Source organism: Trachemys scripta, chromosome 3, assembly GCF_013100865.1.
Source record: "Trachemys scripta elegans isolate TJP31775 chromosome 3, CAS_Tse_1.0, whole genome shotgun sequence".
NCBI classification, from domain to species: Eukaryota; Metazoa; Chordata; order Testudines; family Emydidae; genus Trachemys; species Trachemys scripta.
Window position 1 is genome coordinate 52,344,780 of NC_048300.1, and position 64,422 is coordinate 52,409,201.

At 45.0% G+C, this 64,422-nt stretch overlaps 1 protein-coding gene across 2 annotated transcripts; it reads right to left on the reverse strand.

Moving 5' to 3' along the window:
- Positions 1 to 25,201: 25,201 nt before the first annotated feature.
- On the reverse strand, positions 25,202 to 60,678 carry EHD3 (EH domain containing 3). Of its 2 annotated transcripts, XM_034764733.1 has the most exons (7): positions 59,711 to 60,678; positions 51,948 to 52,124; positions 43,110 to 43,207; positions 39,062 to 39,106; positions 30,849 to 31,261; positions 29,393 to 29,557; positions 25,202 to 27,336 (listed from the first exon to the last, which is right to left on the reverse strand). In XM_034764733.1, the coding sequence occupies exons 1-7, from the start codon at positions 59,935 to 59,937 to the stop codon at positions 26,809 to 26,811; spliced, it is 1,653 nt and encodes a 550-aa protein (XP_034620624.1). In that variant the 5' UTR covers positions 59,938 to 60,678; the 3' UTR covers positions 25,202 to 26,808. The 2 variants fall into 2 exon arrangements, with proteins under 2 accessions (XP_034620624.1, XP_034620625.1); XM_034764734.1 differs by lacking the exon at positions 39,062 to 39,106 and having other exon boundaries at positions 59,711 to 60,675.
- Between the last annotated feature and the right edge of the window lie 3,744 nt (positions 60,679 to 64,422).

Consider the following 64,422-nt stretch of genomic DNA (forward strand, 5'->3'; position numbering starts at 1 on the left):
CGCTTCACTTTTCCCTTTGAAAAATGGGGCTAATGCTACTGCCTTTGTCTTGTCTATTTTGACTGTAAACTCCCCAGACGGGGGATTCTCTCTTATTATCTATACACTGCTTAACATAGTGGGGCCTTTCTCAGCAAGCAGCTCTCAGCTGTGGAATTGTTCCATCCAGGCTGGGGGTGTTCCCCTTCAGGGTATACCACAAGGCCCTAGTCAGCCTTGAGGGAGTGGTGTGAATGAGATGAGTTCTTTTTTAAGCAGATATTTATCACTTTTTGGTGATACTGTTGTGTGACTGTCCAAATGCCCAGAGATGGTTGATGGCTGGATATTTTACAGATCAAATAGATACTAGATAGAGTCAGTGACCAGCCCTTGCACCTTCTCTACACCTAACTTCCAGCCAGGTTATGAGTAATTTGGATAAATAATGTTTTCGGGAAAACTAGAGTCTTTGATCCCTGCCACTTACCATACCAGAAATGGAAGGGGGAAGAGGATTTAATGGCTGTTTGTTTATCTTTTTTTCCAGACAATAACCTAGTAGGTAGGCCCAGGTTGTTTATATTGGGATCAGGCTGTACAGTGTCCTGTGAAAGGAAAATGACACATCCATCTCTGTTTGGATGAGCAGTGTAAGAAAAACAGAGTTGGCCAAAGGCAGCCCTGATGGAACTGTGTTGATCTCAGTGGAGAGACACCAGGGATGAATTTGATTGGATATACATTTCAGCACAGGCGCAGGCTGCTCAACCCGCCCTCCGCCCACACCCACTCCCTATCCCCCAAGCCCGCCCCTGCCCCGCCTCTTCCTGCCCCAGCTCCACCCCAGACCCCGCCTCTACCCCACCCTTTCCTCCAAGCCTCCACCCTGCCCTGCCTCTTCCCACCCCCAATCAGCCCCCACCACCTCTTCCCGCTCAGTTCCGCCCCCTCCTCTAAGCGCGCCCCCCGCTCCTCTCCCCCCACAGCACCTCCCGCATGCAGCGAAACAGTTGATCACGGCGGGTGGGTGGGAGGGAGGGGGAGCAGTTAATTGGAGGGATTGACAGTGGATGGGAGGCATTGGGTGAGGAGGGAGGGAGCTGGCTGCCGGTGAATGCTAAGCACCCATTACTTTTTTTCTGTGGGTGCTCCCACGGAGTCAGTGCCTATGCACTTCAGGCCTGAACCCCCATTAAGTGCCAAGCCCGAGATGACAACGAATAAGAGGAAAGCTGTGTAACCTTGTTTTTCCACGTTTGCAGCATTAGGTTATTGGGGCAAACATGCAGGAAAGGTAGAGTTTGACCACAAGCCTGCATAGAATCATATAAGCTTTGACATCACCCACTTTCCACCTCCTCCCCCCTTCTGAGTGCATGTTTTTGTGGGCTGAAAGTCCTCTGAACACATCCAAGGAAATCTGGAGGCCCTGAGTCTAGTGGGAAAACAATGTAACCCAACCTGCCATCATCAATCTCAGTGGTGCCAAGAAGTCACCCCTTCCTCTTCCTCCCTTCCCCATAAATGCCATTGTTTCAGAACACACTGACAGTAAACCAGAAACCAATACCCGTTTCCCATGCTATTCCAGGGACACATCACCAACAAGAATAGAGCAGGCAGGCAGAAAGACAGGGCAGTGTGACCCACACAAGTTTATATCACATGTCTCTAATACCAGGTGATTGCAATACCTGATCTGCTCTTTCAGGATCTCAAGATCAACTTTACTTGACTCACTGAAGCACGTAAACATCATCAAGAGATATGGGCTTAACCTGCAAAATTCACTTCTGGATCCAGAGCTGAGTTCCCCCAATGCTCAAGGTGTTTTGATCTTGGGTTTTGATCTGATCCATCGGAGAGATACGGCCCAGCAGTGAATTTTAGAGCCAGACCCAGCCTGAGTTGCAAAGTTCAGCGTTGTTAATATAACAATATTCAAGTATCAGATGAGTTCTCTGTGTTAATGGATTAGGCCTTGGATCAGTTAGTCCACACCATTTGCAATATTTATCTAACTGCCAACAACACTGTCTGAAAAATCAGTTTGTTGCTTATTCTTTGTGTCCCTCAGTTTGGTTCAACTAATTTTCTTTTTCTTTGCACATTAGTAGGTGCATTTATTATCCTTTTATACTGTGGTACCACCGGCCCCTGGGTCTTCGTATTGGATGTAACCCCATTTTACTGCTCCCTCTATCTGTTCTCCCCTGTTTTTCTCCATTCATCCCTCTGTAAATAAATATTTCCTTTCGTATATTCATCCTACTATTCATTGTGTGTGTGTGTGTGTGTATTTGATCCTGGGGGTTTGGCACAGGTACCCCTGGGTTAGAAGGGAGTTTCCCTGCTGCATTCCTGCGCGTGCCTTTTCTTGGCCAGAAGCCCCACTTCATCTTAGCCACAAGGTCGCTACAGTTTCCCTTGAAAACAAAAGCTGGTTTGTTTTGTTAATGAACCCCCCACCATTTCATTTAAATCAGACATTTCCTGTGGAAATTGACCCCCCAAAAGCCATTTTTTTGCCAAAAAAAGTTGTGAATGAAAAATCTCAACCCACCCTAATTGCCTCTCCTGGGCTATTGTGCAGTTTAAAAGCTGCTGCTGCTGCAGTGAGCCTCAGAGATGGCTCATTTCAGAGGTGGGTGAAGAGATGTGCATATGCTCTGTGTGTGTGTGTGTGAACTCATTAACCAGTGTGAGGAGTGAGGACTATTTTGGGAGCTTTCGATGTAAGGAACTATATATATCTATATATATCAATCAGTCACTATCCTTTATCTGTCTAGTTTAGTTGACAGACAGAGAATCAGCACATCACAAAGCTGCCTCCAGGTCCTTGCTGCGTAGAAGGGCGTTGCTAGCATAGTAAACAGTGCACTACTGTAAGGGGAATATATAACTGCTCCCTTTGTCCTCTCTCATTCATGATATTGCTTTTCTTTCCATGCTGCTCGCTACACTTAAAACAGCCTGTCACTTCCCTATGCCCAGTGTTCACCCTCTCTTACTCTCATTCCCCCCCTCAAATTCCGCATGTTCTATGAAGGCTTTGTCTGTGCCACTTTTCTCACTCACAAGGATCCTGGATTTTTCCCATGCTGTCACTGAAATCTTATGGCTTTGTATTTGCCTCAATAAAGACTGAGCTTTGTGGCAGGTAGAATGTCTCTGTGTACCTTGGAAAGTGATGTGTGTGTATTTATGATGCTAAACAATAATAATATGTTGCATTATCCATTCAGACACAATTGCTGCATCCCCCCTCATGGCGGCCCCACCTATACAACATGTGTGAACAGACCTTGTGATGGGGATAATTAGCCTTATTACATTCTGTAGTTATTTATCCTGGGATTTTAGAGGCGTCTCAGGGAGTGAGATACCCAATCCAGATCACATTGAATTCCAATGGGAGATGGGTTCATAACTCCCAGAGGGTCCTTTGAAAATCCCAGGATAAATAACTACAGAATGTAATAAGGCTAATTATCCCCATCACAAGGTCTGTTCACACATGTTGTATAGGTGGGGCCGCCATGAGGGGGGATGCAGCAATTGTGTCTGAATGGATAATGCAACATATTATTATTGTTTAGCCTCATAAATACACACACATCACTTTCCAAGGTACACAGAGACATTCTACCTGCCACAAAGCTCAGTCTTTATTGAGGCAAATACAAAGCCATAAGATTTCAGTGACAGCATGGGAAAAATCCAGGATCCTTGTGAGNCTTGCATCTGAAGAAGTGAGGTTCTGACCCACGAAAGCTTATGCTCCCAGTACTTCTGTTAGTCTCAAAGGTGCCACAGGACCCTCTGTTGCTTTTTACAGATTCAGACTAACACGGCTACCCCTCTGATACTAGAATAGTGTTTGGGTTTCCCTTGCAAGTGGCTGCTGCGTGTTGGAGGACAAAATGGCTACTTTCTCTGTGCACAGGCAGAGGGCTTAGAGTTTAAAGGTGGAGTACATCAAAAACAAAGGCATCACAGTTCCATAGCTACTATGTCCTTGTTTTCTATATGTGGTAATGGAGACTGTGCCTTTAAGGAAATTGAACATCACACTTCTGGGAATGTTCTAGAATCTAGAACATGGCAGTCATTGGACATCATGTCAAATGGCAGACTCAGGTACTTGTATACCTAGCAGAGTCTGGTATTTTTCCAGGGATCTTTGAATGGTGTGGCAAGTGGTGTTCCCCACATCTGAAATGTGTCTCTCTCTCTGTGTTATTTACCTACTAAGCCACAGAAGAGAACTCCATTGTCTCTGATCCTTTTTGAAAATATCTAATCCCGGCTCTTCATCATGGCCTGGTGTAGTGTTAAAAATGAAAATGGTTTTCTCAAGCCAGCTGAACGCCATCCTGTGAAGACTGCTGCACAACTGGCTGAAGAGCATGTGCCCCTTTCCAATTTATAAATCACACTGCTTTATAAATCCTTCAGATTTGTATATGGCGCTATAACACAGAAACACTAACAGCAGATTAGAATAAACAGATGTAAGAACTGTGCTGGATGGGGCTTCCAGCCAGTAGGGCTGCATAGGAGACTGTTCAGCCCCAGACTCTCACAATTTCATCAATCTGGGCAGAGAGGGAATGCAGGAGACAGAAAGAGACCCATATGATTAATGATGAAAGCATACATGCAGGCAGTAGTTGTGAGTTTAGCTGCATAAATAGCCAGGTGCAACACGAAAAATGGGATGACTGATTAATCTGTGGACTAATCTAAAACGCAATAGATATTTTTTTCCTTTTGAAACCCTGACCAAAATTTGGGCAACAATTCATACCGGGGGGGAGAGGATGTCCAAGTTCAGGATCCTAATTTGGTATCAGATTTCTGCATCCAGATTTAAGATCCCGGTTCTGCACCCAAATTTTGGATCCTATGTTATCCACATTTTGAATCCAAGTTTGGTATCTGAGTTTTGGGGCTAAATCTGAGAGTCAAGATCTGAATCTCAATTGAGCAGTACCCCGGTTCTGCTAATACACTGGAGTAACTTTTTGAGTTCAATGGGAGCACTCACATGTGTGAAGTTACTCCGGTCCAGATCCACAAAGGTGCCTGGGCTCCCTACCGCCATTCATTTCAATTAAAGTTAGAAGCCCAAGTACCTTTGTGAATCTGGGCCCCAGTGGCCCCAGGCTTGTGGCCTAAATTTAGGTATCTAAGTTCGATATCCAGACTTAAGATCTGAATTCTGGATCTGAATTTGGGCTTCAAGTTCAATCTTCTGCTCCTCACCGTGACAAACTTGGCAGTGCTGCAAAGAGGGAAACACTCAGCCCTGATAATGAGACACAAATGGGAGCCACGTATTGCTCTCCAGTGCACACATGGAATAGCATTGAAGGGCAGCACCCAGTTTGTGGGACTGTCCTGGCCTCACACATCCACTGAGGAGTTTGGAAGCCATGGTGCAGGGGAGGGGAAAGGGTGGGAAAGACAGACAATATTCCTCTGTGCTTATATTTTCCCCCCATATTAATTACTGACATTGAAAAGCAGGATGCGCCCACTTGGAGCTCACGATGCTCTCTTTCCCCACACAAATACTTACCTGGGAAGAATGCAAAAACAAACCCTGCTACTAAAAATACTCCAGCCAATCAGGGTTAAGGGGAGAGATTTTCCAAAGCACAGATTGTTCCGGAAATTTGTAATCCCATTATAGTTACTTTGGGGGTGGTACTGCTTGTTATATTTAAGGAGACCATGAACAATGCAAGTAACAAATGTGATTCCATCCCCTCCTGAATACTGTCACCCTTCGGAGAGTCCATCAATAACCCTGCAACTGCCGGCTCCCCAACCAGACGGAGCAAAAACAGGATTTTCTTATCGGCGCAACAGGAAATTCTATTTTTACTTGATGTTTGAATTAAAAATACAGGAGAAAGACACAAGCACACGCGCTCGCGTAAGGGTTGTGCTAAAATTAAACCATTCTGCTTGTTCCTGGTGCCGTCCTCCATGAACAACCGGTGCTGCACTACAAGAAGAATCGTACTGTAAATTAACACTGCTATGGTATTTCGCCTTTCTGTAGTGCCTTTCCTCTGAGCATCTATTCTCAAAGTGCTTTATGAGCATGAATTAATTAAACTACCCCATACCCCTGTGAGGAAGGGAAGTATCATCATCATCATCATCATCATAATCTCACCATTGTAGGTGGAGACAATGATGACTTTCTAAGCCCATCCAGACAGCCAGTGGCCAAGCTGGGAATAGAACCCAGGCCCGTGTTCTAAGATGGTCTAGACCACCCTACCTTACTATTTGTCAATTGGCAGGTGGCGACTACTGGTTCTTCTTGGAGATATTCTAGTGAGGCCAGGCTGTGATTTTAGAGGTAGGCTAAGGCAAAAGCTGCAGGCTATGAGTTGTATGCAAAGTCTCTAGGGTTTTGATGCTTCAGGACAAGCTGGAAGATGTTTTCCCTTCCCAGCCCCGCAAAATCATTCAGACAGTAAATAGCCACACAGCATTTCACTGTGCTAGGTGACCCCAGTTCGGCCCGTACAATTGAGTAATCCTGTGTACCCCAGTGCCAGCTTACTGAGTGCAAAAGAGATTTTGCTGGGGCAGGGGCTATTGTGGAGCTTTAGGGCACTGGGATTATGCTGGGACTGGCTGATATATTTGGGTCAGAATTGGGAGGGAGTTATGGAAAGGTTGGAGGGGAGGTTGCAAAGGTGGAAGTGGCGTTTGCCTTGGCTCTCCTTCCAAGGGCGGGTGTTAGTCATTAAGAATTGAATTGCCTCTGTGTCGTGGCATCAGTGTATTGTTTTGGATCCCCCGCCACAAGCTTAGAAAAAGTTCAGAAGGTTCTTGTGAATTTTTTCCGGGGTGGCCATCGTTGGCAGAGGCAAAGTATCTTGTATCTGCCCATTGTGGAAGGAGCTCAAGGTCTCATTGATTTTTTTGACCAGAGTTGTTACTTTTCGGTCACTGTCTCTGCAGCGCCTGTTGTTTGTGGATGAGCCTGTTCCTTGGAAGCAACTGGACTTTGCTTTTCTTCGGCGGGTGGGGGATTTGGGTTTTGATTGGGCTCTTTTTGTTGGACCATGGGTACCTCCGTTTTGAGGTGTTACTCAGTTTTTAGCCTTTTAATGCTTGGAGATTTTTAAAGTTGAGGCTTCAGGACAGGTGGCTTGCTGCAACTCCTTGTTTATCACCGTGCTGTGAGGATTGGTAATCTTGATTCTAGGAGTCTTGTCTCTTCCGTTATGGCAGCAGGTATAACAAAAATGGTTCATTTAATTGATTTTACTAATTTTACATGGGTCTCATGGCTAACTTGGCTGTCAAGCTTGGTTTTCATTCCATTCGCAGGGTTTCTTGGTTTTTATCAGAAGCAGAATCAGCCCTTCCTAGGGGCAATATTGCCAGGCTGGCCAGTTGCTTCCTTGAGCGAGCCATTCCTGAATATACTAATGTTTCTATCTTCTTGCCCGTTGTTCCTGCTGAGGATTGGGATGTTGACAAGCCTTGTAGCTTGCTTGCCCTTAATGGGTCTTCTTCATAGCTTAAGCCATAAGTCATTGTATATGCTTGTGGTAAAAGAGTCATCATTTTCAAATGCTTGTTGGTTATCCTGATATGATATGGAGGAGACAGCTGCTGGTAATGGGCTCCAGCCATCCAGCCTAGTGAACTGTATGGTGTCCCTAGCCTCTGTTTGCCAGAAGCTGGGAATGGGTGACAGGGATGGATCACTTGGTGATTACCTATTCTGCTCATTCCTTCTGGGGCACCTGGCATTGGCCACTGTCAGAAGACAGAATACTGGGCTAGATGGACCTTTGGCCAGTCTTATGTTCTCACGTGTGCAAGCCTCTGATTGCAGAGAGGATGGGTGATCTCTAGTGGAGAATTCGTCACGGGGCTATTGCCGTGAATGTGTTTGTGCATCATCTGACTCTGGAGATGTCAGTGTCATGTCCTTTTTACGACATGGAGGAGACTTCTTTTCATATGTTTCTTACTTGTTCCAGGTTTCAGATATGATTTGTTTTATTTCAGGGTATTTTCTGGTTATTGTCCCTTCATTTTTTTCATACTGTGTTTATTTTTACTGTTAAGTATAGGTTCACAAATAGATCGGTGGTATGCCTTACAAACTTTATTTGAGGTAAGCAAAGACAGCCATTTTAAAAAGCCGATGATGTAAATTATTTGGTACTGAGGTTGCCGTTCTTCGGTTTTGTAGGTTTTTATTGGTTTTCCACCTTCATGTGGAGTTTAGATATTATACTCTTATAAGTGATTTGGATCAATTTATTCAGCAGTAGGCTATTGGAAAGGCACTTTGTACTGTTTGGGATGGGCAATTGTTTTGGATTTATAATTGATGTTCTTGTTTTTACTGGGTTGCTGTACTAATTTTATGAAAAGTGTTTTAAATGTCAAAGTCTCTCTCTCTCTCTCTCTCTCTCTCTCTTTCTTACCCAATGACTATGTATTTATCCATATGGGAACAGTCAGTGGGCCAGAGATCCCATTCATGGATGACTAAACAGAGATAGGTGTCTTCCTGCGGCGTGGACTTAGGCACCTATGTCCGAGAGAGGGGTGAGTCTAAGGACACACTCCTCTACTTGGTGTGTTGCAATGATTATTGTAGGTGCTCTCCCCCTAGGATGCTGGCTTTTGTGGACTGCATTCTAAGACTGGTATCTCTCTCCATTCATTGCATAGGGAGTCTAAGCACCTAACCTGCCTTTCTGGAGTGCACTGTTGTTCCTGTGATTTTTCTAAGCATTTAAAAGTTAGGGGCCGGGATACTGAGTGTTGCAATGCCTAAGTCTGTTTGTGAATCTGGGCCTTCCTCCTTGTGTGCTGTCACTGGCAGCAAAAGTTCTGCAGACTATATTAAGCCCTCGGTGACACTTGTGCAATTTCATTAGCACCCGTGGGTTTGCTCAGCTGTAACTAGTGGTACTTAGTAGACAATTCTGTTGATCAGAGAGAAGAACAAAGTGAACCCAGATCATTCTCTCTCATCTGTGCTGGCTCTGCAGGGCTATTAGGAGCAAAAAGCAGCTAAAACTTGCTCACTAAAGTCAGTAGATGTGACTGATGACACCCAAGGGGCAAATCTGTTGAATGACTTATAAGATGCCATTTGTACATAATCTCTTTTTAGAGATCCCTGAAAGAATCACTTTAAAATGACTTTTGAATACAGAAAGGTTTTTAACGGCAGCTGTGTGGGTTGTCTGTGGTAAAACAGGATTTTCAGTCATGAATGAAAGATGGCTTAAACCTGCTGACCCTGTGAACAGTTGGCTGACTGGGTGCAGAAGTCGGGGAAGGGTCTCCCACACAGATGACACTGATGAGTACAGCTCAGTTTAAAAGAAGGAATTAAAGCAGAGAAGGGGGTGGGTATTTTAGGAAAGTGAGTGTAAGAACAAAGTAGGTATTAGTTACATTAAAAGAGCCAGGAAAGTAATGAGTCAAAGAAGTGACTCAGGAAAAACAGGGTGGAGAGGGAATCACAAAAGGTTCAGATCTGATAAACAGCAGGCACCAAAAAATTTGGATGCCCAGGTGAATGTGTTTGTCTATGTAATTGCATAGCTGTGTTGAACCCAGAGCAGATCATAGGTCTCTTCTGTCTGGAGTGGCTTGATGACCTCTTTACCCCACATGATCTGAAAAACTTCTTATTGTAAGTTTAAACCAACAAATTGTTAACTGTTTTTTTTGTACTAACGGGGGAAAGAACATTGCTGAAGTGAAAGTGATAGTGGGCAAATTCTTTAATTTATTAAGCTCAGTGTGCTCACTCTATTTTGTTCTTTAATGCATTACTAAATCTTGACTCTGCCCTCTCATCTGGAAGTGCGCTCATTCCACCTGTTTGCCATATGTGTTTACAAACAATCCTGCACAGTCTGATGCTTAGCTTGTTCCCTTCACTTAAATTGGGCTGGAAATCCTACGCTTTGCAGTGCGATTTCAGGTGGGACATAGAACTAGATGGCCAGAAATGTCACGAGAGCAGCCTCTCTCCTTGCATTGGAGTATTTGCAGTCTTAACTAGAAAAGGCAAATACAGAAACACAAATTAAAATGACATGGGGAGGGATTGGGTCAACTAAAGTCTATCAAAAGTTTTGGCAGTAAGGTGGCTATGGTGCACCGGGAGAGCTCCCTGTGGTTAGACACTAGTGCACAGAGCACCGGGTTTGGGAAGAGAGAGAGAAATTACAGAATTCAGGCTCTATTCCCACCCAATCAGAATTCGTAATTACCAATCATCTAGCCATTTCTTTGGCTATACTTGAGGGGAGAAAGGGGAAATCTAGATCTGCAAATGATGTGAATGATACAATACAAAGGCCCCTATTACTATCTGATCTTTTAAGCTGCTTACTTTGCAACTTAATGGTATTGTTCATTTTACATATTTTCACCCTCATACTTTGAATTAGGCATGTGCCAAGTGACTTCGTCATAAATATGAAACTTTCAGTTACCAGAGCAAGCAAGAACTTGACTCACGCTAGGAAATCCCAGTCCACGTGCCTGGCCCCTGGATGGAGAAGAATGAAAGCCTGCTACCAAATGGATGAAAATGAATGTCCCAGCTATTCAGCTACACCATGTGAGTAGTTGCTTGCTTAGTCATGCACTATACAAAAATTCACAATTTATTTTAAAGGAGAAATAGAACAAAATCTAATTCCTTCTGATTTAAAGAAGCACTAGTCAAAAGGGTTTTAAGACTTCCTTGGGGGACACCAGCAACTTAAAAATCAGGCTTCTGTCTGAAATATTTTAAATCTTCTGTGGTTAGAAGTAAACCTAAAATCAGATATTTTCATTTCTTTTTAATTCATTTTGTTTACTTTGTGCATTTGACCGCACTTTGTTGACAGTCCATTTCACTGTTTCCCCTGTATATCCAAAAGAACTGCTTCTTTTTTTTGCTTTTGTGGGTCTTTCATATAGCATCTGGGGAGAGAAAAACATGGAGGAAAATAGATACATAAAGCCCCCAAAACTTGGCTGGGGGACTAAGGGACAGGTGTACTACCTGAAACTGCTCTTACCTCATTTCGGGTTACCTCATCCTCTGTCAAATGTACAAAGCTATGGCTGAAACAAAGTCCCCAGGGTTGGTACATGCGCCTCCTGTGACGTACCTATTCTATTGAAGAAAGGGCACTTGAAGTGCCTCTTTCTCTGGGAGAAGGGCCTATCCCTGGTAGATGCTCAATCTGTCAGTCACTCTTTCTCTATGAGGACACAGAAGACAAGAGAGGCCAATCCTAAACTTTTTCTCTGGAGCACTCAATGAAGCCCCCTCAGAACCAGAGGAAGGGGCCTACTGGGCCTGAACAGGCTACATCTGTCAGTGTTCCTGTGAGCTACCGCCCAGATCTCAGGCCTGCTCTTCAAAGGCACCTTCATCCACAGAGACTGGCAGAGCAGCTATGTCGTCCGCCACCCAGTTATCTGAAAGGAGTGGGAAGGAACATCATTCCCACAGTAAGCACAGGCCTAGGTCACCCTCCTCAGGACTTAGTTAAAGAAGGCATAGATGTCTTCAGGCTACTCAGCCAAAGGGTAATGGCCCAAATCGGGTCCCTCAGAGACCAGGTTTTGACAAGGTGTCAGAACACATATGGTATTGTCACAGGCCAAGATCCGCACTTCAACTGGCACTGACTTCTTGTTACCAACATTTGTGCACCCCAATGCCCTTGATTCCAGTGTTGACCCCTATGATACAGATGGTCTCCACACTGACTTTCTTGGCATCAAAGTTATTTTTGGTACCAAGTGGTGACCATGCGGCCTAAATCACCATTACTATCCTTAAACTTGACTGGAATGTGTGATGGACCTGGATCGAGAACTTCTTACCTCTTCCCTGCATTGTCCTGGTGGTCTGTGTATTTAGACTCAATTCTTAATTGAGACTTAACAAACCCAAATTAGTACATATGGCATGACAGGAATGTGGGGGAGAAAAATACCTAGTGGTGACTCTTGCTGTCCTCTCTCAGAAGTCTGAGGGAGTCAATTATTTTAAAAAACCTCAAAACAGGAAACTCTTATCAGCTCAGCAGGAAGTTCTATTGCTTTGTGGAAGTGTTACTTTAGGGTCATTGCTACTTTAAGGAGCTGTTTGTGAGTAATTTATGGTCTGAGATAGGCGTCAAGCCTTCCATGAACAGGAGGAGTGGCCCTTTGCCTGGGAGGGGTAGCGGCAGAGGGGTGGAGGAAGGGGGAAATGACAAGGGAAATAGCTTGTATTATCTTACAATGTACATTCACATTGATAATATTTTCATTGTCCTCTATGGTAAATTACGATCCTGTTTTTGTTCCATATTCAGATACAGGAAGCAGGGAACCTGCATCTTTTAAAAAATACACAGTCTTAGCATTTTTGGACGTTGTTATTCAATAGAAATCGGTATGTATAGAATGTGAGATCTGGAGGGATGCAGGAAGATATGAAATTCTCTGGAAGAGCATCTGTTAAACTCTTAGCATACAAAATAATGTGTGTGTCCGTGTGCTCCAAACCCAAAGAATGGGTGTATGTGTGTATATATAGTGTGTGTATGTATAAATATATATATATATATATATATATATATATATATATGTATATCAAAATATATAATGGCTAAGATTTTCATAAAGGACTGAGTAGTACTTTTGGGCACCTCAATTTTGAAATGAGACTGCTTAAAGGGGCCTGGTTTTTAGAGGCTGAGTGCAATGTATTCTTTGGGTTTGGAGTGTACGTAATAATTCTTACTGAACAGGCAGCACTGGCTCACTACCCAATATTAGATCCCTTTTGTTATATTTGTTTGACTATTTTGGATTGTTCTCATCACTGTGGTCAAGCCTACTCTGGATATCTTTACAATGGAATCATGTATTATCTACAAACTGTATCGTGCATGTGTAATACAAAGAAGAAAACCCATTAATAGCATCCAGTTGCTCCGTTATCACTTTCAAAGCTCTGAGTGGCGATCAAAGGGTCTGTCCGTTATTTGTTCATCTTATATTATCATTAAGCCTGGGAAATCTGTTTGTGTTTAAAAATAATGAGCTGACTCTTTGAGGTTTTAAAGGTTTGGTTAAGTGGTTTGGGTTTTTTAGGGTTTTTTATTCATATGGGCCCAAAGTAGTATTCCAGATCCAATTCCCCACACTTCAGCACTTTCTGAAAGCGAATATTCAGAGCCACCTTCCCCTCCCCAGCTCCATGTGAACTCAGTGCAGCTGAGGCTTTATCCCATTCACTTTAAGTAGTCCCTTCCAACCATGACCCTTCAAATACAGTAATCCCACCAGGGCATATTATTTCTCTTCCACTGCATGTCTCATGTCCAATGTTCTGATGATTCTCACATGAACCCTTTAGAGTTCGTCTCTGTCATCATCTTAATTGGGGATCTTTCTAGCTGATTTCCCCAGATGAGCAGTAAAACTTACATCCTCCTATCCCAACAGTACGATTTACTCGGAGAAAAATTACTAAGCAGAAATGATTTAGTACAGGAGTTCGCAAACTTTGTCATAGTGTGGAACACATCCTAATAGGGAGAGTGTCTTGTGAACACCTCCTCTTTCACTGAAAATTGTACAGACCACCTCTCCTCTCATTTGGTGTTTGAATATCATCCCTGGGGATTCCGCATTTTTGAATGCAGGCAACCTATATAGGTGCCTAAATATGGATTTCGGAGTCTAATTATAAACTTTAGGTTGTTTAGAATCTTGGTCTATGTGTTTTTAAAGAGGTTGTTGATACAAAAAGATGTGTAGCATAAGAATTCTCGTTGTATGTGCATCTCTTTGTCTTTTATCTGCTTACCTCTATACTAGGCTTTTTGAAGAAACATATCTCAGGCTTAGTAAACACAGCTAATGGCTTTTTTGTCCTTGGATTAGATAAAACATTTCCAATTGTACTTATCTAGGAAGTAAATAGCTTTTTGCTGGGGCTGTAAAATCACTCTTCCTCTCCCTGTGCCTCAGGGCTTTTTCCTCTGTCAAGTGTCAAGTGCTTTTCTGGGTAAACAATTGAATAGGAATGATTCAAAGGGTGTAACTTCTCAAGTAGCAGCTCTCCAGATATGAACATGCAAAAAAAAAACAGGTTGTGATGACCTATCTATGTGAGAAATGGCCTCTCTCCCAATGACATACCACCACAGTTGTGGTCAGCATTGGTGTCTAAGCTGGAGCCTTATTGGTATGAGAGAGGGTTGGCTGGCAGGCCATTCTCTACAAGGGCTCCAGGGCTCCAGACCTCCAGAGCTCACTTCCCCTGGTGCAATAGCTTGAGTATATTAGTCCTCAGGGTGCATGGCCGGAGCCAGCCCTTCTCTCCCCCCCTTGAGGGTAAGGCTGTTGGGTTGGGCTGGGTAGAGATTTTGTGTGGCAGCAGATTCAGATGGTTATGATATAGCTGTGGTGATGCATAGAATGGACTTTTAAGTTGAATGATCCATTACAAGACTTCTTCCTTTGACAATATGGGAGGGTTTAGGCTTCTTAAATCCCTCAGAATTGCATCTTCTAACCTTGTTCATGGTCATCCTCGTGCTCTGCTTCCTTCAACCTCCACTCTATACACCTTCTATGAAAGCATACCTTCTTCAGCATGTGGGACATGACTCCGCCATTGGAGCTGTGCTATTCTCAGCTGGTGCTAGACTGCAACTTGCCAGGATCTTCTGCGTATCTCCTTGTTTGTGACAAAATCAAACGGACATATGCTAATAATACAGTCTAACTTTTGACACTGAAAACTGTTTAGTTTCCTCTCCTCAGTTGTTTTTAACAGCCATATTTCTGCTCCATGTAACAGAGTTGTCATCACTATCATGTTGAACAGTCGTATCCTAATTGTCGCATAGACATCCTGCCGCCCAAAGTGAGACCTTTGAAGACTCTGAAATGCCATTGAAGCAAGACTGAATTAACGTGTAAGTTTGGGGGGGAGGGATAGCTCAGTGGTTTGAGCATTGGCCTGCTAAACCCAGGGTTGTGAATTCAATCCTTGAGGGGGCCATTTAGGGATCTGGGGCAATAAAAATAGTTGGGGATTGATCCTGCTTTGAGCAGGGGGTTGGACTAGTTGACCTCCTGAGGTCCCTTCCAACCCTGATATTCTAAGTTCTGCAATTACAGAAGCACCTGCTGTCAACCAACTACCCAGATAAAACTATTCACCCATTCAATGTCATTGCCTTCTACATGCAGCACCAGCAGGTCATTCATTTCCATTTTATAGGCGGCATGCGTAGCTTTGCTTTTGTCACCACTGATCTTAAGGCCCATAGATTCTGCATTTTTTTTTTTAAGCTCTTCCAGCATTAGCTGTAGTTGGTCAATAGTCTCTCCAAGTAAGTCAATATCATCTGCATACTTAAGATCCTGTAAAGATGATTCTTAAATTTCACACCTCCTACTTTGGCTTCCTTCGCCTTTGTCATCAGCTAGTCTAGTAGAATGCTAACTAACATAGATGAGAGTATGCATCTCTGGTGTACCCCTGATTCTACTGAAAGTCAGTCTGTAAGACAACCATTGTCCTTCACACAGCTAAATTACCACAACAGAATTCCTCCACTAGGTGCGCTCAGTTATCAGGCACCCCATACTGGAATAGCAATATCCACTGTGCTGATCAATGTACTAAGTCAAAAGTGGCTGCAGAGTCTATAAATGCAGTGTTACCTTCTTTTTGTTGCTCCAGTTGTTTTTCAGTAACATTCCACAGAGCATATATAGCATGGATTGTAGAACAACCTGTACAGAAACCACACTGGTTGTCTCTTTTTAGGGTTGAGACACTATTTCACTTGGTTCAGAAGTATGATCATAAACACCTTCCTTGGGACTGACAGTAGTGTAATTCCCCTATAACTTGAGTAAGCTGAGTGCGCTTCTTTTTTGAAAAAAGGGAAGATGCAGCCCCCTTTCCAATCTTCTAAGACAGTGCTATGAAGCCAGTGAACTAAGTCCAGGCCTCCACGTTTCAGCAGGTCTGATGAAATACTGTCAAGACCAGATGTGTTACCATTTTGTAACTGTTTGACCTCTAATGTCACTGGCCTTTTTTCTGCTGGATAGGTTCATTTTTGGATGAAGTTGCAGTTTGCATCTAGTTGTGCATGGAGGTTATGTTTATGCTAGGGCTGGGTTATTTGCTTTGAATTTATCTGGGATAACTGACATGTCTGTTGATTGATTGTTTGTGAATTTTTAGAAGACTATCCGGGGTGCTCTGATCACTGGAAGGGCACTCTGTCATTACAGAGTAGTAACAATCAACATAAATCATTAAATAAGTAAGAATTGACTGTGAACATGAAAGTCCAGTCTGAACAGCCCCATACTTGAGGGAACTCCAGATCTGAATGTCCCTGTTCCGGCCTTCATCTCCAACTCTATAATGAATGAAACCAAACACATGAGCCCTGAATGCTCTGACTTTCTGGAGCATTGGCTAAAGATCTGAACTCTGAGGTTCATGCTTGTCTCTAGTGAGAATCTAATAAACTACATTTCTGTTGCATGGGATCTTAGTGGGTTTTGCAGACTGCATGGAGAGTGCTTCCTTCCTTCCTTCAACGTGGGATATTCTACAGCAATCTAAACCTGGAAGAGAATAATATCCCAGGTTTTATTCCTAACAATGCATTAAAAGGAGGCGGTAAAAAAACACTGCCCCTTTTTAATCTAGCAGTAAGAATTGTAGAAACACAGCTAGACATATACATGCTCTTAAAAGAGCTACAGGGTTAAGGCAGGGACACCCAAGATGGATAGGAACTTGGGCAAAGAATCCTCACTGTCATGTTGGGTGAATCTCTTCCCACTCTCCAAACCCAACTACTTCCTCTCCTGGGAGGAGGGCTGACCCTTTTCTCATGACAGGATGCAGCCACTCAGAAAGGCCTGGTTCTGGCAGAGACTCTTTAGGGCTGTGTGAAATGCCTGAGTCTGCGTGAGTGGTTCACTGATGAACTGTGCCTCAGCCAATTTTCACAGGTTCACTAGCCAGCCCTCCATTCTCCACTAGCTGCCTTTGACATCTCCAGTGGACCACTCTGAGTTTTGGGCTGAGAAGCCACCTCTGCCACATCCCAAGCCCTTCTGGGCATGCCAGCTGGCTGCTTTCCCACAGGTGGGCACTTTGAGGGGCCAGAGCACCACTGCTTCTGCCAAGCCTAAGGGGTCTTCTGTGGGACAGGATGTGCACCACATCTGGCGGAGGGGGATGTGTGTGTCACTACACTTCTAACAGAGAGAGAGAAAGAGAGAGAGAGAGAGAGAGAAGTAAAAAGAGACCAGAAAGGTGTTCATCCTGGGGATATATAGGGAAGATTTAAAAAAAAAATTGTCCATGGTCACATTTGAGGTGCCTCATCCCATCAGGGTGCTCTGCCTCCGCTCCAACAGGCTTTTTTTTTTTTTTTTTTTTTTCTGCAGCGGAAATTTCTTTGTCTAGCTGTGCTGGAGGCGGACACCAGTGGCAATGCCAGGGAAGCAGCTGCAGATAAAGAACTAGAGCAGTGGTTTTCAACCTGTGGACCCCTGGGGGTCTGCAGACTCTGTCTAAGATTTCCAAAGGAGTCTGCACCTCCATTTGAAATTTGTTTGGGGTCTGCAAATGAAAAAAGGTTGAAAACTGCGGGACTAGAGCATTACATGGTATCTGGACAGGGCCATAGCATAGCATTCTTTGATATGGCTACACCTGGCAGGGCAAAAGACACACACAACTCTGTAAAACAATCGATCTACTACTTGCAACATTCATCTGTGTGCCCCAGCCACCATGCTGGAGCATTGGATCAGAACTGACCCAGAGGGAAGAGCACCTCCTACTGAATCACTAGCACTGTAGTACCCTACAGCTTTTTCCTTGGAGGGGTATAAAAACAAAAAGGTGGACAATCAGAAAGAATCTTGGAATGGGCTGGAAGTTTGTTTTTTACTAAAATATGCATTGATTTTTCAGGGCATATCATAGTTGATGTCTGCTGCTGCTGTTCAGAACAAACTGCTGATTTCTGAGACGTTTGGGGAAATTATATCCTTTTCTGTAAGGACAAGACATTAAACCAAGGTCTTGATCTTATGTAGACCTCTAAGATCTGTTGGTGTTTTCTTTAAGAGTAGGGACATTAACATTGGTATCCTGGCTGAATTCCATCTCAGGTAATTCTGCCTATGAAAATTCCCTCTGCAGTTTCAACTGTATGTGCTATTCTTTACTTTCTGCCCTTAATAGTCACACAGTCCTGCTGTAACACACTGTCAAACAGTGGCAGAGTGTTTTCCAGAAAGGTGGCTGCATTTCAGTGGTGGTCTTGATTAGAAATGCAAATAAATAAATAAATAAAATTCAAACGTTTATTCAAATAAAAACCTCAGATTCATTTCAATGGTGTGACAATTTGGAGAATCTCTGTTCCACTTAGGAATTCCAGTTTGATTTTATGAACTGTCTGTATTCATATATCTTACAAGAGTCTTTTACTGTGGATTGCCTCATGTCCTTTGTGCTAAAGAACAGGGAATGCTGCCTACAAATCTGTCTTTGAAAGAGAGAGTGGTTCAGGGCTATCAACTAGTGAACTGATCTGGCCCTCAGAGAACAATAGGAAGGATGAAGTCTGGAGGAAGCCAGTTTTCTCAAATTTCCCTGCAGGGGGTTTGGACAGAGCAACGGAATTTCCCAGCAGCGGACAAAGGAACCAGGTATTAGTGGCAGGACTTGCAAACTCGAGGGACTCACAGGGCAAGGGAGAGAGGAAGACTTTAGCCTGGTCCGCACGAACTCCCCACTTCGAACTAAGATACGCAACTTCAGCTACGTGAATAACGTAGCTGAAGTCGAAGTACCTTAGTTCGAACTTACCGCGGGTCCAGACGCGGCAGGCAGGCTCCCCCGTCGATGCCGCATACTCCTCTCGCGGAGCAGGAGTACCGGCGTCGACGGCGAGCACTTCCGGGATCGATCCCAGAAGATCAATTGCTTACCGCCGGACCCAGAGGTAAGTATAGACCTACCACAAGATAGGAACAAAACAGGGCATGCTTTTGTATCATGGGGGACTGTTTTTGATGGAGGAACTAGCCAAGACCAAAGGAAGCTAATTTGGAGGAGGGAGAGAAAGAGACTCCATGATTCAGAGGAGAAGTCATGAACTGCAGGGCACGGATCTTGAACAATCTAGAGGACTCTGACCTAAGCCCAGATAATGCTCCAGAGTGGTGAGGAAACTGGGGTAGGGAAATGTCTGTAGGTGTGTTTATTATTTTTGTCTGGCTCTGTATATATTTTGTGTTATATAAGGTAAAGAATGATTGTGTTTAGAAACCTTTGCAAAACCGTTGGGTCTATTCGCTTCAGTGATCACATGTCATGGAATCATAAGGTTAGAAGGGACCGCAAGGGTCATCTAGTCCAACGCCCTGAATGTCCTTAATGTCCCTGAAGAGGTGAACTGTAAACCCAGAGTACCCACAAGGTTAGAGTTCTGGGAAAGGCTGTGCTCCCAAGCTACTGGAAGGTCTTTTTTCGGTGTGGGGGGCAGCATTGGTCCTGGGGATCTAGGGTAGTTGGTTTATAGGGCCTGGTTTCTATGAAGGGGTAATGGAGAGCCTGTGCCTAGGGAAGTGTACCACAGAGGCCAAGGGGAGAGACAACACTGCCACCTACTCAGACCAGGAGACACTTAAGAGCATACGGGCCCCGTGTGTGAGGCCCAAACACAGCAGGTAGGTGAGTATCCGGCCAAGGGGTGCTCTATCAGGGCTGCAGGTGACAAAGGGTCTCGGCGACCCCTTTAGTCCCTTCCTACAAATGTTCATGTCAGTACATTTTTGTTCACAAGAATATTCACAGAAACAAAAAGCAGCAGCTGGCACCCATCGTGAGAGCTTGTGCAAATGTTGTACTTGCACCATACGGGTCTGGAAGCTATCTTGGAAGTGTTTGGTGGGTTTGGGAATCGTTTCTGCTCCCTGACTGGACATTATCCTGTGACTGATGTCCAATCACACAGCACAAAGAGTGCCCATTCAAGCAAATACTTAAGCAGTATTGCTAATTTTGCTAGCAGAGAGGGCATAAGGCTCAGAGGATTTGGCCCATTATGTCAATATTTTATTTAGGGCTCACTGTGACATCTGGTGGTAACAGTCCATCATCAATTTCAAGAAGTCTAGTTCTATTGATATTCCTTTCCACCCACATGTGTATTAGTGAGTCTCTGAGATTTTGTTTTAAATTACTAGCTATCCTCAGTAGCAGGTGCTCGGTTAGCATCAGAATTAGGACATTTTACTCCGACCCAGGAGCAGACACTTACAGCTCAAAAGCCATAGACCAAGACTCAAGGATCAAAATTAACACTGCTTGGGGTCCAGGAGATTTTCCTTAAAGAATTAGACATTGAGTTGTCATGTGTGTCAAAAAGAAAAGATCAAATATATGACCTTAAAGAAAAGGAAGGGGTCGATGAATGCCCACAGCTAGCAGATCCTGGCACCTGCTAATAAGAAAGCTTGGATGAGTTAGACAATTTTTATGGCTGAACTTACAAGCTGTGACTGCCAGAGAATTGTCACCACTGTCCTTTTGTTTGCTGACTTTACAGATACTTTTGCTATGCTAGATTTAGATGGATGCATAAAATGTGCGTTGGATGTAACATTACTGTAGCGTTTCAAGGTGTACAGAGATACAGAATGTCCTACCAGGAAGAGAAAAATTAACTTGTATACTGAGGAAATCTGTACCTGGCTATATGTGCCTTCCGTCAAAACTATGGGTCAGTTACATTCAGGCTCTTGAGAGTCTTACACAGTGGGACTGGAACAATTTGCATAATGGTGTGTGTGTGTGCGCGCATGTGCTAAGAGCCATTGAACCAAACTATAAACCCTGTATATGATAGAAACCACTTCAAGCCAGGGGGTGTTGCAGCACCCTTAGTTCCAGCCCCTGTGGTCTTACATATCTGGAGTTTGAGAGTCCACTGACATAGTTAGGGTATAGATTAGAGATGGGCCCAAGTTACAAGCCTGAGATGTAAATCTTGAGGGTGTTTGTATCTGAACAATTCCCTCTGCTGTATCTGTGAATCTTTTAAATAACACAGATGCAGGTGGATCTGGCTTTTATTCCTGTTTAGTATCTTTATTTTCAAAGAGTTTAAAATTCTTGACTTCAGAAATAATAAAGTGCCCAAGTCAGTGGAAAGCTAGTGAGAGAGCTTAATCCTATCCCTCCGAGTGACTGCAATTTCTTTCCCTATGTGTGTATATTTGTAGGCGCCTATTTCATTCTCATCTTACTGGTAAGGACATAGTTTCATAGGCCAACTAGTGTGTACAAAGCTAGAGATAGAAAATCTCCATTTAGCATTAGTGTTGCAATCAATTTAGGGCTAAGGCTGAGGAGAGGAATTTTACACTCAGACCCTACAGCTGATTTAATGCTGTTCACTACAATGGGGGAAAGAGATTGACAGAAAAACCCAATCCCCCCAACCACCCAGGACTATTCCTAACAATACCTCCTGTGGTTTGTGCCAATAAGACCATTTAAAATATGCTACTGGAGCCTTTATTCTCATTTCTTTACATGACACATCGTTAGGTGGAAATGGGCCTGATCTAAAACCCTGGAAACTTTTGCAGCGTTCTTAGGCCCATGCCATCCACAGGACCAGTACAATATAATAAAGCCCAGAGCAGGCAGGCCACATTCATGGGGGATTTCCTTCTGCCTAGGCAGAGATGAGATGTTTTAGGTACACTGCGTCTCCCTTGAAATATCAGATTCATTGTTCCATTTGACCTGCCTGCAGGAATAGGAAAATGACATGCTGAGTGAATTGCCTACATTAGCCTTGAACTTTCTCAGTGTGCAGTGTTCTCAAACTAAACTCTGGTCTGAACATCCCCAGTCCAGCCTTGGGAAGGGAAGGAGGGAGGGAGAGACTTGGAAGCACATGGAAGGAAAGGGAAAGACCAAAAATAACAGATGCATGCTGTATTATGAAAGCATCATAAAAAATAACCCGCGAGGTTACTGTCCGGCTATTCCTGTGTAACAATTCAGTATCCTCCTCCTCACCACAATTCTTTCCTAGCACAAAGAAGAACAGGAGTACTTGTGGCACCTTAGAGACTAACAAATTTATTAGAGCATAAGCTTTCGTGGACTACAGCCCACTTCCTAGCACAGACACTCCAAACTTAGCGAACTCAAGCAATCCTGAGGCTGGGGAAAGATTTCACTGGGTCTGCAATGTTCTCTTGACCTGCCAAAGCCCAGATAAATAGCCCCACAATCTTCCTTCCCACAGCTAGCCCCATAATAAGGGAAACCATGAAATAATAATGGAGGAGACAACTGGAAAAGCAGCAGCACTCGCCTAGATGAGTTTTGCAGACACTCCGTCAGGTATTCCTCCGGTGCTGTATTGTGGGTGGTGCAGATCATGGGCTGTGTAAGGTCAGGTCACCCACAGCTCTATGCAAAGGCAAAATGTTTAGGCATAAGAACGGGAGTTACCAGAGGGCAGTTTTCAGCCTTAACGCTGAATTTCTTGGTTGTATGCAGTTTATGCCAGTTAGTTAATGTGATATAAAACAGGTTCTGACTGTTTGTTTGATTAAAGATCCACTGCAGTGTAGGAATGTTGACCTCACTGTCCTAACAAAGCACCAGCTTGGGCTAATTAACTGCATTCAGCCAACCTAAATGCACCCTAAAGTTTTAATGGAACAATTTATTCCATTTATTTACATTTTCTTCTCCCGGAACAACTTGTTGTGTAGTGTTGTCGGTACGAAGTGGCTGTCTTACCCTAGAGATACATGCAGCAACCCTAAAATCAAGCTATTATCCATAGGGTCAGATAGTCCCCTCTGAGACATGTCCAGGGAGGAATGGCAGTAGAGGAAAAATCCATTACAATGGCTAAAAATGGGAGCAATAGGAGTTGAGCCAAATGGCATCTTATCATCCACTCCTTCCGAGTCTGTGGAACATTCCTCTGTCTGCTTGGGGCGCTCAGATTTAGGAGGGCATGACTGGAGCAGAGAGGAGAGTGGCTGAGTAGGGTGGTAGACGCATTCCTCTGCTTGTCATAATCTTCCAACAAACCAGAATGAATGAATGAATGCTAAGCCCTCCACACAAATTCCTGGGGACTTCTTGCCCAACACTGGCAAACATCTCTTGGAAAGAGGAAGTGGGGACAGGTACAGACAGAGAGGCAATGGCAGCATGGCTCAGGCTGGAGAAGAATGGCCAAGGAGACTGGGGCTTAAGGAGTAGCTGAGTGTCTTGAAATCCATGGGACTGCCTAGTGGATTTTGAGGCAGTCATAGATTTGGAGGGGCCACTCCACCTACTCAGCGGCAAAGCTGGTCAAAAACATTGGCAAGAATTATTTTTGAAAAGTCTTTTTCCTGTTTTTCATCCAATTTATAGCTTGGCCAGACTTTTTCAAATAGCCAGAATTTCAACACTTTATTTGTAAAGTTTTCAATTTGTATTTATTTTTGACTGGCTCTGTTTACCAGAGAAGTTTGTATGTACTTTATGTATGCAGATGTGTGGGGTTTAAGCATCTTTTTACCCTCCAAGGGGTTGGTTCTGTCTCATAGTTTGCAGAGCATTTTGGAACCCATGAGGATGAAATGTAACATGTAAATGCAATTTAGTATTATTTGTACATGGCTTTCTTTTTATTTGTAACTTTCCTGTTTGGCACCCTGCCCTTTCATACCGTCCCATTTTCACTGAATGCTGAGGGTGCTTCATCTCTTCTGTCTTCTTGTTAAACCATAATGCATAATAAATCAGATCTCTAAGCAACAAAACATTCACGTCTGTTTAGTTTTTCCTCTCCTGAAAAGTTACATTTGGACCAAGCAAAGTGGCTTTTGCGTTACAACCTACAAATCTTCTATGTTTTGGGCACTTGTAACAGTTGGTAGAGCTCTTCTGTGGACCCCTCCTGTTAGCATTTTTAAATGAGAGCTGATGAAAGCTACCAGATTGGCTATTATGGAGACTGAAATCCTCTGAATATCCATGTAGTGTGGATACAGGATGGGCAGCAGCCATGCCACATGCCACTCTGCTGACTTGTCCTCAATTGGGGACAAAATCTGTCTGTGCTGCCAGCTTGTTCAATCCTTGGCCTCTTTTTCTGAGACCGCTAAGATCAAGTGGCCAAACATGGTGTGATGGTTTTTGTAATGTGGACTGAAACCACTGACCTGGGAATTACCTTAGCTCATAGTGTCGGGACAGCCTTAGATATACTCACTGAATGCTAAATCTGTGCTGTGTTACTGCTTACACCCACTTTCTACATGTTACCAGCACTCGGGCCCTCACTGTGTTATTACCTGGGATAAAGGTCACTCAAATGAAGTATCACATCTTGCAGTGGTCGATTAATGCAAGCTCAGAAGAGTATGTGAGGGGCTGTGGGACTACCTGGTTTGGTTCATTTCCGGTCCCTGTGAAGCTGTGGAGCTTTTGGCGCCTTCTCCTTCCATGACTGGCAGGAAAGAAATTACACCTCTACCCCGATATAACGCGACCTGATATAACATGAATTCGGATATAACGCAGTAAAGCAGCGCTCCAGGGGGGTGGGGCTGCGCGCTCCGGCGGATCAAAGCAAGTTCGATATAATGCGGTTTTACCTATAATGTGGTAAGAATTTTTGGCTCCCGAGGACAGTGCTCTATCGGGGTAGAGGTGTACTTGGGACCATTCCTGCTGCTACTGAAGCTAGTGGCAAAACTTCAACTGAGCTGAGCACAAATGAGCTTATTTGGGTTTTACCCTTCCTATATATTGAGCTAAATTAATATTGGGTGCAATTTCACTGGCTCCAGTGAAGCTACACCTGTGATTATGATTAGAGTCCCAGAAAGTAGCAGGAAATTTTAATGCAGATATTAACCAATCATGAGCCAACACAAGCCAATAAGGTTGTTCTGTACACAGGCAATACAGATGGTACCTGGAATGGTTTGCTTCTATTGTAGCCTCCAGGTAGGAACAGGGGTCTCTTTAAGAAACCACTGATATTTTATTCCACTATATAAGGGAATAGAGAAAGAAACAGTCCTGATTTTTTTTTTTAAACTTTTTTAATAATGTTTTAGGACCAGGGTACAAAAAAGGTTAATGCATTAATTTTTAAAAGATAAATGCACTGCAGTAAGCACATCCTACATACATAGAATATATTTCTCTATATAATATCAACACAGATATAAAATAAGTTATGCTTGTCTTGGTTTTTTCATCACAGTAGGAGCTCAGCATATATCAAGTGTCAACAAGAAGTGGAGCCATACCCCGTCCCAAATGAAAAAAGTAAAAGGGGCGAGGGGGGAAACAAATCTAAAATGGAGGGATTATTACCAAAGTAAAATCCCTGGAAATCAGAAATTTCATAGTGAATGAAAGGAAGAGTTGAACATTTCTTGGCTCAGGATGGAAGTTCTGGATGGAATAAAGAGTAATTGTCTGAGGGCTAAGCAAGGGCTCATTACCGGTATCCAGGCTATTGCTCACAAGGACACAGAAAATACAGCAAGCCCTTCCTACTGCTACATGGTGCCTCTGTACTCTTGATAATAGATGATTCATCTGACAGTGTTGGATTTTTTTTATAAGATAAGAACATGAGCTTGCGGTTTTCATTGTACACACTTCTGTGATAACAGGTAAACATATCACTTTCTCGAAATGATAAATACCATCCATTGTCCAGAAAGCTTTCAGAAGAGGAAAACACTGAGCAGTTCCGTATGACACATTCAGTGGATTATTTGAGGATGATGAAGTGGGGGAAATTCCTCCCCTCTAAACCATCTGATCTCTGCCTCTAAACATTCAACTATCTCCATGCCTTCGTCCCCTCCTTCTTTGTTTTCCTGTGGTTGTATTATCATTTGCTTGGCCATGCCCTGAGTCGGAATCTCCCACTGGTGTCAATGGGAGATACAGGTGCTCAGTAGCTTGTTGGATCTGACCCACTGTGGTTAGAGGAATTCAAGCTGCCAAATTCAGATCCAGATTTCAAAAGCAATGAAGTTTGCGTGTGTTCAGATCTGCTGTTTTGGCTGAGCCCGCCCTAATGACAGGGGCCACTTGGAAAATTCATAACTAGATCTGGATCCAGATTGCAGACACCTCTATAGACCCTGTCCATGAGGGCTTTTATCTGGGGTTTCTGTGGGGGCTCATCACTAACGGTGATGTGGTCTTTTACTTTGATCTGCAGCTCAGGGACTTTTGTGTCGCTTCTCCTTTCCCACCAGGAATTTCACAAATCTCAGGCTGTGTCTGAACCCAACTAAATAGTGTGGATAAAGTTCAGGAATGACTCTGGAGATTATCCTCAGATAACTTGTGCCTAATCCAACCCCAGAAGACACAGCCTACTTGATTCTTCCCTCCACCCCCTTCTGTCAACTTCTGCCACTGCCTCTAAGCCTTTCCTTTCCCTTCATCTTTACAGACTACACATTAGGAAGCAAGGACATTACATAGGAAGAGTTAGTTGCATGTTATTATGAGAAAGGGCAGAGCTTTTTTGTTTTGCTTTAGGTTTTCCTTTGTACATTAAAATTGTTATAAATCCAAACGTGACCTCACATCTAAAGGTATAATTTAAGTAAACGTGTCTCTGGGTCTTCTCTCTTTCCCCATCCTCCTGTGTCTCTCCGGTGACCTTCTTTTCACTCTGTCAGTTTCCTCTTGGATGGAGGGAGGAGATGGGAAGGAAGTTCATTTGGGAGCTCGTGACCTTCCAACTTGACCTTAATGAGATGATTAGCCAAGGCAAATTCCTCATCATCCAGCATCCCGTCCTTGTCGATGTCAGCCAGTTTCCATATCTTACCCAGCACGGTGTTGGGCAGCTTGGATCTCACCATCTCCCTCTTGGCATTGGCCCCAGTTATTTTACCATCGACGGGCGACAGTGTGTAAAAGATCTCATCGTACATGGGCTTGTCTCTGGCCACCACCCACTCTGCATCATCGATTCCTTCTCCCGCTCCTTCGCCGTAGCCATGTCCAAATGGGCCATGCAGGGTGCCCTCAAAGGCACCTCCCTTCACCATCTGCATGGGCCTTTGGGACTCTTCCTGGCGTACCAGCACCATGAGCTGTGCAATGTCATTGGCCAGCATGTCTTCCACTGTCTCCAGCAGTTTACTCTTCAGTGGCTGGAATTTGCTGAAATCTTGACCCTGCAGCTGATCCTTAAAGCAGGACAACAACAAAGAGAGGGTAAACTGCAAGCATTAGTAAGATTTAGCCAGGCTGCTGGGCAGGAGGTGACACAACAGCAACGCTCAGTACACCTCTTTTCTACCACAGATCCCAAAGCACTTTCAAAAAGTGGGGTAGGTAAAGATCAGGGACTCGAGTGAGGGGGACTAGAGGAGAACATGGCTCCCCCTCCTCTGCCAAAAGCAAAGGGAGAGCTCTCTTGTCCCCTTTGCTGGTGCTGGTAAAAGAGCAGTAGGTAGACAGACCCCTTCCTTCCTGGCTAGTGTGGCAAAAGCTCTCACTCCTGCTTCAATCAACTTTAACCCTTGGTAAAGATTATTATCCCCGTTTTATAGATGGGGAGAGACAAGGTGCAGAGAGGATCAGAGACTTACATAAGGACCAGGAATAGAACCTTCTTGCCAAAAGCAGGCACAAGTAGTACTATGCAGAGTACCCTCCCCGCAAGCCATGACTCCTTGACCCATTCAGCCCGACATCTGCTTCTGCGTCTCAGAGCACTTCTGCATGGCTTGCTACACCCCAGCTGGTCTCTCTGATTCTCTGCACAGCAGAGCTCCCATACCCATGCTCCACAGAGGAGGGAGGCCACTGCTGGGACATAAGAATTGTTTGTTTATATGGCTTTGATTTTAGCCATCATGAACCACAATTTCAAGACATCAAAAAGAGGCCAGTACTTTATGGCATGTACTATGAATGTACTACTCCATATTACTGTGTGGGGACATACAACCCTAGTATTACAGGGGAATGTACTATCTCATATTACAATAAAGAGAGGAACAGTTCAGTCTACATCCAAATAGTTTTAGAAGCAACTGTGACATTTCAGGAGTAATCCTTCCTTTAAAAATGCATGAGCGCCCATCTCCATTATCTTATGGAGCAAACTGAGAAAGTGCCTGAACTGAGCTATAATTTCATTCTACCCCTTGTACTTCAGGGCATAAACTGATTGCCCATGAGAATAAGGTGTGGGGGGGTTCCCCTTAAGCTCAGCATTGCACAAATGGTGGAGTATATACTTGTTTTCCTCTGACACATCAGATACCAGTCACTCTCTGCACCTGCGTTCCGGCCTTATCTGATGTGACAAACTCGACTGCCCGACTTTTCACAGCTAAGTAAAAGTGCTTAGAGCAAGTGTTACTAGTTCATCCTCTACTGAGAGAAGTCAAGTGACCTACATCTTTATCCTTCAACCTCTACTTCCTTCTTAAACAGCATCCATTTACTCCTAACAGTGGTATAAAATTCACATCTTAACAACTAATGAACTAGATCCTCCAGCTGGCTCTCAAGGACTTAAGAGTATTTTCCTCCTCTTTAAAAGAACAGCAGATTCCATCTGCTCCATAAAGATGTGGTAATAATCTTCACTATGCAACTGCTGGAAACAGGCTGCAGCCTGGATTGAAGCCCGCCAGTGGTTTGAACATCTCCAACATGGTTAGCATACACTATACGAGGACCTGATCCAGAACTCATTGAAGTCATGGAAAGGCTCCCATTGACTTACATGGCCGTTGGCGCAGGCCCCAAATGCGTAGCACAGAAAACCTGCTTGTCCTTTTAAAAACACAGAGGGATACTTTAATTGTCACATCCTCTTCCTCTACAGGAGTCTTTCTTTGCCAGAAATAAACAAGCAAGGGAGCAAAAAAAAAATAGCCCCTATTTGAATACAGAATATTATAAATATTACATTAGTAGTATTTGTGAGGCCGGGTTGGTCCTGAAAGCTGTAAGTCTGAGGTCTGAAATAAAAGGCAGAAGGAGCTAAGTAACTCACTGTAAGAGTTGTTTGTGCCATAGACTCAAGTGAAGGAGTCTTCCCTCTTGCGAGGGCGTTAACCTGCCATTGTTGAAATATCTATGTCTAAATATAGCCTGGACATAACACAGGTTTCATTTCTGCCTTACAAAAGTCCTGACACACTTGTAACAGCATCAGTTCAGCATTGCTTCTGACTGACTCCCTACAGTTGGTCAATGCTCCGGCCTTGTTATTCCAGCACTTACCTGCATCTTTCTGAGATTCGGGAAGTCTCCTGGTGAGATCTGATGCTCCCGTTCGATCCGGCTATAAATCTCCCCCAAATTGTTCACAAGCTCCTTCTTCTTATTGTCTTTACCAAACACTGATGGCATTTCCTTCTTCAGGGAGCTAATGATGTAGGCATGGACCTGACGGGCATAAAAAAGAGATGGGAAAGAAGACCAAGAAGAGCATTAATGGGTACAGCTGAACATGATCTCCAGCAGGTGGTACTCATGCATCCAAGCTTCTGAGTAAACCCTGTCCTCTCTCCCTTCCCCTTCACTGAGCTCTTTCTTTCTGCCTGCTCTTGCTGGTTATCACTGCTGCACAACACATACCATTCTGAATTGTGCGTCCTGATTGGTCTGACACAAGAACACTGTGCATGCTGGGAGATGTGTTTGAAAGTCACCTGTCATGGGGAATCGTTTTGTTTAATTTTACACCTCCCTGCAGGACAAAGCATCCTTCCAGCTAGCAATGCCAGTTGGGTTAGCAGACATCATGCACTTTGGATCTAGCTAGAGTTTAATCTTAAGATTCATACTTTCTGTGTGGCTGACTTTAATCTGAATACATAAAATGAATATCTTATGTGCAAGGATTCTGCCGACCCAAGGGAACTAATTCCACTGATGTCGACTTATATCAATGTGACTAAGGGCAGAATCTGTCTCAGTGCCTCCATTGCTAACCTGACCTACAGTACTGCGTGAGGCCATCCTTCTATTTCCTCCCCTAATAGTGTGTTATGCTGGTCCAGATATGATACAAAAGCCTGAAGTATCACATAGTCCCTCTTTCAGCTAGTGCAGGACTGTGCCCTACAGTATATTCTCAAGAGCTACATTTGGCCCAGTTCAAATAGTTCCAGTGGGTTTCCACCACTTGCTTTGAGCAACTCTTCCACAGGCTGCTACTAAGCTCAAGTATGATCTAGCAGTTTCCGTGAATTGCACTGTATCTCCTTCTCCGGTGTGCATTGTTCTTGTGGGTCTCCTCTGAGTCAGATTTGCTCTGTTAAGACTATTCAAAATTGGAAGCCAAAGGCCCAGAACTGACCAAGCGCCGATATGTGTTTTATTAAGTCTGGTGATCCAGGGTGAATTTTAAAGTTGCTACTTTAAAGCAAAGAGACTGTAAGAGATGGTGTCCATCACCTGCCACTTCCTGTGCTGACAGCCTCCCTGATATGATTGCTTTTGCTTCACCCTACTCCCACACACATTATTATAACAGCACCTCTGGGTACAGCAACAAGGGCTAGTCGCTGCTGGGACATTTGTTTTTTCATATACACAGTCCCCCTTCTCCCCACCTCCCCAGTGCAACATGATGGACAGTGGCTATGACCCAGTGAGCTGAAATAGCCAAGACCTCTCCTTCATCCTCCCCACCGTAAACTCTACAAGGCTGAGTTTCTCTGGCAAGACCCACCTTGGCCAGCCGTGCCCGCTTGATGAGATCGTTCAGCTTCCGCAGGGCTGCATTGCGGGGCAGGCTTTGAATATCCCTGAACAGGTCCTGTTCCTCGGCCTCAAACAGTTTGCGGTTGTCAGGGATCAGCAGCGGATGGGACCAGAAGGAGCCGATATAGACCCTGATCACCTCGGGCGTGTTGACGATCTTCCCCAGGGACCACATGAGGGCGCCATATACGCGCATCAGCTGCTGGGTCTCGATTTGGTCAGCCTTGTTGAGCACCACCCTCATCTTGTCCTCGTGGTTCTTCAGTGCCTTGATGACGTCAGAGAACTCGTCTGAGATGTCCAGCTTGTGGGCATCGAAGAGGAGAATGATGCGGTCGACCCGCTCTGCAAACCATTCCAACACGGCTGCAAAGTCATAACCTAATGGGGGAGGAGGAAGAGCAGAGAGACACATGGGAGACGAGAGAGGCAATGCAGTGCTGTATTCATTGACAGGCTGAGAAAGAATAGGCAGCATGCTGCAGATTGTGCAGAGCTCTGTGGGAGCCAGATAAGAGAGGTACTGGAGACATCACTCTCCCTTCCACCATATCCCTGACTCCAACATGTGTGCTTCCCACACCTCATTCTGACCAACACTATTTTGCCTATGACATGCACAGTTTCTTTTACAGACAATAGTCCTCTTCTCTGGACTGGCTATAGGGGAGCAGCCAGACAAATTTTAAAAGTCACACACACAAGAAACTGCCATGTTCAGAACTGGTGTATTCCTGCATACAGTCACATGACAGGAAAGGCTAGCCTCTTAATTACTTTTCATCAAGGTAACCCACAAAGGCTGCAGGGTTCTGGATAATTATAACCTGTACCCTGGCTGCTCTGAGGTGTATTTCTTTCTCCATATTAACAATATTTAGCCATGGCAAAATTCAGTTTGTATTTTTTTTATATAATTTTGAGGGATAATATGGATGTTTACTTTTAAACTTTTTTTTTTTTAGATCTTTATCCGTGTTTACAGTTGCAGGAAATTACAGGAGGGTATCAGACAATAATTATTTAATGATGGCAGATGTTGAGATTCAAAAAGTTAAAGCTTTCTAACTAGTAAAACAAAAACTGTCAACATGTCAAAATATACAAATATATAAATATCCTTAAATCAAACTCTAATTTAAAGTTCTCAAATAGCATTTTTTTTATGTTGCCTAGCTGTAAATGTCGATGATTATCAGTGGAAATATTTTTTCAGCAGTTTGTGTGTGTACAACGTTTACTGACATTTAATGACCTTGTCAGGACCCAAATGAAGGGCGTAGCTATAGCATCAACTCAATCATTTCCGCAGCCAGCCTTGGTTACATACCCATCTCCCCTTTTCATTTTCACAGATCATCCTGTGCTGTAGAGTGCAGGCTTTCCCATCCCTCTCTTTTCCTCCTCTCTAAACTCTTTTGTCGGTTTTTAAAAAATCTCCCCCACCTGCACGTGTTTTCCTTCTGAGTCTAGCTGTGCCTGTCAGTGCAAATGACTACAGGGAGGACTGGAATGCAGCACTCGTGCACGCTAGAGGGCTATTTATCACTCTGCTTGGCACAAATAGGAGCTGTGCTCATAAATTCCTTTGAGTGTCAAATGCAATGCAACACATCTGAGTAGAATGTAATTCCTTTGGGCTTTCCATGGCCTGCTTGAGTTAGTGAGTTTCATGATGCTGATTGCTGGAACTTCACTGGCAAAACGCAGCAAGAGATAGAAGCAGATGCCCTGCCCCAGGCATTTACTCTAGCTCTGAAATCACATTCCCTTGCCGCCGCTACGTAAGACTCGGGCATGAATGGAAAATGAGTCCCAACAGTGGAAGGGGAAACAGACAAGATAAACAGGAAAACTATTTGCTTCCATCAGATGTTTCTTCATGGGACAGGTTTCCTTCTGCCAGCTTGAGAGGCAGTCAACGGATTTATCCCAGCTCCAGGGCTGACAAGCATTTCAAATCAGCAAGTCTGATGGGGATTTTTCATCGGGTGGACTAAACTGAAAGAGATACAGGTCCTGTTGTGAACACCTCTGTGCCCAGCCCCAGCTCCACGCACTCTCTGTGGCACTTAGAGCTTAGTTACATGGGGAAATAAGATCAAGAGGGGATAAAATAGACAAGCCATTTATTCCCCCCAAGTTGCCTTTCGTAGCCAGCAGCCTCCACTGTGCTAAACGGCGCAGCTTCCTGAGCCGTTTGGCTCTGTCCACCAATGTTTTGGTGACTTCCACCCCCGCACACCTCAGATATTGGTGTTGCCTGCAAATTTGAACCTGGCCACTGAATTTATACCAACGAAAACCCTAAGGAAGCAAGATTGCATCTTCCACCGATGGAAAGATTGGTTCTGAGTCAAAAAAGCTCCCCCTGGATACCTAAGAGCATCCTACACTGGGCTACAAACCAGTGGGGCATATCATGACTTGAACACTAATAGGCTCAACTGCTGTGACAGTATATCAGCTCTGGGGAGCACCTGGGATTGCTCTGTAGCTCAGTCTTCAGCACTATTCTAGGCCATTTTGCATTCTGTACTGGCACCGCCCATGCTAACGCCAAATGAGTTCCCACCAGGCAACATAAGACTGTTTCCATCAGCCAACTTTGGAATAATCCCTTTATTGCATCCCCCTCAGCCTGTGATCTTATCAGATGTCACCAGGTAGGAGGGATCAGTTCTAAATAATAATAATAATACTTGGTACCTCTAAAGCAAGGATCTCAATGCGTTTCCAAACATTAATGAACTGAGTCTCATAACACTCCGGGGAGTGAGAGACGTTTTATCATGCCCAGTTTACAGATGTGAACACTGAGGCACAGAGAGGTTAAGTGACTTGCCCAAGGCTGCACAGTTAGTCAGTTGCAGAGTCAGAGAGGGGCACATGAGTAATGTTGAAGGAGCGGAGATGATGGTCAGGAGAGGAAGCAGCCACACTAAGCAATCAGAGTTTAGTGAGAAGTTTGAGTAGGTAGCCACTTTGGTCAGAGAGATGAAATCAAATTAGGTGGTGAGGAGTCAGGATCTAATGGATCAGACAGGACATCAACCTGGGAGCCGAAACCACCAAAGTTGAGGGCAGGAAACTGGGCAGTGAAAGAAGAGGCAAGAGGCAGTGTCGGAAAAGTGGGCAGGGAGTCAGCTGGGTATAAGTGATGGCTACATGGAGGGACAAATGGAGAAGAGTTGGATGGAGAGTTCTTTTAGAGAAGAATGAGTGAGAAGGGGGAAGAGGAAGGGCCTAGAGGTGGAAACAGGAGGAGCCCTGTGCCCTTGCCATGGCTCTTTGTCATGAATCAAGGTAGGGAGTGTGCAAAAATGCTGCAGAGACAGTGGCCGCAGGGACATGGGAATCTAGGTTTCACCTGGAGCTAGGAGAGGGAGGGAGGGAGAGCTGACGAGGTCATGGATGGTGGTGATGGTCTTTGGGGTGGAGTGGCTGTTCCAGCTGGAACAAAGGGTGGAGGCATGGGGGTGAAGTCTGAAAGGGAGGAGACAAAGGTGAGGAGGAGGACAGGAAGGCCAAGGCTTGGGCAGATGCCTCTCGAGATGAGGATTAGTGGATTTATGGGGAGAAGATAGGGTGAGGAGTATAGTTAGAGCTGGGGGGAGCAGCAGCAACAGGAGGGCAAAAGGGAAGGGAAGATGAAAACAGAAGGAGACATGATGGATCCTATATTCTTCTTCACATCTTGTCCTAACCTATTGTTTTAAGCAACTGCCCTGTTCCTCTGCAGAGGTGGCTGCATTTCAGTGATGGGTAAAGATATTCCTCTCTCCCTCTCTAGATGTACTTGTAAAGTGCATAGGAACTCTTCAGAATGACAAGGCTTATATGAATGTAACATGTCATCATTCCCAGAGCAAGGCTCACCATGATACTTACGCCCTTGCCTGTGTTTAAGGAAATAATCCAACATAGAGCTAGCAATTTAAAGCACTAACAGTGCATGAAAAATGGTGGGTGGGTGGATATGTGTGTGTTAGAGGGTAGGTCTATACTTACCTCTGGGTCCGGCGGTAAGCAATCAATCTTCTGGGATCGATCCCGGAAGTGCTCACCATCGACGCCGGTACTCCTGTTCCGCGAGAGGAATACGTGGAGTCGACGGGGGAGCCTGCCTGCCGCGTCTGGACCCGCGGTAAGTTCGAACTAAGGTACTTCGACTTCAGCTACGTTATTCACGTAGCTGAAGTTGCGTATCTTAGTTCAAAGCGGGGAGTTAGTGTGGACCAGGCCAGAGAGAGAGAGAGAGAGAAACTGGCTAGTGGAATCCTCTCACACATCTTGGATATGTAAATGTTTCCAAAGCAAAGGTACAAGTGACCACACTGCAGTGCAAGTGCTTTCTCAGTCAGGAATGATGTGTTAATGTGAACTTTATAACACTAACATTTACATTAACAAGTATTTTGAATGGAACAGAGCAATCTCTGCTTTTGTGGTGTTTATTGTAGTGGTTTCAGGGCTAAGAAGAGACATGGGGCCTGATTCTGTTCTCACAGGGTAAATCAAGAATAATTTTAACAACAGCATTTGAGTCAGATGGGTGTAAAACTTGGGGGAGATGAGCCAGTTCTCATGTTTCTAAACCGAACCCACGTTCCTGGCAACAGGCTGTTTATTTCTACACAAAATATAATTGCTACTTTCTTTAAGTGTTATATCTCATAGTTTGTACCAGCCAGACTAAGCATTTCTTGGTACTTGGAACCACATTTTGAAAAGAGTTCAAAGTGAAATTTTTAAGTGCTCAGCACCCACAACTGGGACCACATTTTCAGAAGAGCGAATTTCCCATTTAGGCACATAAATAAGCTCCAGATTTTCAAAAGCGTTCAGCATCCAGCAGCTCCTATCATGACACTTGTGGCCAGGTCTCTCTTGAAAATCTGATCCCATTTATGAATATTGACTTCTGAAAATCTGGCCCCAACTGAGAGATGCTGAGGCCTTGGAAAAATCTAGCCCTTAATGACTATCTGCAGTAAGAACCTTCGCTCCTCCAGCCACAGCTACTGACAACTTCGAAATACCTTCACCATCAATCATTATTCAGTGCATTGAAAGAAAAAGTGATCTGCTTAAATACTGTGAATTGATTTAAAATCTGATTCATAAATATGGTAGAACATTCCCTGATTAATAAATGAGACACTTAGAAAACATCTATAAGTCACTATGGTTATAAAAATAAAATATCTTACAGAAACCTATTAGGAATTAAAATGTTTTATTTCAAAAATGCAACATTTGCCTTTCTGCTGTTGGTGGAAACACAACACAACTGCAGCATTTCCATCACTGAGCATTCAAGATTCACGAGTAAGGCCATGAAAAAAAATCATGAGACTGGCTTAAAAATCATGAGACATTAAAAATAAATCTTGGGTTCTTTTTATTTGTTCTGGTTTCTGAGCCTTTAGTGTTACGCTCAGGTCACATTTTCAAGTTTTTCTCTGCAACTAGGATGGTTACAACTTGCTTTTTTTAAAAAGAAACCTGAGTTGCATGCAATCATATGACTCCAGGAGCAGAGGCATTTGGTGAAACCCAAATATTGTGATAATATTACAAGAGCTGGCAATGCTGTAACAGCATTGTGCTAATGGATGAGAATGAGGAAGCTGAAATTGACCAATGTAGTTTCATCCTGCGAGTTGAGTGAAATGCAAAATGTAAGCAAACAGCATCTGTGGTGAAGACTAGGCACGGGTTTAAAATTCTTCCCTTTTTAATTTTGGTTATCACACTGTTCTTGATATTACATAAGAACATAAGAACAGCCCTACTGGATCAGACCAAGGGTCCATCTAGCCCAGTATCCTGTCTTCTGACAGTGGCCAATGCCAGGTGCCCTAGAGGGAATGAACAGAACAGGTAATCATCAAATGAGCCATACCCTGTCGCTCATTCCCAGCTTCTGGCAAACAGAGGCTAGGGACACCATTCCTGTTCATCCTGGCTAATAGCCATTGATGGACCTATCTCCCATGAACTTATCTAGTTCTTTTTTGAACCCTGTTATGGCCTTCACAACATCCTCTGGCAAGGAGTTCCACAGGTTGACTGTGCGTTGTGTGAAGAAATATTTTTTTATTTGCTTTAAAACTGCTGCCTAATAATTTCATTCAGTGACCCCTAGTTCTTGTGTTATGAGAAAGAGTAAACAACACTTCCTTATCTACTTTCTCTATACCAGTCATGATTTTATAGACCTCTACCATATCCCCCCTTAGTCATCTCTTTTCCAAGCTGAAAAGTCCCAGTCTTATTAATCTCTCCTCATATGGAAGCCGTTCCTACCCCTAATCATTTTTGTTGCCCTTTTCTGAACCTTTTCCAATTCCAGTATATCTCTTGAGATGGGGCGACCACATCTGCACACAGTATTCAAGATGTGGGCATACCATGGATTTATATAGAGGCAATATGATATTTTCTGTCATATTATCTATCCCTTTCTTAACTATTCCCAGCATTCTGTTTGCTTTTTTGACTGCTGCTGTACATTGAGTGTACGTTTTCAGAGAACTATCCACAATGACTCCAAGATCTCTTCCTTGAGTGGTAACAGCTAATTTAGACCCCATCATTTTATATGTATAGTTGGGATTATGTTTTCCAATATGCATTACTTTACATTTATCAACATTAAATTTAATCTGCCATTTTGTTGCCCAATCACCCAGTTTTGAGAGATCCTTTTGTAGCTTTTCGCAGTCTGCCTGGGTCTTAACTATCTTTAGTAATTTTGTATCATACTGGTAAAGAAATATTGGTAAAGAAACTTTTTGTAAAATTAGTTTCATGTTGATAGTGTCCATTTAACTTAATTTTTCATGCAGGATAGGAGGTGAAAAGCCCTCTGGCTGCTCTCCTTTCTGCTCCAAGCACAGACATTACAGGCAGAACCTGTAGTCACATAAGATTGCTATTGATTTCAACTTTACACTGTACCATGAAAATACAGGACTCTCTTGGACAGACTTGCTTCTAAAAAGAATGACTTTGCCCCGCATTTGTCATCACTGAGACTTATTCTTCATAAGAGAGACATCTGGGCTAGAATATACATTTCCTTGGCTGTGCAGATCCCTGGGCTGGACTTGAGCCAGCAAAAATGGACATGGCTAAATTCATATGTTGGAAATGAAACCTAAAGCCAGTTTAGCAGCTCTCATCCTTTATCTCCAGGCTAGGCTCTCAGGGCTTGTCTACATTACCCACAGGATCGATGGGCAGTGATCGATCCAGCAGGGGTTGATTTATCGTGTCTAGACTAGACACGATAAATTGACCACGGAGCGCTCTCCCGTCAACTCTGGGGTACTCCACCGGAGCGAGAGGTGCAGGCGGAGTCGACAGGGGAGCGTCAGCTGTCAACTCACCGCAGTGAAGACACTGTGGTGAGTAGATCTAAGTACATCGACTCCAGCTACCTTATTCATGTAGCTGAAGTTGCGGAACTTAGACTGATCACCCACTCCTCCCCCCCAGTGTAGACCAGGCCTCACACTCAACTGCTAGTGCGGGAAGAAAAGCAGACTGGCTTGAAGGATTTTCACTAGGAGAAGATTTCATTCACACAAGAACTCAGATTTCTGGATGTCTATTCAACCCTTACCTCAACCAGGAGCCCAATACAGCCCAGCCAGAACACCATTGCATTCAGTGGAATTCCATTTGCTTAGCTGAGGGTCTATCTTTAGGCCAGTGTGAAGCTGTCAATCATTGGTTAGCAAAGTGTGCAATGCTTAGCCCTCCAGTGCTGCACTGCTATAGCAGAGGATGAGTAATTGTTATCAGAGGATTATTGGCTTATTTAGGAGTGTGATGCAGTTTACTGCTCCGTGCAGGGCATCACTGCAAAATAAACAGAGGCAGCATGGCCTAGTGCTTTGCACATAGGGGCAAGGAGGCAGAAGCCTCTGACTCCTGGTCCCTACTCTGTTACCGAGTCGTTGTGTGACATGGCACAAGCTGCACCCTCCCCCCTTGTGTCACAGTTATTCCCATTTTACAGGTGCGCATAAAACTCCCCTCCCAGGAGCGTGGTGAGGATTAGTTATGCAATATCTGAACAACGCTTTGAAGAGACAAAGCATTCAGTATTATTATCAAATGATCAAAGCGGCCAAGACTACAAAGCGACCGCTGCTTTGGTAAGAATACCTCCATACAGGCATCTACGCAGACTGCTATACCCCTCCTCTTGAGCTGGAGGAAATAAAAGAAAGGGGAAGGAAACGGAGTGAGAGACAGAGCTAGATAATGACAAATGCTTTAAACGTGGACACCGATACCCATCTCAGCAAGGGAAAGAAATGACCACTCTTCTCATGCCCAGGAGAGTCCAGAGCAGTGAAGGGATGCCCTGTGCTGTGGCTTCCAGGCAACACTTCCCTCAGGTTCTTTATATCAAGCCACCTTTTACCTCTCAGTGACGTAGCTCCACCCCTGAAGCACAGCAGCATTGACCCTAGTGATCCCTAGGCAAGGAGCGTGCTATGCTCCAGGAGCGGAACAGGGCAGATCGCTATAGGCAGCTCATCAGCAAAGTTCGGCGCCTTTCTCTGTGTAATTTCCCTCTGGCACTCAGCCTTCTGACTTTGGCCCTGTTCTGCTCGGCAGCACGAGCAATGGAGTTCTAACTGCACACTTAGATGCCCCGGACCTTTGCACTGACAGACAGTATGGGCCGTCAGCTCCTCAGCGTCCTGCACTTGTCTGTTCCTACATCCAGATTCTCAAGGACCCTCAGGACTTTCTTTTGGAGGGTGACCACTGGTAACGTTAGCACCTAAGGAGAGCATTGGCTTGGAGCTTTCTGTTTACCCATAGCACAGCTGCAGCGTGGGCTGTGATACTGCACGCCTGCATGCCTCATCCCTACTTGGGAGGGACCACCCCCAGGAGTGGGTGAGGTGTCTAGTCTCCAGGCTCTCTCAACTGAGACTGTCAGCAAGGGGGCAGTTAGTGCTAACATGTGCTGGTGTTCTGAGGGGTCACCTGCCTACTGGAAATGGACTGTGTCCCCCCATTTGACAGTGGCTGTTCAGTAGTCTAGCAGACAGCAGTGAGTTTTGGTCAACGTGACCCTTCGCTGGGTTCAAATTAGTGAGAGGCTCCATACCTCACACTCAGTCCCCTGGGCCATGCAGACACCAATGTATACTGATTCTGCCTTGAACCAGTGTGTCCCTGCGGCACCCAAGACTCCCTGAACCATTGGGACAGGGATTATTTCTATGCTTCTTTTCTGAGGACTAGTGGAAACATGCCAGGCCCCTGTGGGTTAAACCGCTTCAACACAGCATGCAGGAGTCTCCTAGTGTAGTTCTAGTCTCCGTTTCCCAATAATGCCCGCTCCGCATCAGTGGGAGAAGGAGATCTATAGATGCCAGCTAGATGATGCTAGCTGGAAGGAGAGCCCCTAGCTTTAAGGATTTAAAAAATAAAATAAAACGCTGATTTAGTTCATTCAAGGGGAGAAATAAATCAGCTGCATCTTACGTATTTCACCACCCCTATTATCAGCCTTATTTTCCCCTTCAAATAGTTTTCAAATATTGGGATCCATGGAAGCTGCCCCTTCAGGACCCTACACCACAGGTACGCTGGGGCGAGGAAAGCAAGGCTTCATAGTTGTTATGAGTGAGCTCCCCGAAAGAAAGCCATTCCTTCCCCGCTCCTAGCTATTTTGAAGTCTCAGCTAAGACACTTCAAGGTCTCCACTGGGAAACATCTGTCAGACATTTGTCTCAATTAGGTGCCCAAGTGAAATCTCAGTGAGCTGGCAAGGTGTGTGTGTGTGGGGGGGGAAAGCATTTTGCTATGTCAGCAATTCCTGGCACTTTCCCATTCTCTTCCCAGAAACCACACTGCTGCTCCATCCGCCTCTGACAGCAGCTTGCTAATGAGAGCAACAGGCTAGCCAGGTGGGTGGGGCCAGCCTCCCCACCTCTTCTTGTTTCTTCTCCATCATAGTTGGGAGTTAAAATTCCTCTTTTCAAAGATGGCTTCCTTGAGAAGAGCTGTGAATCATAGAATATCAGGGTTGGAAGGGACCTCAGGAGGTCATCTAGTCCAACCCCCTGCTCAAAGCAGGACCAATCCCCAACTAAATCATCCCAGCCAGGGCTTTGTCAAGCCTGACCTTAAAAACCTCTAAGGAAGGAGATTCCATCACCTCCCTAGGTAACCCATTCCAGTGCTTCACCACCCTCCTAGTGAAAAAGTTTTTCCTAAGTTTTTCATGTGGGCAGCCTCTTCCCTCATGCATCACACCCCGACCCCTTTAGACCCTTTCTGTGCTGCAAAGCAGATCCTTCGGTGGTGCAAGTCACCATCAGGCCATTGATTTCAACAGAGCTACACTTATTTACACTAGTGGAGGATCTGGCCCTACAACCCTAACCAGGTCATTGTACAACCTGCTACAAGATGAATGTAGACACAACCCAGCCATATCCCCATAATTTAGCTAAAGCCTCAGAGGGTCCTGGATTTTAATTCAGTTATGGGGACATTAGGTCTCGTCTACACTGTACCCTCTGATTAGGTGGTGGTCAGGGGACAACCACGTTGTCACTGCTTCCCTTGACTTGGTTACGATTTTAGTGTAGAAAGGGCTTTGGCGTGTGGGACAATTAGCTGCTCAAACAGGGTCCCATGTGCTGAAGCAGTCCTCTAGACTGTAATCTGCAAACGGGTACTGCGTGAACAACTCACACAATGCTCCAAGCAAGAGAGCTCCCATTATGCTGCCTGCCATAGCTAAGATGGGGGAATAGGACACAGAGTATGTCTACACTGCAGTCAGAGTAACCCACGCTAGCTGTACCCTGGGCAGCATGGGCTAGCTACTCGAGTACATACACAGGCTCCTGGGTGGGGTTGTACAGCCTGCAATGTCACGGTTTTACTGCTGTTATTATTCAAGCGAGCTTGGAAATATCCACAATACTGCAGTCACATCTCTGATTGCAGCGTAGACACACCCTCAGAGGCACATAGAAAAGCACTGGGGAAATTTACAGCAGAGATTGCAGAAAACACTGGTACATTTTGCTACAGGATATTGTCTGTGTATCTTATACCTCTGTTGGTTTTTTAACTGAGAACTTGCTACTGGGTGTCAGCAAAAAGCATTAAACCTTGTTCATTGCAGAGTTGATTACTCAATGACAAGAGAAAGTGAAATGCACAAGAAAAGCCCTATTTATGGGATGGAGACGAGTGTAATATTAGAAAAGGCATTCAGGGCATCAGAAACATTAGGGGAAGGGTATGCATTAAGGTGAGGGAGAGGGATTAGCAAGGCCTGCATTGAGATTTAATTAGCAAGCATTAAAACATGACTTTCACAAACATTTATTTTTTCAGACCTGTGTTTGGGGTTGTCGGTATCGCTTACTAGGTTATTCATCCTAATGCCTGCATAGCGCTTTCTGTCATCAAGACACTCTGCAGACATGAACTGCTGTATCACCATAATCTCAGGAAATGCAAGTGTCACCAATCCCACTTGACAGACGAAGAAACAGATTCTGAGATGTTATGGCCAAAACATTGAAGACTATCCACTCTTTTTGGGTGCCTAAGATGAGGCATCTGCATGTCTCAAGCTGGGCTCCCAAAAATGAAGACACCCAAAATGAGTGGACACTTTTGACATTTCTGTCCTCAATGATTCCCCCAAGATCACATAGTAAGGGGTAGAGGGGCAGAGCGGGGGTTAGCACAAAGGAGTCCTGAATACCATTAAAACACATTGCTCTCTTGCCACTCTCTGCTTTGAGTCAGGTCAGACACCTGACAGTTACAGCCCGCACTCCTGCTGAATGCCCACCCAGAACCTGCAGTGCAGAAAATAAAATAAAATAAAAAATGGTGAGGAAATTACCAGGCGACCAGACCTTCTCAAGCCTCAGAAAAGTTCAGCTTAGGTTCCAGGTCAATGCCTATTCCATTTGTATCAGTTCTCCCATCTCTGCTTGGGTGAGATGCAATTAATTCAGTCCCTGTTGGCAGCCCATTCTGGGACCATTTCCGGTACCATACTGCACACTAAGTCCAATATTAGATCAATATGACCATAAGGTAACTCTGAAGACTCCCATTATGGTTACCTACCTCTTGAGTTTTAATAGTTTGAAAAGAAACTCTGAATACTGGTCTCTATTTGTGTCTCCAAGCCAGAAGATGGCCTAGCCCTTACCTCGGCTAATTCTTTGCTTCTCTCCTGAAAGGATCCCTGGAGTATCGATCACACTGATGCTCTCTAGAACTGGATTGGGCAGCTGGGCACATACAAATCTGTGTAAAAAGAAGGGGAAAAAATCTGGTGATAAATTGATACCTCAGGATGTATGATTCAGCTCCTCGTCTCATTTACTCTGCGGTAAATCCAGAACTCTGTTGATATCAGTGGAGTTCCTCTGGATTTACACAGGTGGAAATAAGCCAGAATCTAGTCCCTTCTTATGCTTATTTGGCTCTTCTGGAAAATATTTTTATGTTCACTCTGTTATGCGGCACTTTTTCCATGTGGGCCCCAAATGTAGGTTGCTAAAGAAAAACAATGTGCAAATCCCAATGTGGAGAAATCTATTTTCTTTTGCTGTTTAGATTGCAGTGAGAAAGGATTTTTGTTTTTCTTCCTGTAAACATTCCCCTGCAGGGTTCTGGACTCAACTGAGCTGAAACAGCAACACATCTGAAAAAGCAACAGCATAGTGCTAATGCCAGGAAACCCAAAAGCAGAGCTGGCTATAAACGGAAAGCAAAACTGACCATTCTAACCTCACTGATGAGAAAGCCAAAAGAAGACCAAAAGCATACACTGTTATTTATCTTGTTGGCCCATGGTAGCATTGCATGGGTGCCCCTTTCGCAATCATATCACAAGGGAGGGGAGTTGTGTGTGGGCAATGCGCAAGGCAGTGGAAATTGGCATGAGAAGTAACAGCCATGCATTGTCATGGGAGGAAGCAGCAGCACCAGAAGAACTTTTGGCCCAACCCAGAAGTAAATTTGGCACACCGGACGGCTGGGTGCAGTCAGGATGGGGGAACACAGTCCAACAGTGCTGCTGAAGTCACTGTGGCATCCAGGGCCGGCTCCAGGCACCAGCCCTCCAAGCATGTGCTTGGGGCGGCACCTGGAGGGGGGCGGCGCTCACCCGGGGAGAGCGGTGCCACGGCCGGGCTCGCCGCCCTCCCTCGGCGCTCTGGCCGGCCAGGGAGAGTGGGGCCGCCCTCCCCCGGCGCTCCGGCTGGCCGGTGAAAGCGGGGCCACGGCCGGGCTCTCTGCCCTCCTCCTGGCGCTCCGGCTGGGCTCGCCGCCCTCCCCTGGCGCTCACCAGGGGAGAGCGGGGTCGCGGCCGGGCTCGCTGCCTTCCCCTGGCACTCCGGCCAGCTGGGGAGAGCGGGGCCGTGGCTGGGCTCGGCGCCCTCCCCTGCCACGCTCCCCGCCGGGGACCAAGGAGCGGCGGGAGGCTTTTTTGCCTGGGGCGACAAAAAAGCCAGAGCTGGCCCTGGTGGCATCTGGACAAACTAGTGTCACTGCTATCGGTTGTTTCTTCAATACCTTTTCACTCTGAAGTATGACACAGTCGTTTTTTATAGGAATGGGCTTAGACATCTGGCAATGGGAGTCCCACAAACTTCTGCCCCACATGGTTAGGGATTTCAGTTCAAACACTACCCCAACTTGGCAAGTGGGCATTTCTCACTGCATAATTGTTAGCTAACAAAACCGGAGTATTCAGCAGCATTTCTGGCGTGGCTTTCTCACTGCATAGCTTACGTATCAACAGGGCAGTCAGCACTAGAAAGACCCATTAGGACATGTAGCCCATCCTCTACCAAGACAGGATTGTTCCCTGCAGTATATGCCTGAGTACTCTGTCAGGGCTAGTTTTAAATGACCCATGCAATGGGACTTTCAGCACTTTCCTTGGAGAAGCTATTCCACAGAGGAGATCAGTTCTGAGGCCAGAAGAAGGGGATTTAATAAAATGCCAGTACAAGTAATTGCATCCTGGCTGCTCTTGAAATCCTGCCGTCATTTCCAGTGGGATAAGTTATGCCTCACTAAAACTTTGTGCGGGCAACTGTTCTGTGCCAGCAATAGATGTTCCACTGCAGAGATGGTTGTGTCTCAGTAGTTACGTAGCTGGGAGGGAGGGGTTGAGCTGAAACCATTTTATTTACTAGCACACTCACCTCAGGTACCACTTTCACTGGAAAAAAAAAAAAGGGCAAAAAGTAGGCCTGTCTGTTAAATATTAAGGGTTCTCTGCATCACTTGGAGGCAGCCACAATGTATTTTCCACAGTGTAGTTGCTATGATTCCACTGCTAAAGTGATCAATGAAACCAGAGTTTAAAATGTGGTTATACCAGGGAAAGGAACCACATACAAGTGCCACCTTCTTCCTCCACAGATAATGCTTGATTAGTTGTGCTTAGCACTTCACATGCTTAATGAGACATAGCGCAGCCCCCTAGAGCATACAATCTAATTCCCATCACTGTGGAAACCAGGATGGGGTTAAACACTTTCTCTGGGAAAGCAGGGCTGCTAGATCTGGTGGAAAGGGCTGGCAGGTGTGGCTTGTCAGACTTTGAGACTGAGAGGAGCAACTGACAGCTGTGCTAGGGTGGGCGTGAAGCAGCCTATAAAAGGGAAGCAGCGGGGTATGAGGAGGAGATTCTCCTCAGGCCGTGGCTGTTATAGTCCTAGGCTGAGGGGAGAGTAACTGTGGAAGTTAAGGCCTGCTAGGACCCAAGAGGATCAAATTATCATGGCAGGGCTATTTCTGTTTTGTTTGGACACAGCGGTGAGGTGGAAAGCAGCTGCCCTGTAATTGGTTCATGCCTTGGGACCTAAGGTTAGAGGGAACCATGCCTGGGCTGGGCTGTTTTCTCAGGACTGAGTCTACAATGTTTCTTTTGGTTCCTTGCTGTTTCTCTGCTGGGTTTTGATCTGCCTTCAAGGAGGTGTGACTGCAACTCCATCTGCCACCCCCTCTCTATCCAGAGAGTAAGAACACTCCTTTGATGGTGGAGAAAGAAAGGGAGGCTGGATTCTGTTCTGGCCCAGGCATTGTTAGCTCAATTCCAGCTGCAGGGCCAAACCCATGTGAAGACAGTAGGGATTGCATAATTGTTTCATACGTGGGGGGCAGACTAGCTTACAGAGTGTCTCTTACTGTTGACAATACACAAACAAGGAGACCTAGTTTGGCCAATGGTGTAAACTTGATGTGAAAGTGATGGGCCAGATTTTTGGTCCTGCTCCATGCACTTTGTGCCATTCAAGTTGCCCTAGATGTGGGCACTGCCTATACCTTCTCTGCTGGGGATACTTCCAAGAGTCTGGGAGCCCCAGCTGATACAAAGTGTGTGTGTGTGTCTCCCTCACTTCAGTCCCCATGGCATGGCATGGTCAAGGAGGGGCCAGAGCATGATTTTGCCTCAGCAATTCCCAGCTGGTGGAGGGTCCTGCAGATGGTGCTCTGTAGAAACTGAGAGCAACAGTTGTTACCTACTTACCCCATCTCTGCTGTGGGAGCTGAATGCAGCAGAAAACCTGGTCCAATACAACAACAAAAATGAACCCCTATGACAGTGGTCCCCAAACTTTTTACCTCATGTACCCCATTTCTCCTGTCATGGCTCTGGCTTGGGGTGAGGGGGAAAGGGGATGTGGTAAGGTGGCTAAAGCTGGCAGGCAGGGACTTGTGGGGCTCCCTCCCTGCCACTTGTGGGGACTGGCCTTGACCCCAGCTGTGCCCCCCCAAGCATTTCTCTGTGCTCCCCTCAGTTTGGGGACCTCTGCCCTATGATGTCATGCTGATACCACTTTTCAGAGTAGAACTGCACTATAAGGTGCAGGATCTTCATCCAGGAAAAATTCCAAGCACATTACACAGCTACAGCCCTGAAATGCAAGGGCGAAGGACAGGTAGTCTGATCTTCAGGGTGACTGACTGACCATTATGATTGACTACTCAGATGACTCATTCACTAGACCAAGTTATATTTGCTACCTCCTTTAACAGGCTGGTGAAATTCTCGTCTCCGTTAGAAATAACACCCACTTCAGACATGGGTTGAGTCTCTTAATTTGCTTAGGGAATGTTACTTCCCTCTCTTCCTCCCTCCCCGCCCCCCATGGTATCACTGGGCAAGAGTTCTATAGGCAACTGATCATATGTGCCAGAGTGATGGCTTAAAATAACCAGCCACAGTTCACTACAAATACAGGGGATTGCCAGGGACGCGCTATGAAATTTGGTTAATCAATAGAAATACATACAGGACAGAATATAATCTTTCCCAATCTTGACTGGGACTTTTGGGTGCTGCTGCAATATAATGGCTAAACAATCACAGCCATCCGGTGGTAGCCACTGCTAGCCTGGGTTGGATTTGAACTCCAAGAGGCTCTGTATCCACATACCATTCTCCTTAGATTGAACATACTGAGCCAAATTCACCTGGGTGTTACTAGGTTGGCAGAATTAGCCAAGCAGGGTGGTATTTGGCTCTCTGTTCCCTGGCTTTAACTCTTAATGGCCTGATTGTCAGAATTTAAGATACGTTCTTTCCAGAAGTGGGTTTACTGAAATCCCGAAAGGCTAATGAACTGAGCAGCACCTTCGTTCTCTGGAATGACCCATGGAACACAATGCAAAGGGATGGAGCAGCCAATGCCTCCCTGGGCGATGAAAGCCCCATCTCCCCTGCATATGCAGATCCTGCAAGCGTTCACTGGCAGAGAGATACGTACCAAGAGCAGGATATTCCCCAACTGTAGTACTTGCCGCACTTGGAAAATAAGCTTCCTACTTCCTTGGGGAACCCTGCCTCTCTCTGGCCAGTGGGCCAGATCTTCAGCTGGTGTATACTCGTATAACTTTGTTCACTTCACTGAGGATCTGGCCCATGACCTCTTGCAGATAATGCAGCAGGACAATTCTTTTGGGTACTTACTTATCTTCTGAAGCAGTTGGCTGTTGCTTTATATAGTTGTATGCACTAGGCAAAATGCACCTCCAACTCTGCCTCGTGCACTGTACCAGACTTTCTCCCTTTGAAGTCTCTACAGCCAGCAGTTCAGAAAACACTGCCCCTTTCTATTTTCTGCATGGTGTTGGCAAAGAGGGGGTTAATCAGATTTCTTGGCAACTCCCTGAATTAACAGCAGGACCTGTGCTGCTGCTCCTGCCACTGAATCATGGGTGCAGACAAATGCCCCCACGCACCCCACATGCACACATCCAGCTCCTTCAGCACAGAAGGATGATAGGATAACAGAGCACGCTGTGATGAGATGAGCTCGTCCACTGGAAGCTTAGCAACAATATGAAGATTCATGGTTTGTACTAGGTCACCGGCATAAGTCAGGCAGCCAAACTAAGGTGCATTTGTATTTTACACTTTGTGTAGCCTCCTTATTACTGCTCCTGTCCTCTACCCTGAATGTTTCTGGCAGCAAAGGCTCTCCTGCATTATCTTTCTGTGGTGAGGAAGCTTCTGCAACTCCTTTCCGAGCTGCTCTTAATGGTGCTTTTTTGATCCAATGCCTCTGTGCCCTAAGCAGGGGATCTGTTATTTCCACAGTGCAAACCACCCACTATCCCGGAGGGCAGAGTGGGTTGGCACAAGTCCTGGTCATTGGCTGGATGCAGATGTTCTGGGCCCTGTGGGACACTGAAAACAGCTGGAAATCTCTCTGGAACTAGTGCCACATCACATTGGCACTGTTAGAGTGCTGTGATCAAATGTCACTTTCAGAGTCAACCAAAGGCACCGCGAGGCTCTTTGCAAACTGACACCTACAGGAATCCATCTAGCTCTCTGTGTCGCAGGACAACTCTCCCCACCCGCCCTGTATGCCCACACCATCTCCTGCCCAGCTGCAGCAATACCCCCATGTTTCTCTCCTAATGGCAGCACTGCTGCTTTTTGATTACCACCTTCATGGCCTGGAAGCCAGGAGTGGAGCCAAAGTGCAACGCTGCAGAACGTGTGGCAGAGTGTCTGCGTGCCCCCCTTTGCTGTGTACCAGGAACCATCAGGGAAAGTGAGGAAGGGCAGTTAGAAAACTCAGTTTCTGTTGCCAATGCTATTACTGGAGTCAGACAAGGCCACAGGAAAGGCTGGGACTCGTGCCCTGTCTGCATTAGGGTTTGTGTGTTGCTGGGCCTCTGGAGTGGGAAAGGTCTGTGTGGCTGCCTAGACCTAAAGCTCACACTGGCTGTCTTGGGCCTGGAGAAATGAGCCCAAACCAAGGATCTTGAATTTTGGAGAAGTTAAGATCAGAACAGCACAGCATAGGGCCCACGTCTAGCTGTGACACAGCATACATCCCTCCTTGCAGAGATTGTCCTGGGGGAAGTTGGAGCCCTAGTCAGTTTGTATTCGAAACCAGTGCAACAGAATGGAGAGACCCATATACTGTTTCAAGTCATGCTCAAGCAATGCTGAAATCCAGAGATGAAACATGAACACATTGAGTCAGTTTCATAAGAACATAAGAATGGCGGTACTGGGTAAGACCAAAGGTCCATCCAGCCCAGTATCCTGTCTACCGACAGTGGCCAATGCCAGGTGCCCCAGAGGGAGTGAACCTAACAGGTAATGATCAAGCGATCTCTCTCCTACCGTCCATCACCACCCTCTGATAGACAGAGGCTAGGGACACCATTCCTTACCCATCCTGGCTAACAGCCATTAATGTACTTGATTTCCATGAATTTATCCAGTTCTCTTTTAAACCCTGTTACAGTCCTAGCCTTCACAATCTCCTCAGGCAAGGAGTTCCACAAGTTGACTGCGCTGTGTGAAGAAGAACTTCATTTTATTTGTTTTAAACCTGCTGCCCATTAATTTCATTTGGTGGCACATTGTTCTTATATTATGAGAACAAGTAAATAACTTTTCCTTATTCACTTTCGCCACATCACTCAAGATTTTATATACCTCTATCATATCCTGCCCCTTAGTCTCCTCTTTTCCAAGCTGCCTCTTTAATCTCTCCTCATATGGGACCCATTCCAAACCCCTAATCATTTTAGTTGCCCTTCTCTGAACCTTTTCTAATGCCTGTATATCTTTTTTGAGATGAGGAGACCACATCTGTACGCAGTATTCAAGATGTGGGCGTACCATGGATTTATATAAGGGCAATAAGATATTCTCCGTCATATTCTCTATCCCCTTTTTAATGATTCCTAACATCCTGTTTGCTTTTTTGACTGCCGCTGCACACTGTGTGGATGTCTTCAGAGAACTATCCACGATGACTCTTTCCTGATTCGTTGTAGTTAAATTAGCCCCCATCATATTGTATGTATAGTTGGGTTATTTTTCCCCAATGTGCATTACTTTATATTTATCCACATTAAATTTCATTTGCCATTTTGTTGCCCAATCACTTAGTTTTGTGAGATCTTTTTGAAGTTCTTCACAGTCTGCTTTGGTCTTAACTATCTTGAGCAGTTTAGTATCATCTGCAAACTTTGCCACCTCACTGTTTACCCCTTTCTCCAGATCACTTATGAATAAGTTGAATAGGATTGGTCCTAGGACTGACCCTTGGGGAACACCACTAGTTACCCCTCTCCATTCTGAAAATTTGCCATTTATTCCTACCCTTTGTTTCCTGTCTTTTAACCGCAAAAAGAACAGGAGTACTTGTGGCACCTTAGAGACTAACATTTATTAGAGCATAAGCTTTCATGGACTACAGCCCACTTCTTCGGATGCATACTGAGTGGAATAGAAGTGGGCTGTAGTCCACGAAAGCTTATGCTCTAATAAATTTGTTAGTCTCTAAGGTGCCACAAGTACTCCTGTTCTTTTTGCGGATACAGACTAACACGGCTGCTACTCTGAAACCTGTCTTTTAACCAGTTCTCAATCCATGAAAGGATCTTCCTTCTTATCCCATGACAATTTAATTTACCTAACAGCCTTTAGTGAGGAACCTTGTCAAAGGCTTTCTGGAAATCTAAGTACACTATGTCCACTGGATCCCCCTTGTCCACATGTTTGACCCCTTCAAAGAACTTTAATAGATTAATAAGACATGATTTCCCTTTACAGAAACCATGTTGACTTTTGCCCAACAAGTTTTCTTTTATGTGTCTGACAATTTTATTCTTTATGATTCTTTCAACTAATTTGCCCGGTACTGATGTTGGACTTACCTGTCTGTAATTTCCGGGATCACCTCTAGAGCCCTTTTAAAATATTGGTGTTACAATAGCTATCTTCCAGTCATTGGGTACAGAAGCTGATTTAAAGGACAGGTTACAAACCATAGTTAGTAGTTCCGCAATTTCACATTTGAGTTCTTTCAGAACTCTTGGGTGAATGCCATCTGGTCCCGGTGACTTGTTACTGTTAAGTTTATCAATTAATTCCAAAACCACCTAATGACACCTCAAACTGTGACAATTCCTCAGATTTGTCACCTACAAAAGCCGGCTAAGGTTTGGGAATCTCCCTAACATCCTCAGCCGTGAAGACTGAAGCAAAGAATTCATTTAGTTTCTTTGCAATGACTTTATCTTCTTTCACTTCTAATATTTTTCTGCTGGCTTCAGTGGAGTTACACCAAAGACTGATTTGGCCAAGGAACTGAAGTGATTGCATAGTAGAGAAATCTAGGAATATAAAATCAGGGGAGAGCAGAGTGGTATGCAGTGATCCTTCAACCCTGTTAGTTTCAAGGTAGTAAATGACACAAGGCAAGTTTGGTGTTCTCAGCTCTCTCTAGTGAATGTTTGTCCGTGTTTGTCTAGTGAATGTTTGTCCAAAACAGCTCAGCCCAGGCCGTTATGCCTGGTGGTCTGGCCCATGACAAGGAATGGTAGGGCAGGAGTGCTGCCCAGTGTGACTGGGGTGGCTTTGCACCGATGCAATGTGGGGAGAAGCTTGGGTGATGTCTTGCCCCCATGACACTCATTGTAGTGTTTGCCAGGGACTCGTTATGACACTGAAGAGCAGCTCTACCTTGGTGTACAAGCACAATACACTCACCTGTTCAAAAAAGCATTGCCAAAAGCATTGAGTTTCCTGAAGGGTTTTTTCGGATCCACCACCAGTGCATTACCAGGAATGATCCCCTCCACGTCCCCCTGCATCACTGCGATGAAGGAGTCAGTCGTAGGCTCTGGTCCAATTCTCATCCCTGGGAAATCCTGTTCCAGCAGGTACCTTGAAAGAGAAAACAGGGCATGATGATGCATGAGATCTGAGCTGTTGAATTCCTAACAGAGCTGCTGCTGAGGTGCACGGTGCAGCCCCTTGAGACTATTTTTAGCACTGGAAATCTGCAAATGAAATAGTAGGTTTCCATTTGGGATCTCAAAGCTACGGCTGCCTCAGAATAATCAGAGGAAGAAACCTGAGAGAATGTCAGATGCTGTGAAGAGATTCTCGTCATTAGTCGTTCTGTAAGTCTGTGTCATGACCCCTTAGAAGTTTAGAACTGATCCATTTCTTTATCCAAGAAAAGTGCAAACTGCCCCCATTAATTGCAAGTGGGGCTGTTAACTCTGAAACCTTACAACATTCAATGTTAACATCACTGCTGATCATTTTAGCAGAAGCGTTCCGCTGATGGGCTCACAATCCAGAACTACTTCGCAGATGCTGAAAGCCACAACTATCCCATACTCCGCTGTCAAAATCTCTCTTCCCTTCCTCCATGACAGCTTCTACAATGTTACAATAGCACACTGAACTTCAAAAGGATAGAGGGGAGGTAAGTCTGTTTACTTACCAATTCTGTGCTACAGAACATCTTTCAAATAATAAAACCCTCAGGTATTTTTTAACGTAGACAAAGTTGGAACGCTGCAAAAATTAGGGCAAGTTTATCACAGTATATGGGGCACTGATTATAAGTGAATACAGGGCTGCACATACTGACTTGGCATTGCCTAGTTTATGAGTACTGGATTGCTACAGGTGATAGAGTGCTGGACTGTGCACATTAGTTTAATATTGTATTGATCATCAAAGCCGGGTAGCTGGCACTTTGTTTTTTCCTGTTGCTTAAAGCACACCATTGAACCTTGTCATGATGCGGGGGAAAATACATATTGTATGGACTCTGCAAGTCAATACAGGTAAAAAATAGGCTGCATTTTGAGATTACCGTCTTTAACAGCTAGTGGAGAGACAAGGAGGGGGAGGTTATAGCTTTTCACAGCTAGTGTTGTTTTAATATGGGATGAGTTTTATGAAGGAGGGTGATACTGGGCATGCCACCCATAATCCATCCTCCATGTGAGGGTCAATCATTTGGGTGAATTCTCATCACCTTAATGAATGTCCTCTCATCCAGCAAAACCATATAGACATATTAGGAATGTCAACCTTTATGCTCATCTGGGTACACTGTACTCAGGGACCTGAGCTGGAGCTGCATTTTCCACTCTCGTTGAGCAAGGAGGAACTACGCTACAGACAAGTATAAGATTTAAAAGCCAATTGAAAGGCCATGTGGCAAGGAAGCACCCAAGATTGATGGCTATTGATCCTGTAAGGGATTAATTAGCAAACAGTGCAGCTACAGTAGCGTTAACTCTACCGGTGAGTCTCCAGTAGGAGCTGGTCTTGCCCTGCTTCTCCTGTCACAATCATTTTATCCTGCATGTCTTTCATCCCAATGTTTTCGAAGCTCTGTGCAGACTATAATATACCACTGAAATATAAGGAGCTTTGGGGTGAAATGTGGAAACTGCTTAACAATTCACAGCAACACTCAATAATTTAGGACAGGAAGAGAAGAAAATACAACAGCCTATTAGCTCCTAGACTAGGCTACCTGAAATTCCTGAGCAGTTGACTATTGTAGAGGTTCTCAAACTTCTCCAGAACAGTAGAACCTCAGAGTTATGAACACCTCAGGAATGGAGGTTGTTCGAAACTGAACAAAATGTTAGGGTTGCTCTTTCAAAAGTTTACAACTGAACATTGCCTTAATACAGCTTTGAAACTTTACTATGCAGAAGAAAAATGCTGCTTTTAACCATCTTAATTTAAATGAAACAAGCACAGAAAGTTTCCTTACCTTGTCAAAAAAAATTACTTTCCCTTTATTTTTTAGCAATTTACATTTAACACAGTACTGTATTGTACTTGCCTTTTTTTTGGTTTTTGTCTCTGCTGCTGCCTGATTGCATATTTCCAGTTCCAAACAAGATGTGGTGGTTGACCAGTCAGTTCATAACTCTGAGGTTCTACTGTAGATGGGCCATATCTTAACAGAGAGATTATCTCATGGGCTCAGCTCCCCTCTCATTCATGATCGTATGAGCCACCTCCCTTCCTGATCATGATCACATAGGTTCTCTGTGGCAGTTACAGCAGCTCTTTACGTACAAGAATGTTAGGAAAACATGGATGTATGTTTTACTATCTCTACTGGGATTTAGCAGCACTAGATGACCAGCCAACTTTCTACCACCAAGTGCTTCATGGACCTGGATTCAATTCCTTGGGCCTATCTTTCTGTGTTAGGAAGGGCTAGCTCACTTCCTGGAAAGCTCATTTTAGCATCCCCGTTAGCCAGTTCGGAAGCTGTACTGATGGATTCTAGAAACTGAACATAGACTTCCTGTGTGGCAGTGCAGAACTCTGGCCCCTAGGCCAGATGTAGGCAACCTATGGCACGTGCGCCAAAGGCGGCACGTGAGCTGATTTTCAGTGGCACTCACACTGCCCAGGTCCTGGCTGCCGGTCCAGGGGGCTCTGCATTTTAATTTAATTTTAAATGAAGCTTCTTAAATATTTAAAAAATCTTATTTACTTTACATACAACAATAGTTTAGTTATATATTCTGGACTTATAGAAAGAGACCTTCTAAAAACATTAAAATGTATTACTGGCACGCGAAACCTTAAATTAGAGTGAATAAATGAAGACTCGGCACACCACTTCTGAAAGGTTGCCGACCCCTGCCCTAGACCAATAGCCTAGCCCTAAGATACTTTCATTTCTATTGTCTTTCCTCTGATCTTTTTGCAAAGTTTTTTATCTGAGCCAATATACACAAAAGCTCTCCCCACACAGACCTAGATTGAATCCACAGAGTTAGATATTTTAGAATTCCTACTTTAAAATGTGATAGGAAAATAGATATTATACTCTGAGGAGATAAAGGCACAAAGAGGAGTTAGGCCCCTTTTGAAGACCTCCACCCTGACCTTTAACTTTGTAATAAAATCATTTTTACACTCCTTTCTGTGATGCACAAGCACCACGACAACATGCAACTAGTCTGTGAATACAGACTTTAAAAAAAAGCCTGTGGTTTCACCTTTGTTATAGACAAGACCTCTAAGAAAGACGAAGCAAATAATGATCTTCTTCTAGTCACCTGGAATGGATGAATTTTATCACATCCCCACTCATCTAGTAATTCCCCCCAATTGTTTTTGTTTATTATATAAAACACTTTAAAAAACCCCGAGCACTCAAACAGATACAAAAGAAGTTACAAGTTAAAGCTAATTGATGTGTAACCACTGGTAGGAAATCAAACCAATGAAGTAGATTCTAAGATACTTGAGAATTTACACTGCCCAGGGAGAACTCTCCGGGAGATTTGGGCGCATTTTACAGCAGGGCAACTACTGAACAAGGGTTCTGCTATGCTGTGGGCAAACATAAGATGATCTATTGAAGTGCTGTGTACACTCGTCTGTTGGGCTGATGGTCAGTGAAGCAAGGAGCATGCACTGAAAGAAACCAAAGCACGCTTCGGGGGCGGGGGCAATCCTATAAATACACAGGCACAGTGAATAATGGCTTGTAAAAGGTGCTGGGTGACAGCACCAGCGTTCTCTACCCCTTGAGATTGGGCAGCTACAGTGCAAGCTTCTCCCAGCAGCCACTGTGCCTTAACCCTCAGCTGTGAGACTCCCTGCTAGGAATAAAAGGGAAGACAAATCTCCACTGCCCCCGTGGTCTATCAGGTCCAAACTGTGTTGGCAGCCTCTCCAGGGCACGCTTGCAGTCTCCTCCGTTCTAACCCCAAGACACTGCTGCCTCCTGCTAGAAAGGACAGAAGTGATGAGCTTCATGCAAGGATGCTGCAGGATGTGTGTGGGGAGGGGAGGGTTGCTTTAGCGATGAGTCAGGCAGGATGCTGTGGAGAGGCAGAGATGATGTAGTGATTGTAGAGGGGAGGTGGGGAGCAGTGGCTGGAGGAGCAGCATGGAACTGGCCTGGGGAGCAGAGCATGAGAATGTTTGGAGTGAGGAGATGCCTGCACCAAAAGCAACCTATGCTGACGGACAGCAGGGCTCTAGCCCCTTGTTTATTTAATTAACAGGGAGGCTGGACCCAGGCCAGAGCTATTTTTAGCAGAGACTGCAGCCCACCAATTAATTAAAATAGTAACATCCTGTCCTGCCGTCCCCTCCCCAAGCAGGAAACATAAAAGGTAATAATGTTGCAGAGTCAGACTCTGATGGGATCCTGTCGTCGCTGCTAACATCAGACTGGGCTGCTAGTGGTTAAAGGAAGCATTTTTAACTTCCCAGGTAAAAGTGCCAGCTCGCTGCGTCTCTTTAGGCACGTATGCCCTTTCTGCGGATCTGGAAACTCTGCCAAGACAACCTTGGGAGGGAATGGGAGGAGTGAGTGATGGGAGGGTTGAAATGTACAAGCTGAAATTCAGGACAGTACATCTTTCACCTAGCAAAATAAGGCTCAGTCCCCTGCGTCTCCGAAGGCAGACAAGAGAACAGGCTGGTTCCACCTAAACCAAAGGGCGCATTTCAGTCTCGCTTCACCGACTTCCAAACACGCAGCAAGCCTCCCCCCTGCCGGGCCGCTAGAAATCTTTCACAGATGACCTTGATTGTCTTGTTTCCACTCCCACCTCCAGATACAGCAGGAGTCTGATCACAAGATCCTGCCGCTTAGCCCGAGAGAGACCGAGACCCCGTAACATCTCATCTGGATCTAAACCTTGGCTAGAGATGCCCCCCTTCAACTTTCAGGGAGGAGGCTTGGGGTCCAAACCCAAATTTTGTGGCTTGGGCCCTGTTTGTCGCTGGGAGCTCCTTAAATCAATACTCTGAGACTCAATGGTCAGGTATCTGAATGAGTTTTATTGATCATATCTGCACTGCACAACAGGACTGAGTAATCTCTCCAAGTCCTGCCCTGAAGCACACAGAGCTCAATGTAAAGATAAGATGGATTCTCTGGGGGCAGCCTGTCCTTTCATTGTTCCAGAGTCGTGGTCAAAAATCTGGAGGGGAATGTCCCCAGGATGGATCAGAGCCATTGCTAACTTCATCCTAATGCTGAGGCAGAGGAGGAGTTTCTTACTTCTCTGTTGTTGTGGTTAGCTTCTGATGCTCTTATCCAAACTATCTGGACACACGGGGTCTGAGAGCTCGGGCTTCCTGGCCTTTCCTGCTTCCAACAGGCTGGAACTACCTGGAGACCAGTCTCTTACATTATTTTAATGCTTTTGTATCCAATCCCAGCACCCCTACATCTCCTGAATTACACTCACCACCCACTGGCACATGCAGAGGGACAGACGCACTTTGAAAGGCCCACTCATCCATCCTGGTGGAGCTGCTCCCGGGAAGAAACAGGCTGGCCTCTTCTGCTCTGCCCAGGGCTCCCACGTGCGTTCATCACATCTGTGTCCACAGCAGGAGCGGAAAGCAGAGCAGCTAGGCATGGGGTAACTAATGAGAACTTGTCTCTCCTGAAGCAGCAGCTGACTCACCAAACAAGTGCATCAATCCAAGAGGTGAGGGGATGCTACCCCCCAGGCCACTAATTACTCCACAGCGGTTGTGGAGTCTCACTTGTGTCACCTGGGCATACTCACCTAGTGAGCAGCCCAGCTCTCAGGCCTGGAGAGAAGAGAGGGATTGAGTGGGAGAGGGGATCTAGGAGGGAAGGCGGGTAGGTGGTGGTGAGTCTCGTGCTGCTAGGGTTAGTGATGGAAGTAGGGGAGAGTGTGGGGGGGAAGCCAGTGGGGGCTGCAGAGACCAGGGAGGAAGCACTGCGTATATATGGGGGCTGAGAGGCAAAGAGAGGGAGTGGATGTGCAGGCAGCGAGCTTAGAGGGAAAGAATTAATGACCTCCCCAAATCTGGAGTCAGCTCCGCTCTGAAGTGCGACTGAGGATGAAAATGAGGAGGGATCCAACATGCGACCCCACCACACCTTTCAGATCTTCCAAGAAGTCTGAAGCAGAGTTTAAGAACAAAGATGCAGGTCAGGTGTGTGGAGGAGAGGAGGGCAGGGTTAGCTCTGCCAGCCCGGCTTCACTTTACGCAGGGCAATTCCCTCCCCGCACCCAACCCATCTTTAAAAATAACTTCACGAGACCAAGCAAGACCCCTGCACTGTCTGCTTTCTAGCACACAGGGTTCATGCGCCAGCCAGGTGGCTGGCTGGGCATTGCAAATTCATTCTGTGTCTAGCTCTTGGTTACAGCATTAGGTTGCAGGAATATTAGAACAGGTAAAAACACCTGCATTCCACAAGGTCGTTCAGGCACAGCCAGTTTCACTGGCCCTCTCCTATTCTCCCCACACTCCCATTCAAATGTTGGTACAAAATAAAGCTTCCTCCCAGGTAGATAAAGGGCTGGCCTCACCTCTGGCTTACTGCAGTTTTATGCCGGTGTTACTCCTTTGATTTCAATGCAGTTACCCCAGCATCACACTAGAGATACTCAGTGGTGAATCTGACCCAAGATATTCATCTTGTGAATCCAGAGAGAAAATGGAGAAGGTGCAGCCCAAGTATGATCTGAGGAGAGAGGATACTGGGAGCTGACCTGGGGTTAGTATCACTGCTGAGGTATATAAGTGGTGCATCTGAATTGACCTGCAATCAAGACCAACTCATCCTGAGATTGTGAATATGTTTAACCCTCCCTCTGCTAGTCTTCCACCAGACCTGCTACCTGCCAGTAACCTTCCACTGAAATCAGTTTACCTTTAGGATGTACCTGGCACCTGCAGCAGCACAGTCAGTACATAGGTGCTAGATGGATCTGAAACAGGTAGGAGGGGCTGCTTTTAGAGCCTTGAAGTTTGACCATCCTTTTTCATACCCACCCCCTCACCCTCCCACCCTTCTTCATAAGGGCACATCAGGGCACTATACAAAGAAAAAACAATCCTAAAATAACTTAAAAAATATAAATCCCAGAGAACCCACAATAAGTTTTATCCAGGACTTGTCAGTTGGGAAATCAATAAATTCCTTGAGAGAGAAATGTCCAGGGGCTACACTGTTCCATCGCCTTCCAAAAGCCGGGAGATATTTGATAGTAAGGCCATATTAGGGGTCATGCTTACCATGCAACTGCAGGAGCACCGAAGTGTAAATGTTTGGCATACCTAATAAAAAGGTGTCAATGCGACTTATTTCTTGTGGGTGATGCCCTAACTCTCCAGCACTTTTGCTGTGGGTCATTTGGTCCTGATCTGAGTACTGTACATTTCTGTTAGAATTTGACTTACCCATTATTTTAAAGAAACAGCTCTGAGAATTTCCTATGAAGCAGCCTTTTTGTAAGTCATTGGTGGCTGGCACCACAGGAGATGAATGGAAGAGAACCAGGGCTGCCCTCGCCCTCAAACATAAGCAAAAGAATACAATAGGCCAAAACCTACCCTGGGAAAGACATGTACAACCCCCATTGACAGTGATGGGAATTGTATGTATGTATCAGAGGGCAAAATTGGCTTCTTCCACCCCAGCAAAACTTTCCACCCCTCAAATAAATAGGCCAAGTTATTACCTGATAAAGGTGGTCTTCCCAGTGGAATACTGCCCCACCAGCAGCACCATTGGCTTATTATCAAAGTCAGCATCTTCCAGGGCTGGCGAATGAAACTCGTGGAATTTGTAGTAGTCTTCCAAAGGGAGCAGCTTGGTTTTGTAGAGCTTTTTGAGTCCCTCGCTCACAGTCTGGAACACTTCAGGGTCTTTCCTCCTCCTGTCATCGGTACCCAACCAGCTGAACATGATGGAATGGCCGGAGAGGTGATTGCCTTTCAGTGCTCTCTCCTTTTCAGTGAAGCTTGGTCTCCAAAGCACAGAGCAGAAGAGGTATATAGCTCAGCCGGTGGTCTTTCTGGGGAGGGTTCCAGGCAGCAATTCCTAAATTTAGTCACTGTATATTTGTTTATGTTAAAGCAGCAAATTTCTGTTTATCTCCAGAGGTTGCTGGTTATCCTCTAGGAAAGAGCATTCTCTGTTATGCAAAGCAAGACACTGGGGCAGGATGCAGTGGAGAGGGGGGATGAAATACCCGTAGTGGCTGCACAACAACGTCCTTTTTCTTGCCTCAATGGAAGATGAGATGACTGCCCTTGATTTCGTCCAGGATCTCTTGTTATCCACAACTGGAGCTTTGATGGTTTTGTGGGTTTAAATCTGCAATAGGGAGGCTTTTTTAAGCATTTGCATAAAAACTCATCTTGAATTGCAATTATAATGCAAAATGGAAATGCCTCCCCCCAGCCCGGTTTGCGAGGCAATTAAATGCTAAACTTCATTCACTCTTTCCTTTCAGATCGTAGAGGTGGGACCGAGGCGCTGGTTTGCTCCCGGAGGGTGCATGCTGCAGCTCTGGAGAAGAGGTAGCTGAATCACAACAGCATCCTCCCCTGGTGCCGCAGCTGGTGTTTAAATGCCAGCCGTTCAGGAAATTGACGAGCGACGGAAGTCATCAGCTGCTGGCAAGGTCTGGCGGTTCTCGCGGGCAGGGTGAGGCTGAGCAGGGAAGCACCATGTTTGGAGGAGGAGCTGGCTTTGCTCCTGCTCAGGATTTGCTGCAGTGGCTGGGCATGGTCAGATTGCAAGCTGCGATCAAGGACAAAGTCATCTCTGGGGTGGGAGAGGCTCAGGGCACAGCGCCCTCTAGAGGGACACGCAAGGATCTCGATTAGCAGATTACACACAGACTCAGTTTATTGATGTAAAATACTTCGTTTTTCATTTTTAATCTGGCATACATTGGCATAGCTCCACTGACTGCAATGGTGATGTGATGAGGCAGGCCAGGTTAGAAGCTGGACCGTAATGTATGTGTATTATGGTGCTTGTCATCCCACAGAATCTAGAATGACAGAGCTCTTTAACTGTAAAAAGAAGAACAGGAGTACTTGTGGCACCTTAACTCTTTAACTGTGTATCTCTATTCGTGCGTGTGTGAGAGAAGCCTTATGATCTCTCATACTGCCCCCAAAATGTACCTCAATTCTGACCCATAGGAATGACCTCCAGGGTCAAGAGGGTAGTTTAGATTCCAACTCCTGTTTGGGCTTTGAGGTCTTCTTAGAACCTGCCAGCAAGGAAGCTTGTATTGTGGTGGATTTCATTTTTATGTGTGTCAACAGCCACTAGTGTGGCTCTCCCGGATCTGTCTTATGTTTGCATTGGCACCACACCTGCCAGCTGAGTAGTATAGTTCATTGGCATTTTAGCTCTTCTGTTAGCAAACATATTCTTTTTCTTTAATTGTGTGACATTACAGTAGGGTATATAGCCATGCAATTAAAATATGAGCTATATTAATCCAGCCTGTCTACCATATACCATATATGTGACTGGCATGGTACAAGAAAACCATGGCAAATATTATCAAACTAGGATGCCTAGAGGTAGGTCTCTAGTGCCACATTTAGCCACCTAAATAAAAGGGGGCTGATTTCCAGAGGAGCCAAGCAGTCTTCTCCCAGTGAAGTCCCTTTGAAGCATTACAGGTCCTCTGGCCCCTCCTGTAAAGCAGACCCCTTTTATTTAGATGCCTATATTTAGAGTGAGGTGCCCAACTTTGAATATTTTACCCTATAGTCTTACAGTAATAACTAAAGATTATTTAACAGGACACTTAATTTGGTTGGCCCATAATCTGAGTAACTTTTCCCCTTTAAATGTTTTTAATGCAAAACAACCCTCAATAAAACCAGCCAATGGGAGATGCGGAGCTGGCACTCGGGGTGCAGACAGCATGCAGAGCCTCCCTGGCCGCCCATGCACCTAGGGGCCACAGGGACCTGGTAGCCACTTCCGGGAGCCATGTGGAGCTAGGGCAGGCTGGGAGCCTGCCTTAGCCCCTGGCCCCCGCTGCGCCACCGATCGGACTTCTAATGGCCCGGTCAGTAGTGCCGTCCGGAGCCGCCAGGGTCCCTTTTTGACTAGGCATTCTGGTCGAAAACCAGATGCCTGGCAACCCTAGTCAGGACCCAGCATAAAACCTGAGCGTGCTACAGCACCCCCTCCACCCCTAGTTCCTGTGCCTATGCTTCCACTGAGGGCTGGTCTACACTACCATTAAGTCGATGTAACTTACATCATCCCGGGTGTGAAAAAACCACTCCTGAGCGACGTAAGTTACTTCGACTTAAAGCGGTGTCCACACCATGCTATGTCGGCTACTGGCGCCAATGTAGCACGGTAGTGAAGACAAACCCTGAGTCCTTTGCCAAGAACGCTGTCAGGAGGCATTTTTGGAAAAGCTACCAGCTGTCAGGAGATGTTTTTGGAAAAGTGTCATAAGCTCTGACACCTTCCCAGCAGGTGGTGGGTGGTTCATATAACACATTCTTCATAGTGAAAAGAGTCCCTAGGCCAAATTCCAGCTAAATTCAAGAATCCCTCAACCAAATGTGTTTTGCATAAGCAACTCCAACTCTGCATGAAAGACAATTGGCATATATCTGCTGAAGCTAGGGCTGAATTTGGCCCTCTGTGTTCGCCATACAATATGACAACAAACAATCCTTGCATTTGAATAAGAATGAACAAGTTAGGGATAATATGATCTTCAGGCTCTTAAATGTGGTCTTCCTTTCTTAGTAAGTTGGATAGTTCTGAATCCAAGTGGTGATTTATCTGCTCTGCAAGTATATCCATTGTGGCAGAAAATTATATTGTTGCATTTTCTGCAGAAGGTCAAGGTTCTTATCTCAGATTCTTCATTAGTTATTAGAGATGGTGCAAAAGTAAAATTAAAACAAACAAACAACTTTAAAGCATTTGCATCTCAACTGAATGTGCATTTTTTATTTTTTTTTTAAACGGATAATTCTGAAGAAATCACCATGGCTTTGCAAAATGTTTCTGTTTTGTTAAAAATGGCCAATTTCATCTCCTAGTTGTCTCTACCATTCAAGAATGGTTACACCTGCAAGAGCATTCTAGTATCTATCCAGCTATTTTTGAGTGGCTGGACTCTTCTGCTTTACAGTCTGTTTGTGATTGCCTTGCTTGTCATGAACTAAGCCAAGCTTACCCAGGTCAGGCCGTGGATGGGAGACAACCAATGAAAACCTAGATTCAGAGATTATAAAGCAGAAAGGGACCACTGTATCATTTAGTCTGACCTCCTGCCTAGCACAGGCCACAGGACTTCCCTGAATTCTTGTTTGAACTTGAACATAGATTTCAGAAAAATATTCAATCTTTATTTCAAAATTGCCAGTGATGGAGAATGAACCCCAACCCCAGGTAAATTGTTTCAATGGTTAATTTATGTCTTATTTCCAGTCTGAATTTGTCTATCTTCTTCTTCCAGCCATTGGATCTTTTTACACCTTTGTCTGCTAGATCGAAGAGCCTATTATCAATTTTTGGTTTCCTATTTGCAGATATATAAATGGTGATCAAATCACCCCTTAATCTCTTCAAGAAGCTAGATACTGTAGAAAGTGGGGTTGGTGATTCAGAAGCACTGAATCTATGCCCCATGATGATTGTGCTAGGTGACCACCGGTGCTTTAGAGGTACTGTCTTTCTAGTGAGATGTAAAATGAAGGTCCTGACCACTAGTAACATAAGAGAGCCCATTGTACTGCTCGTAAGAGAGAGATGTTAACCTCCATGTCTCTTAAATTCTGCTTCTGGTATTATTACATCTTACAACTTAAATTCCCCTTGCAGTTTCAAATGGATACTGTTTTCTTTGTTTCCTGTGTAAACCTGTTCCTTGTGTTGATGTTAAACAGCTACAAGACACTCCAGGGTGGATATATTTTAGTGCTGGGTGAAGTGATCATTATTTGTATGTAGCCTTTGTCTATTCCACAGGGACATACATCTAATATCCATGAGATTGTTGGATGAAAAATGCTAGGAAAATACTAATTCTCTGGGTCTAACAGCCAATATGATTGTCTCTATTTCTATCTTAAAAGTATAGACATTAAATAATGGCCACAAACTTTCTCTGTCATTACATTTTTCAGGTAGGTGGACATATCATACCTCAGGAGATAAAGCACACTGGAAGTCAAGCGTTTGGCATTCTTTCCCTGAACCTGCCATGGAATTTCTTGTGACGCCTCATGCAAGCCATCTAACCTCCATGTCTTAGTTTTCCCATCTATAAAACAGGGACAACACTTCACAGTTATCAGCATATTGTGCTGATTTTCATGAAGGCAGCTACAAATGTTTGCTGAATTAAGGAGAACAAATGCTAGGCGCAATATGTGTAGATCCAAG

Coding starts and splice junctions, on each gene's coding strand:
- EHD3 (XM_034764733.1), bottom strand. CDS start 59,937: ATGTTCAGCTGGTTGGGTACCGATGACAGGAGGAGGAAAGACCCTGAA. Junction 52,125..59,710: donor GGGAAGACCACCTTTATCAG/GTAATAACTTGG, acceptor TTCTCTTTCAAG/GTACCTGCTGGAACAGGATT. Junction 31,262..39,061: donor GCGTAGATGCCTGTATGGAG/GTATTCTTACCA, acceptor CTCCCCCATTAG/GTTATGACTTTGCAGCCGTG.